Raw genomic sequence first — 72089 nt, 5'->3', positions numbered from 1 at the left:
AAATGAAAGGGGAAAACCCAAAACTACTGAGATGGTCGATCTGCCTGCAAGGGTTCGATTTCACCATTGAGCACAGGTCAGGGTGTCACCACCAAAATGCTGATGGTCTCTCTAGGATGTATATCATCGACTAGAGGTATGAGATTCATCCAGGAGTGGATTAAATCCTCCTGTCCCTTAGTCTGGGGGGGGCGAGTGTTAGGGAGAATTCTCTGTTTAGGCTGAATTTCCTAACCTAGTGAGTCCCCCAGCAGCTTTGCTGGATTTCTGGAGTTTGTTTTTCCATCCTGCCAAGAGTGTGACCCTTTTCCTCTCACTCTTGGACATGTATGTGTGTGATTCCTTTGAATTGTCAATGTGTTCGATGGGCTATGGGGTCTTTTACTCCATAGGGTCTCATAAGTTTTCTATGTGTGTCACTCTGCACCCTACGTGTCGTGACACGGGGGCGCCCTAGCAGGTCCCCCCACCATAGACTCCATACCCGGGGACTGACTACTGTCTCCCCGGGCATGTAAAGTCACCATTGGCTTTACTAGACCTAAATTTGCTAACAGAACTAGTACCAACCATCTTATTGTGGACGTGCTAGTAGGGGTAATACGATTACTCCTGGATCTGTTACTCGAGGGGGCACTGTCCCGTCCCCCCTCGTCGAGTTTTGGCTGGTGGCAGTGGAAACTACTTGTTATGTTCGGCCCCGAGCATAACCCTATGGGATTCGTCCCATTGTTGAAGATTGATACTGTTTTTCGTTAATCTCCAACGTACCACCGATCTACTTATCTTAAATAGGTTTATCGAGTGGTATTTTCTGCCAGAACTCGGGTTGTAAAATGGCGTCTGTGTTTTTCTCTGTGACTCCTAAACCAAAGGTTGAGCCCTTTGTTCCACTTTTGGCGGGCCTCTGGACAGAGACCCTCGAAGGTGGCGCCATTCTGTCTGGGTTACCTCAGGGGTGTGGGAGGGGGTTTAGACACCCTGGACCGAGTTGCCTTGCCAACTCAGGTCGCACTCTGAAGTGATTGGCCCAGGTGGTGAGCCTTCCCGCTCACCACTTAGCATGTGTTGATTGACAAGCTAGGCTGAATGAATGGGGGACGTCTGCATAAAAGCAGGGCTTTGGGACTGGATCTTCAGGAAGTCGCCACTGGACCTAAAGAATCCGACGAGGGTAACGCTGAGTCGACCTGCACGACAACACCTCCGGTGAAGCCCTGCGGAATCGTCTCACAATCTCCCGACGACAGAAGAGATCTCCCTGCCGGAGAGGCTCTTTCCCTGGCTGGTGGGAACAACCAGTCTTCTTCTTCTTTGTGCTTTTTGGTCGCCCAGGACGCAGTGGTCGAATTGCCCGTGCAGAGCACCCGGCAACCGGATAGCCACTACTCTTGCACCGTGATCGAAAGGTGGTGCCTTGTGACGGAGCACTCCGCGGCTGGTTTCTTCCCTGGTGGTGCACCGGACATCTTCTCTTCGACGACGAGAGCATCTCTTCTCTTGGCCAAGACCCGTCGTGCATCCACCACCAGGAACAACTGCCCCCGTCGGAGCTGTCTTCCACAACAAGGTACCGTAACCGCCTGGCTTCCCTTTTCGATCGGTTCGTGTGAGGTATCTGATTCCTCTCCGTTCCGTTGGGTTGCCTCCAAGCTTTATTCACTCTTTGTTCTGAACTGGTTCAACCTGTCGCTAACCAATTTGCTAAACAAGACTTGAGTGCATCTTCCGTAGAGACTTTCCAGGACATCGTGCCTTGCCTCTCACCGAGTGGGCCTGGCCGCCGAACTGTATGATCTAGTGTGATTAATGCCTTCTTGCCTTGCATTTTTACCCGCTTCAGTACGAACCGTGTTGACTTCATTACCTGCCTTTCTCTTCTCTCCCTTCCTCACTAAATATTCGAGTGTCATCTGGGTTGAGGTATACACCTCTGTCTGAAAATAAGTGGTGCCGTAGAACCTAGAGTTGTCGATATTGTGTTTCGGGGGATTGAGCTTTATTCCATTCTGCAGAGTAATTGTATTTTGATTTGTTTGCCGTGATTCGCTTTAGTATTTTTCGTAGACGTTCTGTTATCAATAAATAACTTACTATCTTTATACTAAAGCCTGGTTGCGTGTTTACTCGTTTTGCTGCGAAGAATTACCCTATATTGTATACTCCCTATACTGACCAACTTTTCTTGAGAGAAGTCTGACTGCTCAGCCACAGCTACCAATTGAATCTGTGTGGTACAGACTGCTACCAAGTGGGTTCATCGCAACACCTGTAGTCCTAAATCTTTTGCAGTGGTCCCAGAGGGAACTGCACAGGTTTCCGCCTAACACTGGTGTACAGCGGTGGGATTAGTATCGAGTATACAGTTTAGAGTGTTTTTCGACGCTGTAGGATGACTAACCACAAAACTTTACAAAAGCAACTTTCAAAAAACATGTCTACGATGGAAATTTACAGCCAAGAGTCTTTGTCGGATAAAAATACTGAGAGTCTGCGAGCTCTCTGTAGACAAGAGAATCTTCCTGTAAAAGGCAAGAAGTTAGAACTAATAGAGAGATTGCTGGCGAACCAAAGTCTGGGTACTGGTTCAGAGGAACCAAACTCTCCAGCAACTGTAGATAACAGTAATGGTGTTGATCTGAATCGTAATTCTGATGATAGCGATGAAGAGGCTGACGAGGACGGCGAGGCTAGCGAAACGGTCTCCCCCGTTCCTCTACCTGCCTTACCAACTGTGCCTACGGGGCCCATACCAGGTCCCACAAGTAACCCTGCTTATTTTGAACTTGAAAAAATGAAGCTCAAATTAGAATATAAACGGTTCTTGGCTCAAGCTGAACGAAACCAAGAGCTTGAGTTCAGACGAATGAATGCCCAGGCTGAGCAGAAACAAGCTGAGTTAAGACTCAGGGAAATAGAGCTTAATCATGAGTTACAAATGAAAAAGTTGTCTATGGAAAATGCTTCTCTCTCCTCTGGTTCCTCTAGGAGCTCCAATCCCAAAAGCCCCCGGATGCCGAAGGAATTAGTGGGTATGTACGAACCGAGATTGGATGTGTTGGATTGGTTGAAACTGTTTGAATACAATCATGGGCTCCAGGACATCACCGGGAATGCGTTGCTTCCCTGGTTGTTCTCTAGGCTTCCTCCTGTTGCGACTGATGTGGTAATGGAATTGGGGGAGGTGGATAAGACGGATTACGAAAGTGTGAAACTAGCTTTGATAGCTAGATTCGGGAAGACCCCTTCCCAGTATCTTAAGAGGTTTAGAACCCTCAAAAAGCATGATGGTACCCCTTGGGCTACCTGGGTGAGTGAAGGGTTGAAAAACTTAGAGGGATGGATTAAGGGTTACAAAGTTGACACTTACGAGGGTATGCGAAATCTTTTTATGTTGGAGTCGATTTATGATGCCTGTTCTCCTGAGCTCAGACAGCACTTGGCTGATTCGAAGGAATTAGATTCCAGGGCTCTAGCTAAGGCTGCTGACTTGTGGGTTGCCAACAGGGCTACTCACAAGGATTCTGGGGCAACTCAGAAAAAGGACGAGGGAAAACAGCCTAAAAAAGACTCAAAGGAGAATTCGAATAACTCACATTCCAAAGAGGGCCCCAAACAAAACCAGAAGGGTAAGCCACCGGGAAAACCACAGCAGAATAGTGTGTCTTCTGGTGCCAAACCGGAAGGAGGTCAGAACAAGCCACCATTCCAGAAAGCATTCGGGAAATGCTTTGTTTGTGGCTCGACTGATCACGTGAAAGGAGATCCCAGATGTAAGGGTAAACCTTCAGGGGTCCAGCTTGCCTCCTTAGCCTTCGCTCCAGAGGAGGAAGTCCAAATGGCAAGTGGAAACTTTCTACTGCTAGCTGACGAACCCATTGGAGTCTCAGCCAGCGTTTCTTTAGTATCTCTGGGGTTGTGGGAACAACAGAATTTAGATGTCTATAATTCTATCCCCGATAATACTAAAGAGTATTATAAGGACAGTGTCCAGGTGAATGGTCAGGAGACGCCTGCCATTAGGGACACTGGGGCCAGCATAACTGTGGTGGATAAATCGTTTTTTCAGGCTGAGGATGTTGCTAAGGCACCCAAACGCCTCACCAAGTTAGCTGGAGGGCCTGTGCAGATGCTTCCCCAATTACCAGTTCTCATCCAGTGTAACGACATGACTGTAAAGATACCTGTCAGCATACAGAGTGAGGTACCAGGACGCGTACTGTTGGGTAACGATTTGAAAACTCTCGGAGTTGTATCGCATACTCCCAGACCTCCTAGTAAACGGTTACAGGAGCTAACCAGACCTGCAAGAGAGAGGACCCTGCGCGGTACTCTCGGGGAGATGATGAAGAAAGAAATCACTCCTGCTCCATTGGAAATGGCGGCCGCTGTCTCTAGGAACACAGAAGTCAAAGGGAAACCTAAAACTTCTAAACCGAAACCAACAGCCCACATTCCGATGCAGCCGACACGGACTTCCCCGCGGTTGTCCAACGTCACACCCGTAACTCCACCTCCAGCTGAGGCTGAGGGGGAAGTACAACCCTGTATGGTAGAATTAGACTCTGAAGAAGAGCTAATGGAAGGCCAGGAACTCATTGGAGATCTGGATCCTGTTGACCATCCTGAGCTGCAGTCGTTACTGGCAGAAGGTGGACCCAGCAGGGCAGACTTCAGTAAGGGACAGAGAGAATGTCCAACTCTGGAAGGTCTTCGCCGTCAGGCAGAAACTCAGGCTGAAGGGCAAGAGCCTGGGAAACATAGGTTGCACTGGGAAGATGGCCTCTTCTATAGTGAACCGACCGAGTCTGCACCTGGAGACTACAAACGCCTTGTAGTACCCCAAGAGAACAGACCACAGTTCTTGCAGTTAGCCCACGAGATTCCTTTGGCTGGTCACTTGAGTTTCAAGAAGACTAAGGAAAGGCTCTCACTCTACTTCTATTGGCCAAAAATGGGGGCCGAAGTAGAAAAACACTGCAGAAGCTGCCATACCTGCCAGATCTCTGGTAAGGTTGGGTCCAAGAATGTGGCACCGTTAGTGCCTCTTCCCGTTGTGGGAGTCCCATTTGAGAGAGTAGGGATTGATATCGTTGGTCCCCTTGATCCTCCAACCTCCTCAGGCAACAGGTTTATACTTGTTGTAGTAGACCATGCTACTAGGTATCCTGAGGCAATTCCTATGAGGACTGTTACAGCTCCGGCTGTGGCTAAGGCCCTCCTTGGTATTTTTACTAGGGTCGGATTTCCTAAGGAAGTTATCTCTGACAGGGGGTCAAATTTTATGTCCCACTACATGAAAGCCATGTGGAAACCTGCGGGGTAACTTACAAGTTCTCAACGGCTTACCACCCACAAACCAATGGGTTGGTAGAATGGTTCAACCGAACCATGAAGAGCATGATAGGTGCTCTAGAAGAACCCCTTAAACGTAAGTGGGACCTTCTATTGCCATGCCTTCTTTTTGCTTATAGAGAAGTCCCTCAGGAGGGAGTAGGCTACTCTCCCTTCGAACTGCTCTATGGTCATCCCGTCAGAGGTCCATTGGCCCTGATTAAGGAGGGGTTGGAGAGTGCTCCTTCCCCCAAGCCAGTCAGAGTGACTGACTACGTGATAGGTCTCCGGAGGAGAATGTCGCTCCTGATGACAGAAGCAAGCGATAACTTGAAAGCTGGACAAGCATTGGTCAAGCACTGGCACGATCAAAAGGCTAACATGGTTGAGTTCGCTCAAAACCAGCTTGTTCTTGTTATGATCCCCACAAGGCAGAGGGCCTTGCAAGATAAATGGATGGGACCCTACCGAGTAGTGGGTAAGCTCGGTGAGGTTAACTATCTGGTGGACTTGGGCAACCCCAAGGAGGCTCCGACAGTCTTTCACACCAACCGACTTAAAGCGTATGTCTCACGACCTGACGTAGGAGCGTTGCTTCTAGCATCGGCCGAGGAAGAAGAAGAGAGTGAAGCTCTTCCGGATCTCCTCAGAGGCTTACCTTTAGATGAAAAAATTGAAGGAGTAAATCTCTCCTCCAATCTGACACCCGAGCAACAAGAAGAGTGCAAGTCTATGTTGAATCAGTTTGCCTCTCTGTTCTCGCTCTCACCAGGCTTGACCCCTTGGGGCCAGCACGAGATACTCACTGGTGACTGTCTGCCTGTCAAAAGCAGAGGATATCGCATGTCAGAAAACGTAAGAACCCACATCAAAGGTGAGGTCAGCAAGATGCTTGATCTCGGGGTAATAGAGCCCTCTACTAGTCCATGGTCTAGCCCAGTTGTGTTAGTACCAACGGCCGGATCTAAAGAACTTAGATTCTGCGTGGATTATAGAGCTCTTAACGCAGTCACCACGACTGATGCCCACCCTTTGCCAAGAACAGATGAGTTGGTGGATAAACTTGGCGCCGCCAAGTTCCTCAGCACATTTGACTTGACGTCAGGCTATTGGCAAATAGCCCTGACCAACCATGCCAAGGAGAAAACTGCATTTTCTACCCCCGTTGGTTTATACCAGTTTACGGTAATGCCTTTCGGACTAAAAAATGCACCTGCTACGTTTCAACGGATGGTAAACCAGGTTCTAACCGGGATGGAGGACTTCTGCATGGCATACTTGGATGACATAGCAGTGTTCAGCAATTCCTGGGACGAACATGTAACCCACCTGAGAGATGTTTTGCAGGCTCTTGGACGAGCCAATCTGACCATAAAGGCGAGTAAATGCCAAATTGGACAGAGTAAGGTAGTCTACCTTGGGCATGAGGTAGGCGGTGGAGAAATAAGGCCTTTGCTCAGTAAGATTGAAGCTGTGCAAAATTGGACAACACCGACTACTCAGACTCAGGTGAGAGCCTTCCTAGGCCTCACCGGGTATTACAGGAATTTCATAGAGAACTATGGGACCATAGCTTCTCCACTGAATGTCATCTCCTCGCCCAAATTCCCTAAAAAGGTTAAATGGAACGAGGAGTGCAATCAGGCTTTTGAAAACCTGAAAAAGGCTCTTTACCAAGCCCCAGTACTCAGAGCTCCTGATTACCGCCAACACTTCATTGTGCAGACAGACGCTTCCAATGTAGGGATAGGTGCCGTACTCAGTCAACTGGATGGGAAAGGTAGGGAGCACCCCATTTGCTACATCAGCCGCAAGCTGAAGGATCCTGAAACAAGGTGGGCAACAATCAAAAGAGAATGCTTTGCTATCGTGTGGGCTCTGAAGAAGTTTAGGCCGTACTTGTATGGTTCTACTTTTGTTATTCAGACTGACCACCAACCCTTGAGATGGTTAATGCAAATGAAAGGGGAAAACCCAAAACTACTGAGATGGTCGATCTGCCTGCAAGGGTTCGATTTCACCATTGAGCACAGGTCAGGGTGTCACCACCAAAATGCTGATGGTCTCTCTAGGATGTATATCATCGACTAGAGGTATGAGATTCATCCAGGAGTGGATTAAATCCTCCTGTCCCTTAGTCTGGGGGGGGCGAGTGTTAGGGAGAATTCTCTGTTTAGGCTGAATTTCCTAACCTAGTGAGTCCCCCAGCAGCTTTGCTGGATTTCTGGAGTTTGTTTTTCCATCCTGCCAAGAGTGTGACCCTTTTCCTCTCACTCTTGGACATGTATGTGTGTGATTCCTTTGAATTGTCAATGTGTTCGATGGGCTATGGGGTCTTTTACTCCATAGGGTCTCATAAGTTTTCTATGTGTGTCACTCTGCACCCTACGTGTCGTGACACGGGGGCGCCCTAGCAGAACCCCCCACCATAGACTCCATACCCAGGGACTGACTACTGTCTCCCCGGGCATGTAAAGTCACCATTGGCTTTACTAGACCTAAATTTGCTAACAGAAGTAGTACCAACCATCTTATTGTGGACGTGCTAGTAGGGGTAATACGATTACTCCTGGATCTGTTACTCGAGGGGGCACTGTCCCGTCCCCCCTCGTCGAGTTTTGGCTGGTGGCAGTGGAAACTACTTGTTATGTTCGGCCCCGAGCATAACCCTATGGGATTCGTCCCATTGTTGAAAATTGATACTGTTTTTCGTTAATCTCCAACGTACCACCGATCTACTTATCTTAAATAGGTTTATCGAGTGGTATTTTCTGCCAGAACTCGGGTTGTAAAAGGGCGTCTGTGTTTTTCTCTGTGACTCCTAAACCAAAGGTTGAGCCCTTTGTTCCACTTTTGGCGGGCCTCTGGACAGAGACCCTCGAAGGTGGCGCCATTCTGTCTGGGTTACCTCAGGGGTGTGGGAGGGGGTTTAGACACCCTGGACCGAGTTGCCTTGCCAACTCAGGTCGCACTCTGAAGTGATTGGCCCAGGTGGTGAGCCTTCCCGCTCACCACTTAGCATGTGTTGATTGACAAGCTAGGCTGAATGAATGGGGGACGTCTGCATAAAAGCAGGGCTTTGGGACTGGATCTTCAGGAAGTCGCCACTGGACCTAAAGAATCCGACGAGGGTAACGCTGAGTCGACCTGCACGACAACACCTCCGGTGAAGCCCTGCGGAATCGTCTCACAATCTCCCGACGACAGAAGAGATCTCCCTGCCGGAGAGGCTCTTTCCCTGGCTGGTGGGAACAACCAGTCTTCTTCTTCTTTGTGCTTTTTGGTCGCCCAGGACGCAGTGGTCGAATTGCCCGTGCAGAGCACCCGGCAACCGGATAGCCACTACTCCTGCACCGTGATCGAAAGGTGGTGCCTTGTGACGGAGCACTCCGCGGCTGGTTTCTTCCCTGGTGGTGCACCGGACATCTTCTCTTCGACGACGAGAGCATCTCTTCTCTTGGCCAAGACCCGTCGTGCATCCACCACCAGGAACAACTGCCCCCGTCGGAGCTGTCTTCCACAACAAGGTACCGTAACCGCCTGGCTTCCCTTTTCGATCGGTTCGTGTGAGGTATCTGATTCCTCTCCGTTCCGTTGGGTTGCCTCCAAGCTTTATTCACTCTTTGTTCTGAACTGGTTCAACCTGTCGCTAACCAATTTGCTAAACAAGACTTGAGTGCATCTTCCGTAGAGACTTTCCAGGACATCGTGCCTTGCCTCTCACCGAGTGGGCCTGGCCGCCGAACTGTATGATCTAGTGTGATTAATGCCTTCTTGCCTTGCATTTTTACCCGCTTCAGAACGAACCGTGTTGACTTCATTACCTGCCTTTCTCTTCTCTCCCTTCCTCACTAAATATTCGAGTGTCATCTGGGTTGAGGTATACACCTCTGTCTGAAAATAAGTGGTGCCGTAGAACCTAGAGTTGTCGATATTGTGTTTCGGGGATTGAGCTTTATTCCATTCTGCAGAGTAATTGTATTTTGATTTGTTTGCCGTGATTCGCTTTAGTATTTTTCGTAGACGTTCTGTTATCAATAAATAACTTACTATCTTTATACTAAAGCCTGGTTGCGTGTTTACTCGTTTTGCTGCGAAGAATTACCCTATATTGTATACTCCCTATACTGACCAACTTTTCTTGAGAGAAGTCTGACTGCTCAGCCACAGCTACCAATTGAATCTGTGTGGTACAGACTGCTACCAAGTGGGTTCATCGCAACACCTGTAGTCCTAAATCTTTTGCAGTGGTCCCAGAGGGAACTGCACAGGTTTCCGCCTAACACTGGTGTACAGCGGTGGGATTAGTATCGAGTATACAGTTTAGAGTGTTTTTCGACGCTGTAGGACGACTAACCACAAAACTTTACAAAAGCAACTTTCAAAAAATATGTCTATGATGGGAATTTACAGCCAAGAGTCTTTGTCGGATAAAAATACTGAGAGTCTGCGAGCTCTCTGTAGACAAGAGAATCTTCCTGTAAAAGGCAAGAAGTTAGAACTAATAGAGAGATTGCTGGCGAACCAAAGTCTGGGTACTGGTTCAGAGGAACCAAACTCTCCAGCAACTGTAGATAACAGTAATGGTGTTGATCTGAATCATAATTCTGATGATAGCGATGAAGAGGCTGACGAGGACGGCGAGGCTAGCGAAACGGTCTCCCCCGTTCCTCTACCTGCCTTACCAACTGTGCCTACGGGGCCCATACCAGGTCCCACAAGTAACCCTGCTTATTTTGAACTTGAAAAAATGAAGCTCGAATTAGAATATAAACGGTTCTTGGCTCAAGCTGAACGAAACCAAGAGCTCGAGTTCAGACGAATGAATGCCCAGGCTGAGCAGAAACAAGCTGAGTTAAGACTCAGGGAAATAGAGCTTAATCATGAGTTACAAATGAAAAAGTTGTCTATGGAAAATGCTTCTCTCTCCTCTGGTTCCTCTAGGAGCTCCAGTCCCAAAAGACCCCGGATGCCAAAGGAATTAGTGGGTATGTACGAACCGAGATTGGATGTGTTGGATTGGTTGAAACTGTTTGAATACAATCATGGGCTCCAGGACATCACCGGGAATGCGTTGCTTCCCTGGTTGTTCTCTAGGCTTCCTCCTGTTGCGACTGATGTGGTAATGGAATTGGGGGAGGTGGATAAGACGGATTACGAAAGTGTGAAACTAGCTTTGATAGCTAGATTCGGGAAGACCCCTTCCCAGTATCTTAAGAGGTTTAGAACCCTCAAAAAGCATGATGGTACCCCTTGGGCTACCTGGGTGAGTGAAGGGTTGAAAAACTTAGAGGGATGGATTAAGGGTTACAAAGTTGACACTTACGAGGGTATGCAAAATCTTTTTATGTTGGAGTCGATTTATGATGCCTGTTCTCCTGAGCTCAGACAGCACTTGGCTGATTCGAAGGAATTAGATTCCAGGGCCCTAGCTAAGGCTGCTGACTTGTGGGTTGCCAACAGGGCTACTCACAAGGATTCTGGGGCAACTCAGAAAAAGGACGAGGGAAAACAGCCTAAAAAAGACTCAAAGGAGAATTCGAATAACTCACATTCCAAAGAGGGCCCCAAACAAAACCAGAAGGGTAAGCCACCGGGAAAACCACAGCAGAATAGTGTGTCTTCTGGTGCCAAACCGGAAGGAGGTCAGAACAAGCCACCATTCCAGAAAGCATTCGGGAAATGCTTTGTTTGTGGCTCGACTGATCACGTGAAAGGAGATCCCAGATGTAAGGGTAAACCTTCAGGGGTCCAGCTTGCCTCCTTAGCCTTCGCTCCAGAGGAGGAAGTCCAAATGGCAAGTGGAAACTTTCTACTGCTAGCTGACGAACCCATGGGAGTCTCAGCCAGCGTTTCTTTAGTATCTCTGGGGTTGTGGGAACAACAGAATTTAGATGTCTATAATTCTATCCCCGATAATACTAAAGAGTATTATAAGGACAGTGTCCAGGTGAATGGTCAGGAGACGCCTGCCATTAGGGAAACTGGGGCCAGCATAACTGTGGTGGATAAATCGTTTTTTCAGGCTGAGGATGTTGCTAAGGCACCCAAACGCCTCACCAAGTTAGCTGGAGGGCCTGTGCAGATGCTTCCCCAATTACCAGTTCTCATCCAGTGTAACGACATGACTGTAAAGATACCTGTCAGCATACAGAGTGAGGTACCAGGACGCGTACTGTTGGGTAACGATTTGAAAACTCTCGGAGTTGTATCGCATACTCCCAGACCTCCTAGTAAACGGTTACAGGAGCTAACCAGACCTGCAAGAGAGAGGACCCTGCGCGGTACTCTCGGGGAGATGATGAAGAAAGAAATCACTCCTGCTCCATTGGAAATGGCGGCCGCTGTCTCTAGGAACACAGAAGTCAAAGGGAAACCTAAAACTTCTAAACCGAAACCAACAGCCCACATTCCGATGCAGCCGACACGGACTTCCCCGCGGTTGTCCAACGTCACACCCGTAACTCCACCTCCAGCTGAGGCTGAGGGGGAAGTACAACCCTGTATGGTAGAATTAGACTCTGAAGAAGAGCTAATGGAAGGCCAGGAACTCATTGGAGATCTGGATCCTGTTGACCATCCTGAGCTGCAGTCGTTACTGGCAGAAGGTGGACCCAGCAGGGCAGACTTCAGTAAGGGACAGAGAGAATGGCCAACTCTGGAAGGTCTTCGCCGTCAGGCAGAAACTCAGGCTGAAGGGCAAGAGCCTGGGAAACATAGGTTGCACTGGGAAGATGGCCTCTTCTATAGTGAACCGACCGAGTCTGCACCTGGAGACTACAAACGCCTTGTAGTACCCCAAGAGAACAGACCACAGTTCTTGCAGTTAGCCCACGAGATTCCTTTGGCTGGTCACTTGAGTTTCAAGAAGACTAAGGAAAGGCTCTCACTCTACTTCTATTGGCCAAAAATGGGGGCCGAAGTAGAAAAACACTGCAGAAGCTGCCATACCTGCCAGATCTCTGGTAAGGTTGGGTCCAAGAATGTGGCACCGTTAGTGCCTCTTCCCGTTGTGGGAGTCCCAATTGAGAGAGTAGGGATTGATATCGTTGGTCCCCTTGATCCTCCAACCTCCTCAGGCAACAGGTTTATACTTGTTGTAGTAGACCATGCTACTAGGTATCCTGAGGCAATTCCTATGAGGACTGTTACAGCTCCGGCTGTGGCTAAGGCCCTCCTTGGTATTTTTACTAGGGTCGGATTTCCTAAGGAAGTTATCTCTGACAGGGGGTCAAATTTTATGTCCCACTACATGAAAGCCATGTGGAAAACCTGCGGGGTAACTTACAAGTTCTCAACGGCTTACCACCCACAAACCAATGGGTTGGTAGAACGGTTCAACCGAACCATGAAGAGCATGATAGGTGCTCTAGAAGAACCCCTTAAACGTAAGTGGGACCTTCTATTGCCATGCCTTCTTTTTGCTTATAGAGAAGTCCCTCAGGAGGGAGTAGGCTACTCTCCCTTCGAACTGCTCTATGGTCATCCCGTCAGAGGTTCATTGGCCCTGATTAAGGAGGGGTTGGAGAGTGCTCCTTCCCCCAAGCCAGTCAGAGTGACTGACTACGTGATAGGTCTCCGGAGGAGAATGTCGCACCTGATGACAGAAGCAAGCGATAACTTGAAAGCTGGACAAGCATTGGTCAAGCACTGGCACGATCAAAAGGCTACCATGGTTGAGTTCGCTCAAAACCAGCTTGTTCTTGTTATGATCCCCACAAGGCAGAGGGCCTTGCAAGATAAATGGATGGGACCCTACCGAGTAGTGGGTAAGCTCGGTGAGGTTAACTATCTGGTGGACTTGGGCAACCCCAAGGAGGCTCCGACAGTCTTTCACACCAACCGACTTAAAGCGTATGTCTCACGACCTGACGTAGGAGCGTTGCTTCTAGCATCGGCCGAGGAAGAAGAAGAGAGTGAAGCTCTTCCGGATCTCCTCAGAGGCTTACCTTTAGATGAAAAAATTGAAGGAGTAAATCTCTCCTCCAATCTGACACCCGAGCAACAAGAAGAGTGCAAGTCTATGTTGAATCAGTTTGCCTCTCTGTTCTCGCTCTCACTAGGCTTGACCCCTTGGGGCCAGCACGAGATACTCACTGGTGACTGTCTGCCTGTCAAAAGCAGAGGATATCGCATGTCAGAAAACGTAAGAACCCACATCAAAGGTGAGGTCAGCAAGATGCTTGATCTCGGGGTAATTGAGCCCTCTACTAGTCCATGGTCTAGCCCAGTTGTGTTAGTACCAAAGGCCGGATCTAAAGAACTTAGATTCTGCGTGGATTATAGAGCTCTTAACGCAGTCACCACGACTGATGCCCACCCTTTGCCAAGAACAGATGAGTTGGTGGATAAACTTGGCGCCGCCAAGTTCCTAAGCACATTTGACTTGACGTCAGGCTATTGGCAAATAGCCCTGACCAACCATGCCAAGGAGAAAACTGCATTTTCTACCCCCGTTGGTTTATACCAGTTTACGGTAATGCCTTTCGGACTAAAAAATGCACCTGCTACGTTTCAACGGATGGTAAACCAGGTTCTAACCGGGATGGAGGACTTCTGCATGGCATACTTGGATGACATAGCAGTGTTCAGCAATTCCTGGGACGAACATGTAACCCACCTGAGAGATGTTTTGCAGGCTCTTGGACGAGCCAATCTGACCATAAAGGCGAGTAAATGCCAAATTGGACAGAGTAAGGTAGTCTACCTTGGGCATGAGGTAGGCGGTGGAGAAATAAGGCCTTTGCTCAGTAAGATTGAAGCTGTGCAAAATTGGACAACACCGACTACTCAGACTCAGGTGAGAGCCTTCCTAGGCCTCACCGGGTATTACAGGAATTTCATAGAGAACTATGGGACCATAGCTTCTCCACTGAATGTCATCTCCTCGCCCAAATTCCCTAAAAAGGTTAAATGGAACGAGGAGTGCAATCAGGCTTTTGAAAACCTGAAAAAGGCTCTTTGCCAAGCCCCAGTACTCAGAGCTCCTGATTACCGCCAACACTTCATTGTGCAGACAGACGCTTCCAATGTAGGGATAGGTGCCGTACTCAGTCAACTGGATGGGAAAGGTAGGGAGCACCCCGTTTGCTACATCAGCCGCAAGCTGAAGGATCCTGAAACAAGGTGGGCAACAATCAAAAGAGAATGCTTTGCTATCGTGTGGGCTCTGAAGAAGTTTAGGCCGTACTTGTATGGTTCTACTTTTGTTATTCAGACTGACCACCAACCCTTGAGATGGTTAATGCAAATGAAAGGGGAAAACCCAAAACTACTGAGATGGTCGATCTGCCTGCAAGGGTTCGATTTCACCATTGAGCACAGGTCAGGGTGTCACCACCAAAATGCTGATGGTCTCTCTAGGATGTATATCATCGACTAGAGGTATGAGATTCATCCAGGAGTGGATTAAATCCTCCTGTCCCTTAGTCTGGGGGGGGCGAGTGTTAGGGAGAATTCTCTGTTTAGGCTGAATTTCCTAACCTAGTGAGTCCCCCAGCAGCTTTGCTGGATTTCTGGAGTTTGTTTTTCCATCCTGCCAAGAGTGTGACCCTTTTCCTCTCACTCTTGGACATGTATGTGTGTGATTCCTTTGAATTGTCAATGTGTTCGATGGGCTATGGGGTCTTTTACTCCATAGGGTCTCATAAGTTTTCTATGTGTGTCACTCTGCACCCTACGTGTCGTGACACGGGGGTGCCCTAGCAGGTCCCCCCACCATAGACTCCATACCCGGGGACTGACTACTGTCTCCCCGGGCATGTAAAGTCACCATTGGCTTTACTAGACCTAAATTTGCTAACAGAACTAGTACCAACCATCTTATTGTGGACGTGCTAGTAGGGGTAATACGATTACTCCTGGATCTGTTACTCGAGGGGGCACTGTCCCGTCCCCCCTCGTCGAGTTTTGGCTGGTGGCAGTGGAAACTACTTGTTATGTTCGGCCCCGAGCATAACCCTATGGGATTCGTCCCATTGTTGAAGATTGATACTGTTTTTCGTTAATCTCCAACGTACCACCGATCTACTTATCTTAAATAGGTTTATCGAGTGGTATTTTCTGCCAGAACTCGGGTTGTAAAATGGCGTCTGTGTTTTTCTCTGTGACTCCTAAACCAAAGGTTGAGCCCTTTGTTCCACTTTTGGCGGGCCTCTGGACAGAGACCCTCGAAGGTGGCGCCATTCTGTCTGGGTTACCTCAGGGGTGTGGGAGGGGGTTTAGACACCCTGGACCGAGTTGCCTTGCCAACTCAGGTCGCACTCTGAAGTGATTGGCCCAGGTGGTGAGCCTTCCCGCTCACCACTTAGCATGTGTTGATTGACAAGCTAGGCTGAATGAATGGGGGACGTCTGCATAAAAGCAGGGCTTTGGGACTGGATCTTCAGGAAGTCGCCACTGGACCTAAAGAATCCGACGAGGGTAACGCTGAGTCGACCTGCACGACAACACCTCCGGTGAAGCCCTGCGGAATCGTCTCACAATCTCCCGACGACAGAAGAGATCTCCCTGCCGGAGAGGCTCTTTCCCTGGCTGGTGGGAACAACCAGTCTTCTTCTTCTTTGTGCTTTTTGGTCGCCCAGGACGCAGTGGTCGAATTGCCCGTGCAGAGCACCCGGCAACCGGATAGCCACTACTCCTGCACCGTGATCGAAAGGTGGTGCCTTGTGACGGAGCACTCCGCGGCTGGTTTCTTCCCTGGTGGTGCACCGGACATCTTCTCTTCGACGACGAGAGCATCTCTTCTCTTGGCCAAGACCCGTCGTGCATCCACCACCAGGAACAACTGCCCCCGTCGGAGCTGTCTTCCACAACAAGGTACCGTAACCGCCTGGCTTCCCTTTTCGATCGGTTCGTGTGAGGTATCTGATTCCTCTCCGTTCCGTTGGGTTGCCTCCAAGCTTTATTCACTCTTTGTTCTGAACTGGTTCAACCTGTCGCTAACCAATTTGCTAAACAAGACTTGAGTGCATCTTCCGTAGGGACTTTCCAGGACATCGTGCCTTGCCTCTCACCGAGTGGGCCTGGCCGCCGAACTGTATGATCTAGTGTGATTAATGCCTTCTTGCCTTGCATTTTTACCCGCTTCAGTACGAACCGTGTTGACTTCATTACCTGCCTTTCTCTTCTCTCCCTTCCTCACTAAATATTCGAGTGTCATCTGGGTTGAGGTATACACCTCTGTCTGAAAATAAGTGGTGCCGTAGAACCTAGAGTTGTCGACATTGTGTTTCGGGGGATTGAGCTTTATTCCATTCTGCAGAGTAATTGTATTTTGATTTGTTTGCCGTGATTCGCTTTAGTATTTTTCGTAGACGTTCTGTTATCAATAAATAACTTACTATCTTTATACTAAAGCCTGGTTGCGTGTTTACTCGTTTTGCTGCGAAGAATTACCCTATATTGTATACTCCCTATACTGACCAACTTTTCTTGAGAGAAGTCTGACTGCTCAGCCACAGCTACCAATTGAATCTGTGTGGTACAGACTGCTACCAAGTGGGTTCATCGCAACACCTGTAGTCCTAAATCTTTTGCAGTGGTCCCAGAGGGAACTGCACAGGTTTCCGCCTAACACTGGTGTACAGCGGTGGGATTAGTATCGAGTATACAGTTTAGAGTGTTTTTCGACGCTGTAGGATGACTAACCACAAAACTTTACAAAAGCAACTTTCAAAAAACATGTCTACGATGGAAATTTACAGCCAAGAGTCTTTGTCGGATAAAAATACTGAGAGTCTGCGAGCTCTCTGTAGACAAGAGAATCTTCCTGTAAAAGGCAAGAAGTTAGAACTAATAGAGAGATTGCTGGCGAACCAAAGTCTGGGTACTGGTTCAGAGGAACCAAACTCTCCAGCAACTGTAGATAACAGTAATGGTGTTGATCTGAATCGTAATTCTGATGATAGCGATGAAGAGGCTGACGAGGACGGCGAGGCTAGCGAAACGGTCTCCCCCGTTCCTCTACCTGCCTTACCAACTGTGCCTACGGGGCCCATACCAGGTCCCACAAGTAACCCTGCTTATTTTGAACTTGAAAAAATGAAGCTCGAATTAGAATATAAACGGTTCTTGGCTCAAGCTGAACGAAACCAAGAGCTTGAGTTCAGACGAATGAATGCCCAGGCTGAGCAGAAACAAGCTGAGTTAAGACTCAGGGAAATAGAGCTTAATCATGAGTTACAAATGAAAAAGTTGTCTATGGAAAATGCTTCTCTCTCCTCTGGTTCCTCTAGGAGCTCCAGTCCCAAAAGACCCCGGATGCCGAAGGAATTAGTGGGTATGTACGAACCGAGATTGGATGTGTTGGATTGGTTGAAACTGTTTGAATACAATCATGGGCTCCAGGACATCACCGGGAATGCGTTGCTTCCCTGGTTGTTCTCTAGGCTTCCTCCTGTTGCGACTGATGTGGTAATGGAATTGGGGGAGGTGGATAAGACGGATTACGAAAGTGTGAAACTAGCTTTGATAGCTAGATTCGGGAAGACCCCTTCCCAGTATCTTAAGAGGTTTAGAACCCTCAAAAAGCATGATGGTATCCCTTGGGCTACCTGGGTGAGTGAAGGGTTGAAAAACTTAGAGGGATGGATTAAGGGTTACAAAGTTGACACTTACGAGGGTATGCGAAATCTTTTTATGTTGGAGTCGATTTATGATGCCTGTTCTCCTGAGCTCAGACAGCACTTGGCTGATTCGAAGGAATTAGATTCCAGGGCTCTAGCTAAGGCTGCTGACTTGTGGGTTGCCAACAGGGCTACTCACAAGGATTCTGGGGCAACTCAGAAAAAGGACGAGGGAAAACAGCCTAAAAAAGACTCAAAGGAGAATTCGAATAACTCACATTCCAAAGAGGGCCCCAAACAAAACCAGAAGGGTAAGCCACCGGGAAAACCACAGCAGAATAGTGTGTCTTCTGGTGCCAAACCGGAAGGAGGTCAGAACAAGCCACCATTCCAGAAAGCATTCGGGAAATGCTTTGTTTGTGGCTCGACTGATCACGTGAAAGGAGATCCCAGATGTAAGGGTAAACCTTCAGGGGTCCAGCTTGCCTCCTTAGCCTTCGCTCCAGAGGAGGAAGTCCAAATGGCAAGTGGAAACTTTCTACTGCTAGCTGACGAACCCATTGGAGTCTCAGCCAGCGTTTCTTTAGTATCTCTGGGGTTGTGGGAACAACAGAATTTAGATGTCTATAATTCTATCCCCGATAATACTAAAGAGTATTATAAGGACAGTGTCCAGGTGAATGGTCAGGAGACGCCTGCCATTAGGGACACTGGGGCCAGCATAACTGTGGTGGATAAATCGTTTTTTCAGGCTGAGGATGTTGCTAAGGCACCCAAACGCCTCACCAAGTTAGCTGGAGGGCCTGTGCAGATGCTTCCCCAATTACCAGTTCTCATCCAGTGTAACGACATGACTGTAAAGATACCTGTCAGCATACAGAGTGAGGTACCAGGACGCGTACTGTTGGGTAACGATTTGAAAACTCTCGGAGTTGTATCGCATACTCCCAGACCTCCTAGTAAACGGTTACAGGAGCTAACCAGACCTGCAAGAGAGAGGACCCTGCGCGGTACTCTCGGGGAGATGATGAAGAAAGAAATCACTCCTGCTCCATTGGAAATGGCGGCCGCTGTCTCTAGGAACACAGAAGTCAAAGGGAAACCTAAAACTTCTAAACCGAAACCAACAGCCCACATTCCGATGCAGCCGACACGGACTTCCCCGCGGTTGTCCAACGTCACACCCGTAACTCCACCTCCAGCTGAGGCTGAGGGGGAAGTACAACCCTGTATGGTAGAATTAGACTCTGAAGAAGAGCTAATGGAAGGCCAGGAACTCATTGGAGATCTGGATCCTGTTGACCATCCTGAGCTGCAGTCGTTACTGGCAGAAGGTGGACCCAGCAGGGCAGACTTCAGTAAGGGACAGAGAGAATGTCCAACTCTGGAAGGTCTTCGCCGTCAGGCAGAAACTCAGGCTGAAGGGCAAGAGCCTGGGAAACATAGGTTGCACTGGGAAGATGGCCTCTTCTATAGTGAACCGACCGAGTCTGCACCTGGAGACTACAAACGCCTTGTAGTACCCCAAGAGAACAGACCACAGTTCTTGCAGTTAGCCCACGAGATTCCTTTGGCTGGTCACTTGAGTTTCAAGAAGACTAAGGAAAGGCTCTCACTCTACTTCTATTGGCCAAAAATGGGGGCCGAAGTAGAAAAACACTGCAGAAGCTGCCATACCTGCCAGATCTCTGGTAAGGTTGGGTCCAAGAATGTGGCACCGTTAGTGCCTCTTCCCGTTGTGGGAGTCCCATTTGAGAGAGTAGGGATTGATATCGTTGGTCCCCTTGATCCTCCAACCTCCTCAGGCAACAGGTTTATACTTGTTGTAGTAGACCATGCTACTAGGTATCCTGAGGCAATTCCTATGAGGACTGTTACAGCTCCGGCTGTGGCTAAGGCCCTCCTTGGTATTTTTACTAGGGTCGGATTTCCTAAGGAAGTTATCTCTGACAGGGGGTCAAATTTTATGTCCCACTACATGAAAGCCATGTGGAAACCTGCGGGGTAACTTACAAGTTCTCAACGGCTTACCACCCACAAACCAATGGGTTGGTAGAACGGTTCAACCGAACCATGAAGAGCATGATAGGTGCTCTAGAAGAACCCCTTAAACGTAAGTGGGACCTTCTATTGCCATGCCTTCTTTTTGCTTATAGAGAAGTCCCTCAGGAGGGAGTAGGCTACTCTCCCTTCGAACTGCTCTATGGTCATCCCGTCAGAGGTCCATTGGCCCTGATTAAGGAGGGGTTGGAGAGTGCTCCTTCCCCCAAGCCAGTCAGAGTGACTGACTACGTGATAGGTCTCCGGAGGAGAATGTCGCACCTGATGACAGAAGCAAGCGATAACTTGAAAGCTGGACAAGCATTGGTCAAGCACTGGCACGATCAAAAGGCTAACATGGTTGAGTTCGCTCAAAACCAGCTTGTTCTTGTTATGATCCCCACAAGGCAGAGGGCCTTGCAAGATAAATGGATGGGACCCTACCGAGTAGTGGGTAAGCTCGGTGAGGTTAACTATCTGGTGGACTTGGGCAACCCCAAGGAGGCTCCGACAGTCTTTCACACCAACCGACTTAAAGCGTATGTCTCACGACCTGACGTAGGAGCGTTGCTTCTAGCATCGGCCGAGGAAGAAGAAGACAGTGAAGCTCTTCCGGATCTCCTCAGAGGCTTACCTTTAGATGAAAAAATTGAAGGAGTAAATCTCTCCTCCAATCTGACACCCGAGCAACAAGAAGAGTGCAAGTCTATGTTGAATCAGTTTGCCTCTCTGTTCTCGCTCTCACCAGGCTTGACCCCTTGGGGCCAGCACGAGATACTCACTGGTGACTGTCTGCCTGTCAAAAGCAGAGGATATCGCATGTCAGAAAACGTAAGAACCCACATCAAAGGTGAGGTCAGCAAGATGCTTGATCTCGGGGTAATAGAGCCCTCTACTAGTCCATGGTCTAGCCCAGTTGTGTTAGTACCAAAGGCCGGATCTAAAGAACTTAGATTCTGCGTGGATTATAGAGCTCTTAACGCAGTCACCACGACTGATGCCCACCCTTTGCCAAGAACAGATGAGTTGGTGGATAAACTTGGCGCCGCCAAGTTCCTCAGCACATTTGACTTGACGTCAGGCTATTGGCAAATAGCCCTGACCAACCATGCCAAGGAGAAAACTGCATTTTCTACCCCCGTTGGTTTATACCAGTTTACGGTAATGCCTTTCGGACTAAAAAATGCACCTGCTACGTTTCAACGGATGGTAAACCAGGTTCTAACCGGGATGGAGGACTTCTGCATGGCATACTTGGATGACATAGCAGTGTTCAGCAATTCCTGGGACGAACATGTAACCCACCTGAGAGATGTTTTGCAGGCTCTTGGACGAGCCAATCTGACCATAAAGGCGAGTAAATGCCAAATTGGACAGAGTAAGGTAGTCTACCTTGGGCATGAGGTAGGCGGTGGAGAAATAAGGCCTTTGCTCAGTAAGATTGAAGCTGTGCAAAATTGGACAACACCGACTACTCAGACTCAGGTGAGAGCCTTCCTAGGCCTCACCGGGTATTACAGGAATTTCATAGAGAACTATGGGACCATAGCTTCTCCACTGAATGTCATCTCCTCGCCCAAATTCCCTAAAAAGGTTAAATGGAACGAGGGGTGCAATCAGGCTTTTGAAAACCTGAAAAAGGCTCTTTGCCAAGCCCCAGTACTCAGAGCTCCTGATTACCGCCAACACTTCATTGTGCAGACAGACGCTTCCAATGTAGGGATAGGTGCCGTACTCAGTCAACTGGATGGGAAAGGTAGGGAGCACCCCATTTGCTACATCAGCCGCAAGCTGAAGGATCCTGAAACAAGGTGGGCAACAATCAAAAGAGAATGCTTTGCTATCGTGTGGGCTCTGAAGAAGTTTAGGCCGTACTTGTATGGTTCTACTTTTGTTATTCAGACTGACCACCAACCCTTGAGATGGTTAATGCAAATGAAAGGGGAAAACCCAAAACTACTGAGATGGTCGATCTGCCTGCAAGGGTTCGATTTCACCATTGAGCACAGGTCAGGGTGTCACCACCAAAATGCTGATGGTCTCTCTAGGATGTATATCATCGACTAGAGGTATGAGATTCATCCAGGAGTGGATTAAATCCTCCTGTCCCTTAGTCTGGGGGGGGCGAGTGTTAGGGAGAATTCTCTGTTTAGGCTGAATTTCCTAACCTAGTGAGTCCCCCAGCAGCTTTGCTGGATTTCTGGAGTTTGTTTTTCCATCCTGCCAAGAGTGTGACCCTTTTCCTCTCACTCTTGGACATGTATGTGTGTGATTCCTTTGAATTGTCAATGTGTTCGATGGGCTATGGGGTCTTTTACTCCATAGGGTCTCATAAGTTTTCTATGTGTGTCACTCTGCACCCTACGTGTCGTGACACGGGGGCGCCCTAGCAGGTCCCCCCACCATAGACTCCATACCCGGGGACTGACTACTGTCTCCCCGGGCATGTAAAGTCACCATTGGCTTTACTAGACCTAAATTTGCTAACAGAACTAGTACCAACCATCTTATTGTGGACGTGCTAGTAGGGGTAATACGATTACTCCTGGATCTGTTACTCGAGGGGGCACTGTCCCGTCCCCCCTCGTCGAGTTTTGGCTGGTGGCAGTGGAAACTACTTGTTATGTTCGGCCCCGAGCATAACCCTATGGGATTTGTCCCATTGTTGAAGATTGATACTGTTTTTCGTTAATCTCCAACGTACCACCGATCTACTTATCTTAAATAGGTTTATCGAGTGGTATTTTCTGCCAGAACTCGGGTTGTAAAATGGCGTCTGTGTTTTTCTCTGTGACTCCTAAACCAAAGGTTGAGCCCTTTGTTCCACTTTTGGCGGGCCTCTGGACAGAGACCCTCGAAGGTGGCGCCATTCTGTCTGGGTTACCTCAGGGGTGTGGGAGGGGGTTTAGACACCCTGGACCGAGTTGCCTTGCCAACTCAGGTCGCACTCTGAAGTGATTGGCCCAGGTGGTGAGCCTTCCCGCTCACCACTTAGCATGTGTTGATTGACAAGCTAGGCTGAATGAATGGGGGACGTCTGCATAAAAGCAGGGCTTTGGGACTGGATCTTCAGGAAGTCGCCACTGGACCTAAAGAATCCGACGAGGGTAACGCTGAGTCGACCTGCACGACAACACCTCCGGTGAAGCCCTGCGGAATCGTCTCACAATCTCCCGACGACAGAAGAGATCTCCCTGCCGGAGAGGCTCTTTCCCTGGCTGGTGGGAACAACCAGTCTTCTTCTTCTTTGTGCTTTTTGGTCGCCCAGGACGCAGTGGTCGAATTGCCCGTGCAGAGCACCCGGCAACCGGATAGCCACTACTCCTGCACCGTGATCGAAAGGTGGTGCCTTGTGACGGAGCACTCCGCGGCTGGTTTCTTCCCTGGTGGTGCACCGGACATCTTCTCTTCGACGACGAGAGCATCTCTTCTCTTGGCCAAGACCCGTCGTGCATCCACCACCAGGAACAACTGCCCCCGTCGGAGCTGTCTTCCACAACAAGGTACCGTAACCGCCTGGCTTCCCTTTTCGATCGGTTCGTGTGAGGTATCTGATTCCTCTCCGTTCCGTTGGGTTGCCTCCAAGCTTTATTCACTCTTTGTTCTGAACTGGTTCAACCTGTCGCTAACCAATTTGCTAAACAAGACTTGAGTGCATCTTCCGTAGAGACTTTCCAGGACATCGTGCCTTGCCTCTCACCGAGTGGGCCTGGCCGCCGAACTGTATGATCTAGTGTGATTAATGCCTTCTTGCCTTGCATTTTTACCCGCTTCAGTACGAACCGTGTTGACTTCATTACCTGCCTTTCTCTTCTCTCCCTTCCTCACTAAATATTCGAGTGTCATCTGGGTTGAGGTATACACCTCTGTCTGAAAATAAGTGGTGCCGTAGAACCTAGAGTTGTCGATATTGTGTTTCGGGGGATTGAGCTTCATTCCATTCTGCAGAGTAATTGTATTTTGATTTGTTTGCCGTGATTCGCTTTAGTATTTTTCGTAGACGTTCTGTTATCAATAAATAACTTACTATCTTTATACTAAAGCCTGGTTGCGTGTTTACTCGTTTTGCTGCGAAGAATTACCCTATATTGTATACTCCCTATACTGACCAACTTTTCTTGAGAGAAGTCTGACTGCTCAGCCACAGCTACCAATTGAATCTGTGTGGTACAGACTGCTACCAAGTGGGTTCATCGCAACACCTGTAGTCCTAAATCTTTTGCAGTGGTCCCAGAGGGAACTGCACAGGTTTCCGCCTAACACCCGCTCATGCCCCTTGTTGTGCTCGTGTCCCCTCCAACACCCGTTCATGCCCCGTGTTGTGCCCGTGTCCTCCCCCACCCCCTGTTCTTGCCCCTTGTTGTGCTCGTATCCCCCAACCTCCTGCTCATGCCCCTTGTTGTGTCTGTGTCCTCCCCCACCCCTGCTCATGCCCCGTGTTGTGCTTGTGTCCCACCCACCCCCCACTCATGCCCTGTGTTGTGCTTGTGCCTTCCCCACCCCCCGCTCATGCCCCATGTTCTGCTCGTGTCCCCCTAACCCCGCTGCTCTTGCCCTGTGTTGTGCTCGTGTCCTCCCCCACCCCCCGCTCATGCCCTGTGTTGTGCCTGTGTCCTCCCCCACACCCTGCTCTTGCCTCGTGTTGTGCTCATGTCCTCCCCACCCCCCGCTCATGCCCCTTGTTGTGCCTGTGTCCTCTCCACCCCCCGCTCATGCCCCTTGTTGTGCTCGTGTACCCCCCACCCCCTGCTCATGGCCCTTGTTGTGTCCGTGTCCTCCCCCACCCCCGCTCATGCCCCGTGTTGTGCCCATGTCGTCCCCCACCCCCCGCTCATGCTCCTTGTTGTGCTCGTGTCCCCCTCACCCCCTGCTCATGCCACTTGTGTCCGTGTCCTCCCCCACCCCGCTCATGCCCCGTGTTGTGCCCATGTCCTCCCCCACCCACTGCTCATGTCCCTTGTTGTGCTCATGTCCTCCCCCACCCCCCGCTCATTCCCAGTGTTCTGCTCGTGTCCCCCTAACCCCTCTGCTCCTGCCCCATGTTGTGCTCGTGTCCTCCCCCACCCCCCGCTCATGCCCCATGTTGTCCCTGTGTCCCCCCACTCCCCGCTCATGCCCCGTTTTGTGCTCTTGTCTTCCCACCCCCCGCTCATGCCCCTTGTTGTGCCTGTGTCCTCCCCCACCCCTCGCTCATGCCCTGTCGTGTGTCCGTGTCCCCCCCACCCCCGCTCATGCCCCGTGTTGTGCCCGTGTCCCCCCAACCCCCGCTCATGCCCTGTTTTATGCTTGTGTCCTTCCCACCCCCCGCTCATGCCCCGTGTTGTGCCCGTGTCCCCCCACCCCCCACTCATGCCCCGTTTTATGCTCGTGTCCCCCCAACCCCCGCTCATGCCCGTGTTGCGCCCGTGTCCTCCCCCACCCCCTGCTCATGCCCCGTGATGTGCCTGTGCCCTTCCCCAACCCCCGCTCATGCCCCGTGTTGTGCCCGTGTCCCCCCACCCCCCACTCATGCCCCGTTTTATGCTCGTGTCCCTCCCACCCCCCGCTCATTCCCCGTGTTGTGCCCGTGTCCCCCCACTCCCCGCTCATGCCCCGTTTTGTGCTCTTGTCTTCCCACCCCCCGCTCATGCCTCTTGTTGTGCCTGTGTCCTCCCCCACCCCTCGCTCACGCCCTGTCTTGTGTCCGTGTCCCCCCCACCCCCGCTCATGCCCCGTGTTGTGCCCGTGTCCCCCCTGCCCCCGCTCATGCCCCATTTTATGCTCTTGTTCTCCCCACCCCCCGCTCATGTCCCGTGTTGTGCCCGTGTCCCCCCCACCCCCCACTCATGCCCCGTTTTATGCTTGTGTCCCCCCAACCCCCGCTCATGCCCCGTGTTGTGCCCTTGTCTTCCCCCACCCCCTGCTCATGCCCCGTGATGTGCCTGTGCCCTCCCCCACCCCCCGCTCATGCCCCGTGTTGTGCCCGTGTCCCCCCCACCCCCCGCTCATGCCCCATTTTATGCTCGTGTCCCCCCCATCCCCCGCTCATTCCCCGTGTTGTGCTTGCGTCCTCCGCCACCCCCCGCTCATGCCCCGTTTGTGCTCATGTCCCCCCCGCGCATGACCCTTGCTGTGCTCGTGTCCTCCCACCCCCCTGCTCATGCCCCGTGCTGTGCTCGTGCCCTCCCCCACCCCCCGCTCATGCCCAGTTTTATGCTCATGTCCCCCCCACCACCCGCTCATGCCCCGTCTTGTGCTCGTGTCCCCTCCACCCCCCGCTCATGCCCCTTGTTGTGCTTGTGTCCCTCCATCCCCCGCTCATGCCCTGTGTTGTGCTTGTGTCCCCCTCATCCCCGCTCATGCCCCTTGTTGTGCCCGTGTCCTCCCACCCCCTGCTCATGACCCTTGTTGTGTCCGTGTCCCTCCCCCACCCCTGCTCATGCCCCTTGTTGTGCTCGTGACCTCCCCCCACCCCCCGCTCATGCCCCGTGTTGTGCTGTGTCCTCCCCACCCCCTGCGCATGCCCCGTGTTGTGCCCGTGTCCCTCCCACCCCCCGCTCATGCCCCGTGTTCTGCTCATGTCCCCCCGACCCCCCTCATGCCCTGTGTTGTGCTCATGTCCCCCTCACCCCCCGCTCATGCCCCTTGTTGTGCCCGTGTCCCCCCTGCTCATGCCCCTTGTTGTGTCCGTGTCCCCCCCACCCCCCGCTCATGCCCCTTGTTGTGCTCGTACCCTCCCCCAACTCCCCGCTCATGCCCCTTGTTGTGCTCATGTCCCCTCCAATCCCCGCTCATGCCCCGTGTTGTGCCCGTGTCTTCCCCCACCCCTTGCTCTTGCCCCTTGTTGTGCTTGTGTCCCCCCACCCCCTGCTCATGCCCATTGTTGTGTCCGTGTCCTCTCCCACCCCCGCTCATGCCCCGTGTTGTGCTCGTGTTCCCCCCACCCCCCACTCATGCTCCGTGTTGTGCTTGTGTCCTCCCCTACCCCCCGCTCGTGCCCCGTGTTCTGCTCGTGTCCCCCTAAGCCCCCTGATCTTGCCCCGTGTTGTGCTCATATCCTCCTCTACCCCCCGCTCATGCCCCGTGTTGTGCCCATGTCGTCCCCCACCCCCCGCTCCTGCCCCTTGTTGTGCTCGTGTCCCCCCACCCCCTGCTCATGCCCCTTGTTGTGTCCGTGTCCTCGCCCACCCCGCTCATGCCCTGTGTTGTGCCCATGTCCTCCCCCACCCCCCGTTCATGCCCCTTGTTGTGCTCGTGTCCTCCCCCACCTCCCGCTCATGCCCCGTGTTCTGCTCGTGTCCCCCTAACCCCCCTGCTCTTGCCCCGTGTTGTGCCTCTGTCCTTCCCCACCACCACTCATGCTCCGTGTTGTGCCCGTGTCCTCCCCCATCCCCTGCTCATGCCCCTTATTGTGCTTGTGTCCCCCCACCCCCTGCTCATGCCCCTTGTTGTGTCTGTGTCCTCCCCCACCCCCGCTCATACCCTGTGTTGCGCCCGTGTCCTCCCCCACCCCCCGCTTATGCCCTGTGTTGTGCCCGCCGTGTCCTCCCCCACCCCCCACTCATGCCCCGTTTTATGCTCGTGTCCTCCCCCACCCCACGCTCATGTCCCGTGTTGTGCTTGTGTCCTCCCCCACCCCCCGCTCATGCCCCGTTTGTGCTCGAGTCCCCACCACCCCCCGCTCATGCCCCGTGTTGTGATCGTGTCCTCCCCCAATGCCCGCTCCTGCCCCTTGTGCCCGTGTCCTCCCCCAACCCCCACTCATGCCCCGTTTGTGCTCGTGTCCCGCCCACCCCCCGCTCATGCCCCTTGTTGTGCTCGTGCCCCCCCAGCCCCCGCTCATGCCCCGTGTTGTGCTCGTGTCCTCCCCCAGCCCCCCCTCATGCCCAGTGTTGTGCCTGTGTCACTCCCACCCCCTGCTCATGCCCCGTGTTCTGCTCGTGTCCCCCCACTCCCCGCTCATGCCCCTTGTTGTGCTTGTGTCCCCCCAACCCCAGCGCATGCCCCGTGTTGTGCCCGTGTCCTCCCCCACCCCCTGCTCTTGTCCCATGTTGTGCTTGTGTCCCCCCACCCCCGCTCATGAACCTTCTTGTGTCTGTGTCCCCCCACCCCCCGCTCATGCCCCGTGTTGTGCTCGTGTCCCCCACCCCCTGCTCTTGCCCCGTGTTGTGATCGTGTCCTCCCTCAATGCCCGCTCCTGCCCCTTGTTGTGCCCGTGTCCTCCCCCAACCCCCACTCATGCCCCGTTTGTGCTCATGTCCCGCCCACCCCCGCTCATGCCCCTTGTTGTGCTCGTGACCCCCCACCCCCTGCTCAAGCCCCGTGTTGTGCTCGTGTCCTCCCCCGGCCCCCGCTCATGCCCAGTGTTGTGCCCGTGTCACTCCCACCCCCTGCTCGTGCCCCGTGTTCTGTTCGTGTCCCCCCCACTCCCTGCTCATGCCCCGTGTTGTGCTTGTGTCCCCCCCGCTCATGCCCCGTGTTGTGCTTGTGTCCCCCCACCCCCGCTCATGCCTCTTCTTGTGCCTGTGTCCCCCCACCCCCCGCTCATGCCCCGTGTTGTGCTTGTGTCCCCCACCCCCTGCTCATGCCCCTTGTTGTGCTCATGTCCTCCCCCACCCCCCGCTCATGCCCCGTGTTGTGCCAGTGTCCTCCCCACCCCCCTCTCATGCCCCGTGTTGTGCATGTGTCCCCCCATCCCCCGCTCATGCCCTGTGTTGTGCTCGTGTCCCCCCAGCCCCCCTCATGCCCCGTGTTGTGCTCGTGTCTCCCCCATGCCTGCTCATGCCCTGTGTCTTCCTGCCTTTCTCCCCCACCCCCCGCTCATGCCCCGTGTCTCCCTCCTGTCCCTCCCACCCCCGCTCATGCCCTGTGCCTCCCTCCTGTCCCTCCCACCCCCCGCTCATGCCCCATGTCTTTCTCCTGTCCCCCCAACCCCCGCTCATGTCCTGTGTCCACCTCTTGTTCCCCCCATCCCCCGCTCATGCCCCGTGTCTCCCTCCTGTACCCCCCCACTCACCCCCGTGTCTCCCTCCTGTCCCCCCACCCCCTGCTCATGCCCCATGTCTCCCTCATGCCCCGGGTCTCCCTCCTGTCTCCCCACCCCCCCGCTCATGCCCCGTGTCTCCCTCCTGTCCCTCCCAACCCCCCCTCATGCCCCGTGTCTCCCCTGATCTCCCCCAACCCCCGCTCATGCCCCGTGTCTACCTCTTGACACCCCCTTCCCCCGTTCATGCCCGTGTCTCCCTCCTGTACCCCCCACCCCCTCCTCATGCCCCGTGTCTTCCTCCCATTCCCCCCGCTCATGCCCTGTGTCTTTCTCCCGTCCCCCCACCCCCTGCTCATGCCCTGTGTCTTCCTCCCATTCCCCCCACCCCCTGCTCATGCCCCGTGTCTTTCTCCTGTCCCTCCCACCCCCCGCTCATGCCCTGTGTCTTCCTCCCGTTCCCCCCAACCCCCGCTCATGCCCCGTGTCTCCCTCCTTTTGCCCCCCACCGCCCGCTCATGCCCCGTGTCTCTCTCCTGTTGCCCCCCACCCCTGCTCATGCCCCGTGTTTCTCTCCTGTTCTCCCTACCCCCGCTCATGCCCCATGTATATATCCAGGCCAGTAACAGTCAGGAACTAAAAATTCTAAAAGGTACTACATTTGTAGACTTAGACTTCAAATATGTAATTACCCAGTCTGATAGCCAGGATTTGAGTCTCTACGATATCATATGTTTTCAAGAAACGTGGTTATGTGAAAAACCGGCCCTTGACGGTTATTGCGTAGAAATATCTCCAGCTTTTAAAGGACCATTGGGTCGTCCTTCGTCGGGTCTTCGTCGGGTCTATTAACAGCAACCCGCATTGGATCCGGTATAACCATCTCAAAAGTCATCACCCGTTGCTACGAAATCCTGGCTATTCTGACCACATGGAACACTGAAACTCCATTACATAAGCCCTTAACACAGGACTCGGTAGCAATTATCAACGTCTACTGGAATCCCCAAAAGACCTCTACTGTGAACATGTGTGAGAAAGTGTCTAGCATAATTGACGAAATCACCATCAAATATAAATCCTCTAATATTGTGATTTGCGGTGACCTAAACGCGAACTGCCCCACAGTTAATGCTCCAGAAAGACAAGTTCTCTGTAATGGCTCAGCTTTGGACAGGGGTTTCGCATGGAGTGCTGCTATGAAATCCCGAAATCTCCTCAACTCAGCAACTATAACAGATCCTGAAACCTTGTTACCAACTTGGGAACGTGGCCCGTCATCAGCTACCCTGGATTATATCTTTGTCTCTGGTCCTGTGTATTTGAACCTAGTCTCATTTAACGTCATTAAAACAAAATACAGTGATCATAATTTATTGAACCTGATCTGCAGAAATAAAGAGACCACGTTGCAAATTTACGAACCTCAAATCGAGACAAATTCGCAACAAACTCGTCTTCGACTGATCGCTCCAGATATTCGTAAGCTAACAGATCAATTTGTCAGTTTGACTTCAGATCCCGCATTACAAAACGGAGTGGCCAGATCGAGCTATATTCCCCTTCTGCTGGCCTTCAAAAAACCCAGGAAGACCTCCAACATCCGAAGTACTCAATTCACCCATAAGTACAATGCGACTCTGGTTGCTAAAAGGAAACTCCTCAGAAAATTGAAAAGAGTGGCAGTATCTTTGAACCTACCAATACACTGCGAAGCCCTCAAAGTAGAAACACGAAACTTCAAGCAATGGCTGAGAAACGAAAGAAGTGCGTTATACCAACTGGACGCCGAAGAGATGCTGAAGGCCCTCTCAAACAAAAAATCGCGCGACTTCTGGTCACTTATCAATAAATCTAATAAGTTCTCAAATTCGCACATGATAAATCCTGTACCGGAAGAAAAAGGGGCCACCCATTTCTTGAACTTATTTCACTCACCAGAAGGCAACGACGAAGAAACAAAGCGTACAGAGGTCTCTACCTGGGTGGACCAGACTGATATTAGCGACATCAAGTCCATAATCCTGAAATTGAAGTCATCAAGAGCGCCTGGGCCCGACGGCCTAGAGAACTGTGACCTAAAACAACATCCGGACGAATGGTCGATTCTTATCAGCTCAATTTTCAAAGTCTGCCAGGATAGAAGAACGATTCCGGACTCATGGACCAACGCTGTGATCGTCCCGATCTTTAAGAAAGGTACAAGAGAGGACCCCCTGAACTATCGGCCAATAGCCCTTCTCGACGTTATCGGGAAGGTGTTCGCCTCACTCCTTCTGCTACATTTCCAGAAATGGACTTCTGCCTCTATGTGCTTTGATACCCTGCAAACAGGATTTCAAAAAAATGCGAGCACCAGTGTCAACATAATGTGTTTGAACATACTGAAGGAAAGAGTATTGACAGGTGCTCCTCGGATTTTTCTAGCATTCGTCGACCTGTCCCAAGCTTTTGATAGAGTGGACAGGTCAAAACTGTGGTCGAAACTGAGGACATGGCATTGCCCGGAAAGCATTTTGGAACCTATAATCAGTCTCCACACGAACACCAGCATAAAGGTTCGGCTAAACAATCAAGGTCTCATCTCGAAGTCCATACAGACCTCTCGTGGAGTGAAGCAAGGTTGCCCCTTGGCCCCCGCCCTGTTTATATCCTTCCTCGGAGACTTCAAAGATACCCAGGAACAAATAAGGTCTTTTCCTCCAAAAATAGGCTCTATAAGAGTTCCCAGACTTCTGTACGCGGACGACCTGATCCTACTTGATCAAACTCAGGTCGGTCTGCAACGTCAACTAAATAACCTTTCAACTTACATCACTGACAATAACCTGGAGATCAACAAATCGAAAACAAAAATAATGATCTTGCAAAAACCAGGGAGCAAAAAGAAAGATCTTTTTCGATGGCACCTAAGCGAAACAAAAATCGAAGTGGTCGACTCATTTAAATACCTAGGAGTCCAACTCGATACCACAAAGAATTCCCGGAACATGCAAGCTACCCTTTGGGCCAAGGCAAAAAACCTAGCCGCCCAATTAAGAGCTGTTGATCGAAAATATGGTAAATTTTCACTTCAGCCAGCAATCAGTTTCTATAAGTCAAAAATCATCCCTTCTTTGACGTACTGCATGGACGCCACACCCTCAATTCCCTTACATCTCTGGCCAAGACTTGAAGGGTTAATCTGGAGAGCAGTTCTAGGACTTCCTAATTCTACATCGGTAGCCCCGATCAGACGAGAACTCGGCCTCATATCCCTGAAAGCAGTGGTGGACCACAGTACTCTACAGCTATACAGGAAAGTCATCCATCCAGATAGCCTGAAAATTTACCACATGTTAGCTGAAGAAATTGGAAAAGGCAAAAACCACTTTATGAATAAGTGGGCCATGGAACAAAAACAAAAACTCCACCTAATTGCCTGTACGGAAGAGGAACTGAAGAACAACCCAACCAGGATCAAAACCAAACTGGATTGCTGGGACTGGATCACAACCATTGATAAAGTAACTTCTAATAAACTTCTGGTCCACCTGCCAATGAATACGAATAAGCTAAAAGAACCAATGGCCTACTGTAAAAGATACCCCAGTAAATCTCTTATGAGAATCTTTTTGAAAACCCGTTTGAATGTGCTACCGACACAAGAAATTCTAGCTATCAGAACGAGATCAAAAGAAAGAACCTGCAGACTTTGCCAAAACTCTGAACAGACCGAATCGATAAGACATCTATTGATGTGCTGCCCTGCCTTGCACCAACCCAGAATCGCCTACTTCAGTTCTCTGACAGCCACCTCCTTTGCGGGCAATGAAGACATCTGGTGGAACCTCATTATCAACGGCGAAAAGACCCGATGGCACACGGCAGCCGCCAAACTTTTGGAATTTGCAATTGAAAAGATAAAAATCAGCACGGCCGTTGATTCCTCACCCACAGAAACTTGAGACCGTGGTTCACTCTACTGTCAAATCGTCCGCAACGCAAGGCGGATTCGCTCTGAATGGAACCAGTTCTTGTAAAAATCTGTTTTTTGATTATATACAAGTAATAATAAAAAAAGAAAAATATGTAATTACAGTAATTCACTTAGTGTCCACTCACAGCATATGAAACATACACAAAGGGGAAAACACAGACTTGGAAAAAGCAATGCTTTCTATGTATAAAGATGATTAGTAAGGTTATCAACACTGCCTTATAGTTCTGTTGTTTTTTTATTACTTTACGTTCCCTGGATATGGTCATATTTGTACACATTGCACTTACACTACTTTCCTTAGGGCCTAGTCACAATATGTGATAGTTATACATAGGGAAGTAGTAGCTTTGAAGCACAGCAATCAATTCTGCGCATGAAGATAATCAGTTAGGTTTCTTCACTTTCCCTGTATATGCTCATATTTTTATGTGTAGTTTTCTGTTTGTGTTTTGTGTGCAGTAATGCAATAATGTAGTAAGTGGGTTTTATTAGGTACTTATTAAATGTTTCACAGTATGCAAAACTCTAATAAGAAAGCATTTATAATTTTAGTATTTAACATGGCAAGATTTTTAATATTGCATCTCCATCATGTCTCCTGCAAACTATGCCTTTGTTACTACATGTGTACCTTAGTATATTGGAAAAAACTTCATAATACAATGCTATTTGGATTAATTCATTGCTTAATGCACTATGTATCTCATAATATTGATTCCAATGATCCTTGACACTACTTTTATTAATATTACAATAAGAATCCATGTACAGACTTTTCATGAAAGGTAAATGCACATGTGATGTCGTCAGTGATGTCATCAATGACATTTGTGATGTCATCTTTGATGTCCTGGGTGTAAGTCTTAGCAGTGCACCATGTTGGTGCGAGTTATGGTTGCTTAGCTTACCATAACTGGCGAATTTAAAGGGTTTTTTCAGTTTTACTTGGAACCATAACGTGAACAACGTTTTTTCACTGAATTTCATAGGTATTTAGTAGCACAACTTAACCATAACGTCCCTTTAACAAAGTTTTTTAATTGAATATATATATGTAGAAATACATTATACCATTATTGTCCAGTGAAATAGTGCCACACCAAACGCAGAGTCCAGGAACCAAGGGTCTCCAAGCATCCAAAATATACTTTAATTCATTAAATGCCATGGACCGGTGAGAAAGTAACACACAAAACAACGTGTTTCGCGGCAAACTGGCTGCTTGTTCACGTTTTCGGGTGCAAACACAAAGGAAGGACATATAAACCAGCATACTCTCTATGATCCCAGTGCATAGAGCTACGTGCACTGACATTAAAACTCGTTTAACAACTCGTTTTACAAAGTCGGCCATATTTGAACATATTACAAAACTCAGTAAGTCGTATTAGTTACACTGAAATGTGTGCAAACAAGCATCAAATGAACTGTCCGTTTTGTTTTTTCCCAACATATAATACAACTCACGCAAAAGTTAGTTTATATTCACAGATTGCATAGTGTGCAGTGAAGTTATTGGCATATGAAAAATACTGAATTGGGCAAAATGATGCTGTATGCATACAGATCTGCCTAGTGCGTGATCCTAATGGCACTATTATATTGCCCTGCATGCCCAATACATGTCCGATATCATGTCAGAATTAATATCCATTTTTGCATTCATCATAGATAAGGCTGCATTTGTGTACATGTGAATAAGTGGTTATATTGATAAATGGCCGGTAAAACCCTGTAAAGGGAAACTGTGTCTATTGAGCAAACAATTTATCGCATAATACGATCTTATATGGTTGGAGTACATAGTGTTGATGGCAATGGCATGTCAAGGTTTATAGAATGCGATGGGGTTATTTATGTAATGTGTTGTTACATAACAAGTTATTGCTCATTTAAAGTGTAATTGCAAGTGCAATTGCCTTAAATATGCAATAGCCACTCTATTAATAATAAAGTGCAATGTGCATCAGTAGCAGCAAATTCAATAGCAGCAAATTCAATTTATATATATGCTTTTTAAATCATTTAACTACTTTTAAAATCTATGCAACAATGTTCTTTTTGTTCCTCATTTACACTTTCTAACAACTTTTAGTGTTTCATTATTTTATCAGTGCTTTTTTAAGAGTCTCTTCTCTATTTATATGTTAGTTTCCTTTGATTTGTATCCTTTTGATTGCCGTCAATCCCTTGATTTAGAAAATCTAATAATCACTTTAATTTTTCACTATCGTTTTATATCTATTAATTTAAAGACAACAACAGATTTACACTGATATATTTATAACCCCACATGTGCACTTTTTAAATTTGTCTGCGTACACCTTCCTTTACTATCTTTAGTAATAATGTATCTCTTCTCATGTTTACTACATCTCGGACCTTGATACACACTCTTCTTTTTGGCCTTGCCTCAGGAAACCTTAACACTCCTGTTTGGAGTCTTTTTAGTGTGTACCATTCTGTCCCCTCAGAACCAGGAATCGCAGTATCTACTTCTCTTCTTTATAGTCCCCAAAAAACATGTTACATTTAAATACATGTTATTAACAACACAGTCCCTCCACCTATTTTTGCCACTCTCAATGTTCTACTTACATCTGTGGCTCATCTCGAGTCCCTCGGCATCGACTCTCCCTCAACCGACCAGTTTGCCTTCCATCCTTGGGGCACCTGCGGAGACCAGACAGTAATTTCATCAAAGAGGGACCTGCCAAACATATCTTCTTACACATGTTTGTGTGCACCGGTCTCCCCAGGAAGCTCACGGTCTTCTGACTAATGGTGGGAGCGGTCGATCGTCCAGAGGTCTGGATCTGGGTCTAGGTCGATAAGACCTGAACCATCTGCACCATTACCAAAAAGTGCTCTAGCACCTTGAACCATCTCTTGTGCTAAATGGGATCACCAATAAAGATATTAGAGCAAATAACCAGACAGACTCAAAGAATATGGCAAAGTACTACTTTATTCTCAATTTAATAAAGCAGGGCAAAACTGGCAGACATCAGACTGATGTTTGCACGCTCACACACAAGCTTGATTACACAGAGGTCTTATACCCCAATATGCATTATCTATGACATAATCCTACATGGCAAACTGTAAAACCTATTGACGGGAGGGATTGGTTAGGGGAACATATTTACTTATAGAATACAAATGTGTTAGTACACCATTGACTGTCTCTTACCTGTAAGACATGCCTTGAACAACCTCTAAATATGTATAATACTGATTATAGAGGACAAAATGGCAGCAGATTTTTCTATGCAACATTGTATAGCAGGTTTCCCCATAGACCCACCAATTGGTTGGCAACCCCACCCAACCTTGGACTATCAGCTCAGCTAACAAAATGTAAGCAGAAAGAAACCCAGGTGCTTGAGTCACGTCAGATTACTCCCGAATTCCCAATTAGTCTATCATCTCTCATCAGTCTGGCCATGAGCCAAAGAGTCTGGTCTGTAGTTGACTTTGTAGCCAGCTCTCTGTTTTAGGACATTCAAGGGAGTGTGAACACATGACTATCTTCATCCAAAGTTTATAAATAGCCCTTGTTTTTGCCTTCTAGATCATGTGTGAAGACACCACAAATTTGTCCATTTTGACCTCTTATTTTCTGCTATTTAATTAAATTATGCTGGGTGTCATTGCTCCTCTTGGCCTCTAGATACTTGCTCACTACATCTTGTCTAGACATTATACAGATTTTACTGTCCAATACCAGGCTCTTGTGAATGTTATCTTCTTCTTTAATATCAGAGAGAGAAATATGTCTCATGTCCATGACTTATCTGTCTGCATCCCTGTGCGCTTTACAGCTATTCCTTAAAAATAGCATCATTGATCCCAGGCCAACATATATGTCTCTTCGTTTTTCACACAAAGTTGTTTTCCCGCTTCTCCGGGCTCTGCTCCTCTGGCTGTCTCTGAGGTAGCTCAATTGAATCTTTACACAAGACGACAACCATTTTCCTATTATTACCATCCTTGCCACATTATATTTTCCTCTATAGCAAGCTTCTATATGTCTAATTTACCTTGCGTTGCTGCGTATTTATACTTATTGATCAAGTTACTTTGTCTTATTTCTATAAGATCACTTTATAATTTCATACATGTTTCTCTTGTCGCTTCAGTTGCATCCTCACTCTTAAGTATTTTCATATGGTTTCAGTATGTCTTTATACATTTTCTTGATGACATCACTCTTTCCTCATCAGATTTCACTCAGCATTACTTGATGTCCAATGGTGTATGCTGACATCCTTCCATACAATATCCTTCCACTCTCTCAGTGCGAGGGTACATTCAATACTGTTTTCTGAGTGCATATTGGGCCTCATTATGAGGTTGTCGGTCTGGAATCAACGGTGCTGGTAAACTTGCCAGTACCGTTGACTCCAGACTGGCAAACAACGAGTTCTGTTGCCGTGTGGTGTTACATCCGCCACATCAGACCTGGTGGGTGTAATGCCACACGGCCACAGACAGATGCAGAAACACTGACACCATTACAACATGGTGCCAGTGTTTCCGCGGTCCCCATTCCTGCTGAGTCCTATGGGACTCCGCAGGAATGGGGAGTAACGGAATGCCGGCTGTGGATTTACCAGACCGCCAGGGCTGTAATACCCCGGTGATTCCAGCAAGTCCAGAGCCGGTAAGTACCCACGGGTCCGGCGGCAGCCTGCCGGTTTTACCAGCACGGCTATCACCGGGCTCATAATGAGGACCATTGTCTTTTGTACACTCAATGAGGTATTGGCAAAACATATGGAGTCCCATATCGCTCTTCCCCTACGGTTCCAGTATGACAGTGATGAGGGGGTGGGCGTTAGGAAAAGTGTGTCCAACAGCTACTCTACAATTAGGACAAAAAAAGAAAGAGAGAGAGGCTCAATAAATAAAGTGAAGAACAGACGCAAGGGAAGCCTAGAGGCAACAAACACTTGAAACTATTGGGGAAAGAACAACACAAGTGGGGTAGAGTGATAAGGGGGATTGGGAAGAATCCCCCATTTAAAGGGCTTTAGACATTTTGTTTTGTTGTTGAACTTCAGAAACTTGAGGAACCTCGATAAACTGCCAGGTACCGTGAAATAAGGAAATCTGTTAAATTGAAGAATCCCTAAACCAGGAGAGATTCCTAGAACCTCAGGGAAAGAATCTAGTATCCACCACTGAGTGTGGGCATGCAACCTAGATTTCTTTTATTATTGTCTGAGTGGTATGGCCAGTTTAATGGATAGGTTAGGGCGGGGACTCTGTTTCTTTTGACTATTGATGAGCACCATAGTTTAGTTTGTATAGCCATGGATCTCCCATATAGAAATATGGTTAGTGAAGCATTTTTCTTTTAAATTAAATAAAGATACTTCAAAAGTTTGTCCTCTGGTCTGAGTCGTTCTTCAGGCTTGCCACAAAGACAATTCCTCTGTGGAAGGAGCGTTTTTTTCCTGCAACATGTTATTTAACACACTAAATAAAAAGAAAAAAAACTTTGGAAATACTTTCACTTTCTTATAGAGAAACAGTTTACTTTTACACAACACCTAATGCATGCTCATGTTAAATTTGCTCCACTTCAACCAATTGGCAATTAATATGCTTAATTCATGAGGACATGTTATTTAAATACTACAAAATAAAACCACATTAAATGTATTAACTCAGTTTGTCTATTTACTTGATTTGCTCTTAAAGCACAATTTTTAACTTATTGACACAAACTAGAAAACATGCATTGCTACTTTCAGCATGTGCCAATAGCCTTATTGAACTTGGGATTATAACCCTTCCCCAAAGTGTAGCCTCGGCCCATAATTTGGTGGCAGGTCATTATACCGCGATAATAACCACTCCCTCATTCTAGAAGGCTATATTGAATGTTTAACCTTTTAATACAGTAAAAACTGATAAATTAAAAAAATACCTATCATCATTGTATTTTTATTAATTAAGCATGAACTGCACAAACTTTCCAATACCTGCAAATACCAATTGTATTATACTATTTGTTTTAATAAAACAAGCAATGCATCAATTTCGGCATATTCCAATCTGCAGTGAGAGTTCGTCGCAGCACAAACATAAAGATTGATCGTTCTCACTTCTCAATTTTAATATCCAACTGCACGTCACGCTTATTTTGAATGCTGATTACCCATCCAGCCTTGTCTATCAAAAGACGGCTTGCATCAATTCCAAGACTAAATTTCTGGATCCCTATTAATATCTCTTGGCTCTACCTTCATAGCCGGTCTTCTCATCCTTGTCCCCCATGGGCATTCTGTTGCCTGACGAGCTTCCAACTTCGGAATCTCATTCCAGGTGTCCGCTTTGTTGTGATCTCTGATCTCAGTAATGTTTCTCAAGCCTTTGGGCATTATTTCATCATCGTTCTTTCAGCTCCACCCTTTGCCGAGCATTGAATTCCAGGCCACCTACCGGGCCAAGCATACCAACTGCATTTCAGACCAATAATATTGTCAATAGCACTTCATTTCAGATTCTTAGCGCTTCTGTCACGCAACAGGTTTCACTATTATCCAACTCAGCTCCATGCCATTTACTGCAAACCGACCAAGGGTGGGATGAATTGGCCTTTCTCGGGGGTAGCCAACCTGTCACCCTCCAAATGTTTTGGTAGCCTACTTCCGGCAGCCCAAGCCAGCATAGTCAGTGGTAAGGGATGAAGATGATTGTATCTACAGCAACAGACTGGTTGGGTACTCTTGGCCTATACGTCATAGCTGGAGAAATTTAGATCGAGTTCTGTCCTGTCTAATATGGATTTGGTAGTGTGTAATTGACATGTTTACAATAAATACGGCTGTTAAGTCTCATCAAATTTTGCATGTGAGCCTTAGCAACTGATCCTTTCTTCAGACGTGCCTATGGCAGGTTGGACAAGAGAATGGAGGTTTTCCAATTAGCTGCCCAGTTTTGGTGCAGGTGTTGTGGGCCAAAAGGTTCTATAGCACTGCACCAGTAAGGGGCATATGCCTGGGCAGTGTGCCTCACTACTACGTCTGTCAAGAACAATTACATTGTCAATAATAATATGTGCGTTTGTTTACATAGGCTTGCAGCGTTTTTGATTTCCTTAAATAATTTAATGGTGGGACACCAATGACAGTGGACAATGGCGGATCAAGTGTTTCAGGATATTGGCCACTGCTTGATGTGCGCTGTAGAATTCTCAGTTTGGCTCCCCATTCAACATAACTTTGGATTTCTTTAAGTCTAAGAATTGAAGGTTTATCTAGGTGTTTGTCTGACTATGAACTTCCGACTGGGGCATCAAGTCGTCGAACATCCTGCATTTCATTAGATGGACAGATCAATAGTTAAAAGCATGGCTTAACAATGGGGGTCATTACAAGTTTGCCGGTCTAGGAACTACGGTACCGGTAAGCTTGCCGGTTCTGTAGTTCCCGGACCGGCAAACTACGAGTTCTGCTCGCGGGGTGCCATTACGGCCACCAGGTCTTACCTGGGGGCCGTACCGGTACCTGCAAACAGAGCATGTCGGATGCACCGGCACCATTCTGAATGGTGCCGGTGCATCCAACCTCCCCATTTCTATTGAGCCCTATGGGGCTCAAATGGGAATGAGGAGCATTCCATTCTTGCGCCCGCGAATGGTCAATTATCGGGAACGGCAGGGCCGTAATGACCCGGTAATTGCCCATTTGCGGGAACCGGAAAAAAATACAAGTTTGGCGACAGCGTGCCAAACTTGTAATTAGGCCCAATGAGGCCAGACTGCTATTAGCAAGTTCAAATCGCAGAAAGTGAGAGGAATCTGTTGTGTAGTGCTCTAGAAGAACATAAATAATTATTATTTTGTGAGGCGTTCTACTGCATCTTTTAGGGGTGGACACATTTACTGCAGGTGGAGCGAAATTCGCCATATTTTTGTTTCATCACTTTTGAAGAATTCTTTTCTTGGATGATTCTGCTTTGAGTGTTGAGTGTTGGCCAATCACAGCGTCAAAAGGTTGGTTGGCCCACCTAACTGGCCCAAATTTCCGTGGCTTGAAATACGACTGCCCCAACAATCTAATTGCAAGAGGGAAAAGACCTTAAATGCACCATTTTGCTCCCCTGGAGGAATTCCATAATTTCTCAGCTGATCGCAATGCCCAGATAGATCCATGTGTGCCTTCAGAATATCTTTGCAGAAAAAGCCCTGATCTTTTTTTCTCTTCAAATAAATCCCTTTTACCATTTACAATGTACTAGCTGTACCCAGAGGGTCGTTTCCTGGTTCACTGGGTCTCTGACCCTTCTCTTTTTCTGCCACTCTCTCTTTGCTCTCTTTCACCCCTGTCTTTCTGTCTTTCTCCCTCTTTCTGTCAATTTGTCTCAATCTATTTCTAATGATGACGTCCAGTATTTATTATTGTCATAATAACAATGTTACGCCTGTCTTAATACCCAAAGCTCATAACCGAAACATAGAACAACCATACACAATTATTTTCTGTTATGTTATGTTATCACTTGTTATATAGCGCACGGTTGCCCGAAGGCATCATGGAGCTTAAGGAGAGAGAGAGAGCAAGCACCTAGGAGAGTTAGAAAAAGTGGGTTTTGATCCTCTTTCTGAACTGAAGCTAGAGGTTTGTTTGATGGCCAGTGGACGTTTATTCCACAGGGATGCTGCGGCACTCGAGAAAGCTCGACCGCCTACACGTTCACGATGGTATCTATTTTCTGTGAGTCTTGCAGTCAGAAAACCCCCAAACAAATGTGAAAATCAAAGTTTTCAGAATCCATTCTGATGACTTTCCATACTGATACAAACATGTAGAGTTGATAGGAAAATGGAAGCAAAAGAGGAGAAGAGACAAACGTCAGAAAAAGGGTTTAAAAAAGGGAGAAGGTAAAAGGGGACTTATATGGGAACAGTGAGGCGGGGCATGAAGGAGGAACCCCAGTAAGAAAAAAAAAAGTTATAATTTAAGTAAAGTTGAGTATTTTTCTCTTGGTTGAGGAAGTCACAAAGGTGGCAATTCGCACATCTCGCATACAACCAGATTACCAATCAAAGATGCACTAGTACTCGTGTAATGCAATATTTAGCACTAACTCTGAAAGCTATAGAACGGACAAATAGCACAAGTGAGGGTTCCATCTGCTTTGCATAACATCAAAGAACATTTGAGGACATAAGAAAGACCACAGATGCTCGTATTTGATACATATGCCTAAAATAAAAGGGATGGATACTTGAATCATGAAGTACCCATGGCACACTGTGCTTGGTGCTCGTGCACATTTTCACAATGCTGATCATAACAGTAACATTTTTATTGCATTGAGGTATACATAATCATTCTCAAAAGCCCAAGATTTGGATGTGGGGTAAAATTCCTGCGACAGCAACCCCCTCCATGTGCGTTGTGATGTAGCGGGGTCTCAGGGAAAGGATGACTGTACACATGCTCTGCTCGCAAGTCACAAACATCCTTAGAGAACCATACGTCTACACAGGATTTATTTAGTATTTGTGGATTCGATCTCATTAGCATTACATATACAATGTGTGTTTTTCATAGAATTTGGGTGGTGTCACCAAGCTTCACACGGTTATTTCTACCCCTTTATTTCAAATGTATACAGAAATACAAATTGACGGGGACAACAAAAAAATGCCAGGACCAGCAGAACATGATTTTAGAACTTTATTTCTGTATAATGTTAAGAAATAAAGCAGATGGATTGTTTGCATTACTAATTTAAAAATGTGTATACTTAGTAGGAACATCACATGCAGCTTAATGATGAGTGAATCTGTTTATCCTGGGGAGACAGGTGTGGCTGCACATATGTAGTTCTCCTTAGCTGGTGTGATAGCCGTGCAGCGTCTGCAGACGCAGGTTCGAATCCCGGCAAGGCCGATAAATGAGCACCACACACCATGGGTAATAATAAGCAGTGCTCAGATGCCTGAGGGTTCGTAGTGCTATATAAATGCTAAATTGTTATTAGAGCTTTCTGTAACCTATACACTTATGTTCGATTTCTGCCACATAGTATTTTAAATGAGAATTTATCTTTTTGAATACTGAATTCTCCTACTGTGACATCATAGCAGAGAATTATGAAACTATCCATCAACTGCTTCCCCATCACAGGAGGGGGGGGGCGTCATCTCCTCTACCAGGTATATACTCATTGCTGTGGGGTGAGAGGAGAGGCAACTTGGCATTTTATGCTATAATTCCCTTATGCTATACACCCCCTGAAAAATTGGTTCTTGTGATAGTTATCAAGCAAAAGACAAAGGTGATTGTTACAGCCAACCATAGTTATGTGAAAACGTTAAACTAGGGAACCATGTTAGCTACTTGCCTTGACATGTAACAAGCACATTTTGTAAATTCTACTGTACTATACTATGTAACCTTGTAAGCTTAAAATATCCTTTGTCTCCGTGCCCTGATACCTCCGGATCTAGGCGTGCGCTACAATTAAACAAACAAACACTTGGAAATCCTGTTCCACTTTGCTCACTCAATGTAATTGTATTGCCATGAAGACAAGCTTTAAGGGCCCGATTCATGGAATATACAGCACAGTAAATCAGGACATTGTGCGCCAAATCACATGCCAAACCCCATTTGTAAATTCATGGAATCGACTGCATGGGAATTTTTTGTACTTTACAGGGACTTTGCGTAGGCTCGGCACGTCTCTGTGAGGGGCCTAGTGCCTTGTGCGAGACACCTTGCAGAGCGTGGGAGTGGCCAGCGCATAGACTGGAGTAGGGAGCAGAACTCGCAAAATGGGGAAGAATAAAGGGACATTTGGGCGTTTTTCGAGGGACGGCCCACTGGCAGTCCATTGCACGCCTACAAATGCGGATAACCAACCTTATTCATGGATCTGTCCGCGCAACCTCTCATCAAGGAAATGGCCACGCAAAGCACTCGATCTATCCGCCACCCAAAGGCAGGCGTACAGACAAATGCACATAGGAATCGCCACACAGAGGCACAATTGCATGTTGGATTTAGGGATGTGTGCATGCAGCCTGGGTTCCGATCGTACTTAGGGGTGCGCGTAAGCAGTGCAGCACGGTGCACGCACGGTTTACGGGGGTTTGCATGCATATTTACAGGGAAATGACAACTTTTATGATACATGGTACGCATGTTGCATGGGTGCTGTGTGCAGTTACGGGGAACCCTACCCAGTGTCACCGGGGTGTTGGCTTGGTAGACGGGAACCCAAAGCATGATTACCAGTGTGCATGAGTTTGCACGTGAGGACCGTGCATAGGTAGGTATTAGTGGCTACATTTGCTTTGTGGGGGCGTGCCAGGGGCGTTCCGGCTGCAACTTGCACATAGGGTTACTTTGCGGGGATGAATGCATGAATACGTGGATAGCACACAGGTGCCCCATGCGCGAGGGGGCACTCAAAGTCCTTCTTGCTGCATGAACTTTGCACGTACTATGCACACTTTTCTATAAATCGGGTCCTAAGTCCATCAAGAAGCAAACGACTATGTGGAGGGAAACACGTGTCAGTCTAATGGCTTTATCTTAATTACATACAGCACCATTGATTAAAATTAGACGTTTTTCTGTGTTAATTATCCAGTCTATTTTCAATATATTAATATATTATGCACCTTATAACTGAACCTACCGCTCAACGTCATGCGCGCATTCCATTAGCTGGATTTTTCTTTTATTGACTTAGGTAAATTGTTCTACATACTGTTTTTGTTGGTTTGTCTCATGTTTTGTAATTTGATGCTTCTATGTTATTCTAATGTATTATTTCTGTTGTCATGTGAAGTGCTTTGGCATAAAGCGCTATATAAACTTAATAAATACAAATACAATACAAATACATAAGCAGTTCATCATGTGTTTTCTAAGTGGCCTTAAATTGAGATGACTAGTGAAGTGTCTACAAAGAGAGTTCTGGAATTGTTTGAGCAAGTGCTCAGGAGAGAGGGGGTTTCCTTCCATTCTCATTATGATAATAGAGTGCAAATGACTCCACATGAAATTAACATATTAGATACATGTCATGCTCCGTGTGCAATCCTGAATTCCATGATACCATTCCATGTGCCAATCGCATGCCCATGGAACGGCTCAGAATGTCTGTGAATGGTGGATGTGTCCCGTGAGAGTGGTTCAGCAAGAGGCAGTTGCTTTTAGGTTAGCTCCTCATCAGTGATGGGCAATGCTGCATGGGCATCCTACAAGCGAGGCAGGGTAACTGCTGTTACCATCGGCAGCTGGGAGAGGGGCAGCCCCAACCTTCTCTATGCCTGCTCCTCTCCTCCCCCCAGCTACGGAGAAACGCAGTCTCGGCAGCACAAAGCCACGGAAGGGTAAGGTGCGAACAGTCATCTCACTCTTCCTCCAAACAGCTAGATGCTAAGCACCATAAGGAAAACAACCATCAGGCAGGGCCCAGGTTCAAAAGATCTTCCCCCACCAGGGGGCCAGACAGTCGGCTATCCGGCCGGGGGCTGTGACAACAGCAGCCCCCATCACATACACAACAAAGACCCAGGGCCTCCCTGGGTCCTATAAATATGAGCAGCGTGCTCAGAGTAAACACAATCTGTTTGTGGACCCTGAACGGGGACCCAAGCAAACAGGAGGTTCACTGTTTACTCAGTGTCTTCCAAATCTTCTTGCTTCTTTAGAAAATCTTGAGGTTTGCTGTACATCGCAGCGTCTTTTTTTTCCTTCCTGAACATTGTACTGTTCAAAGCAATTGCATTGCAGCTTTAACGAAGGAAGAAGAGGCAAACGAACAGCCAGCGCGGACGGCGGCAATTTCAACATCTCGGCATAAAGGACATGCGAGCGGCAAGCGTGTCCAAAACAAAACAAAGACGCGTGCTGCGGAATCATCCTAAACCAGTGCGAACAAAGGAGAGAGAGGCATCCGAGCAGCCCAGCGCGGACGGCGTCCCATTCAACAACTTACAGGCATAAAAGATCAGTGGGCCCAAACGGAAAGCACGGGCACCCTCAACACCGGTGCAAAAGCCCAAATCACCACAGTTGTTAGGAGCCATTGAAGCGGCAGAGCACTACGGATGAGCATGGGTTAGAGAAAACATGTACGGCGTACCCAGGGAAGGAATTACCAGCCCACCCAGCCAAGATGAGGTTTCTGCACCATCAAAAAGGAGAAAAGTATCTGAGTGTGCCAAAAAGGTAACAAAAAATTATCAAAACTATGCGAGAATGTAGCGGAATTACAGCAACTAATGGTAGAAGGGGGAAACAGACACCACCCACAAGGGAACCCGGGGCCTCAAACCCTACCATCGCAGTAGAACCTACAATAACGGTTGTCAACCCACCCGTAACACTACCTACAGCAATCCCGCCACAACAAGTACAGCAGTTGCCAGTAACACCCACAGCTATAAATACAACAGCCTCCACAACTCCAGCAACAGACTCAGCAGGTGCTCTAAAAGCATGGGAAACCCCCAGCGCAGACAACACGGGCGTGACAGGGACACCCGGCAGCAAAACAACTGACATTGTAACAATCTGAAATGCACAGTTAGACCAAAAAATGAAATCTTTCCAAACAGAGATATTAAATAGATACAAAAGATGCCTGGCATGGAACATTGATACCACAATCAAAGAAGCCATATGGGCCAAGGAATTTATAGAAATCTTTTCCTTAATAGAAGCCCAACGCAAAGGGAAAGACGCTTTCAGAGACCCCAAAAAGATAGAAGAAAAAGCTATTTCCAGAAACGCCAAGTTCGAACAAAACTGGGACAACTGGTTACAAGCCTTTGCCATTTTAGCAACAATATATGAAGAAAAATTCCCCATGGATGGTAGGAAGATCTGGGCATACTTTGATAAAATAAGGGAAGTAAAAGTAACCCAGCAGGGAAGACATAGCTAGCATATGACATCAGATTTAATAGGAGCATGTCAGAAAGGCCGGCCATTGAGTGGTATGAAGTACAGAACGATTTATACACCGTCAACGCCGAACCTCCCCAGGAAGAAGATACCATGCATTCTTCTTCCAAAAATATCAAAAATTCGCAAGGAAACAAATCCAATAACAATGATAAATCCAAAAAAGGGGAGCAGCCCTTTCGGAAGAACCAGTCTTGGGCGGCTAAACATAATGCCCACAGAGAGAACAAACAGCAGGCTGCCAAATCCAACATCCCATGCAGAAATTTTGGGAAAAACCAGTGTACATGGGGCAAAGAATGTTGGTACAAACACGCCTGCACAAACTGCAACGGCGACCATGCAGCAAGCAACTGCACCAGACTACCAGCCAAGAAAGAATGATACCCCAATTTCAAAACCAGGACGAACACCCATCAACCCGGGCAACTTTAGGGATGCCCTAAACAACTACCCAGACAAGGAAACCAGCAGGATACTATGGCAGGGTTTCACCAAAGGTTTTTCCATCCCATTTAAGGGCTCTGGGTCACACACCATCCCGATGAACCTGAAGTCAGCTAGGGATAACCCCCAGATAGTAGAAACCAAAATCAAGAAAGAACTGCAACTAGGCAGGATAGCAGGCCCCTGGGACGACATGCCTTTAAAGAACTATTTAATATCTCCACTAGGCCTGGTCCCCAAAAACGAACCTGGGAAAATGAGGCTAATCCATCATCTCTCCTACCCCAAAGGCCAGTCTTTAAACAACGGCATCCCACACACAGAATCCGCCGTATTTTACACACATTTCTAAGAGGCGGTAAGGCTCATACAAGAGTGCGGCAGAAACGCCTCGATGGCCAAGCTGGACATCGAATCTGCTTTCAGACTTTTGCCAGTCCGCCCAGATTCAGAGCAGTGGCTAGGTTTCACTTTTAACAACAAATTCTATGTAGATAGATGCCTCCCCATGGGGTGCGCCGTATCATGTGCACTATTTCAGCAATTCAGTAACTTTTTACAATGGGCTTTCCTAAAGCAGAGCCCAGGGACAAAAATAGTGCATTACCTAGACGATTTCATGGTCATGGGGCCACCAAACTCCGGGGAATGCGGCAGGGCTTTAGCAAAACTTGAGCACATGGCCGCACAGTGGGGAATTCCCCTAGCGAAGGAAAAAACCACCAAACCAGACACAAACATAATTTTCTTGGGCATCGAAATAGACACAGCAAAGGGGCTCTGCAGAATCCCCAAAATAAAAATAGCTGAACTCCTGTTTAAAATACAAAACCTGATAACGAAAGAAAAGGGGACAGTAAAGGAAATACAATCCTTAGCAGGCAGCTTCAATTTCGCATCCAGAATAATACCTCAAGGGAGGATATTTTCCAGAAGCCTAGAGTTCAAAATCAAACCACTCACCAAACCACACTTGGTGAAACAAGACCTGGAAACATGGGGAAAATTCCTCAGAGATTTCAACGGGTCTTTACTTTGGCAAACGCCTTTAAATACCTGGTCAAACAGGGTCCTATACACCGATGCAGCCGGGAGCAAGGGGTTTGGAGCCATACTAGACTCCGAATGGGTGGCAGGACACTGGCCCAATTCATGGCAAGCAGAAGGGTGGACAAAAAACATCACCCTACTAGAAATATTTCCCATCTGGCTAACATTACACATCTGGGGCAGGCGACTAGCGAATACGTCACTTTTGATCTGGTGTGATAACATGGCTGTAGTGGGCTCCATAAACAGAAGGTCTACGAAATGCCCTTTAGTACTGAAAGTATTACGAGCCATTACAACAGTCACACTACAAGAAAACGTTGTTGTCAAAGCAAAGCACATTTCAGGGGCAGATAATAACATTGCTGATGCCTTATCTCGCTTTCAGTGGACATGATTCTGAGATCTAGCGCCGCACGCCCAAGAACAGATGACGCCAATACCAGCAGAATGCTGGGCAATAATGGGAAGACAAGAATAACGGCATCAACGCCAGCGCCAGAGAGCACAGTCCGGGATGCCCAACGAAAACCAGGCACCTCTAAAACGGGTACCAACAACACATTGGCATCAACGCCAGCACCAGAGAGTGCAGGCCGGGATTACCAATACAAAACAGGCACCTCTAAAACGGGTGCCAACAACACATTGGCATCAACGCCAGCGCCTGAGAGCCCAGGCCGGGATGCCCAACAAGAATCAGGCACATCACCAACGGGTGCCAACAACCTCACAGGCTTCCTAACGGAGATGGCAGAGAGGGCAGTGGCAAGCACTACTGCAACATAGTACAGTAAGTGTTTGCAAACAGTATTTAAGGCCGCAGGTGTAAACCACGTAGAATTAATAACGATTAAAGATCTAGAAGTATTTTTAAAATGGACTCGGGAACAAGGTTTCAAAAGGGATTGGGCTAAAAGACACCTGGTGGCAATTTCATATTTTACAAAAATACAGGGCGATTCAGACCCCACCCAGAACGCCCTCATCTCTTATGCAATGAAGGGATGGGGCAGAATAGAGGGTGCCCAAGTGGACACCCGCCGACCCCTTGATTTCAGCAAACTGGTGCAGATAGCAAGCCATTTGGAAGCCATATGTCGGCACCCATACGAGATAATGTTATTTAAAACAGCCTTTTTCCTAGCCTACTTTGGGGCTTTCCGGGTAGGAGAACTCATCGCTTCCAGCACCAAGGCCACAAACGGCCTGGGTGTCATGGAAGTCAGGGTGAGACAGGAGAGTGTTAACATAGAAATGCAACAGTCGAAAATGGGTGCAAAAAGAACCATCAACATTTGTTGCATTGATGAAGCAACAAACTGTCCGGTTTGCATCACCAACCTCTATTACGCACAACAACCCAAAGTGGGGGGGGGGGGGTTTAATCCACAAGGATGGATCGGCTCTAAGCCGCTACCAATTTAAAGGAGTGCTGATAAAAGCAATCAGCAAAGCAGGGTGGGATCCCAAACAGTTTGGCACCCATTCCTTCAGGATAGGTGCCGCCACTGCAGCATGGCAGGGAGGCCTAGCACCGCAACAACTAAAAAACATAGGGGGGTGTAAGTCAGACTGTTATAAAAGATATATCAGACCACAACTGATATAGCCTTCCTCCCTCAAATATTCTTTTCTTTTCCCTCCCTCCCACCACCACAGAAACAACAGGCGAATCGAGGACCACACTCAGATCAGCATGGATAGTTGGCCACTCATTCGTTTTCAGGACAGGCAGATGGGCAGAAGAGACTAAAGAAGGGACACCTTTCAGAAACACCATTACTTCATGGTGGGGATACAGAGGCCTACGGTGGGCCGATGTCCACGAAACACTAGTAGAATTGGTGGCATACAGGGACCCCCCAGAATTCCTGATCATTCATCTAGGGGGCAATGACCTAGTCAACACGGCTAGACGCATCCTATGCGAAGAAATCTGCTCCTCCCTAGCAGGCATTTCGCACAACTGGAGGGGTACTGAAATATACTTCTCAGCCATTTTACCAAGAAAGAAATGGCTAGGGGCCAACTGCTACAAATCTATAGACATATCCAGAAGAAAACTGAACAGGACAATAGAGAGATTCTGTATGACAAGAGGACTGGGTTTCATAAAACACCCACCCATTACTCTAGGCAACCCAGACCTCTTTCTCCACGACGGCACCCATTTGTCTAACCAGGGCATGGAGCATTTCTTTCGGGAAATCAATGCAACACTTGCTCACAGGGGCTGTCTCTAGGGCATACGCTTAGGGGAACACGGTCAGCCGCACAACCTGCCCGTGTGTGGCGGCACGGGTCAGAGGGGGTAACCTCAGGACCTGGTGCCCAAAAGTATGATACCATCATGATATGTGATATTGTGTATTTGCCATAACTCATATCTGTACAATAAAATCCTACGGCCTTTTATTGCCAACACTTGAACACTTGACACAAGTTGTGAGGCTATCACTACGGGAGAGGTTTTGGGGTTCGGCCAATACTAATGCATGCATATGGGTTCAGCAGTTATGAGTTTTTGCGAAGGAGGAACCCTAATACTAGGATGTGCCCGCTTTGGAGGGCCGCTGCAAGCCCGCGAGAGCGGACGCCGATGTCTTGAGGGAGAGAATGGGAAGAGAAATGGATCTTGTCAAGAGATATCTTGATCGCAAGTGTAGAAGGAAAGAAATTAGGTACGGTTGCAGATCTTGTGACACTCTAATTACCTAGACTTGTGCACAAGTCGTGTCCACATTCTTAAGCTTGTTCAAGTTGTAGGGAATTCGGCACACGTCACATACCATTGGAGTGCATGTATTTGTATATTTCTGTAACATTACAGCTAGCTGTCTTTTTTTCTGAGGGTGGGTCTTTTGATTGTCATGCTGTGCTGTAACAGGAGAGCTGCGTGCTGTAGCTTGGGCGTGCTTCACCCGCCTGTTTGGAATGGTGCTTTGTGCACTGTCTCTGAGGACCTGCAATGTGCACTGTGGGATGTCTGGGTGGGAACCGTGGGTTTGAAAAGTAGGGTGGCAGTTGGTAAGGGACCGACATGAAGCTGAACGTGGCACTGTTGTCTGTTATCACATGGACCAACACGTTCCTCGTTTTACTCCGTTTCTATGTTCTCAATGCTTGCCTGTCTGCCTGTCTGCTTGCTTTCATGCGATTTAAGAACTACGAAAAAAGACAGTGATATGGTTCGAAAGAAGTGTGAATGCCTGTTGGAAGATAGAGAGGCACGTAGGTAGGGTTGGGTCCTCATTTAGTGCCTGACCTGCCTGTGCTCTGACTGAACTGGAACATGTTTGCTTCAGTCACAACGATTCTCCTTGAATAACGAACGTTGTGGTGTCACCATGTGGCAGCCATTTTAAAGTGCACAGAATCTCTGGTAGTAATCGTTCACGACACAGACACACATGCAAACAAACACACACACAAACCAAAACACACACATACACCCCAAAACACACACAACAAAAAACACCCACACACCAAAACACACACGCATATCAAAACACACAGACATAGCAAAACACGCACACACACAAAACACACACACGAAAGCCCACACACATACTAAAACACACACACACCACAAAACACACATACCAAAACACACACGCACCAAACCACACACACACTAAAACACACACACACACACCAAAACACACACACACACACTTGCACATATTGGTTCTTCAATGGTGCCTTGCCCAAGCATTGAGGCTTCTACTCTTCCATCACCTTGTGTCCCCCTCTCAAATCCTCCAAAATGCTCCTCTTCTTTGCATTTGCAATATAGTTTTAGAGTTACTGACAAATAATGCATAAGGAACTCGAAAAGTGGGCTTGCTGGTGTAGTGATATTGTCGTCTCCCTTAAGCACAACCTCCAAACATTTTCACTCTGCATCACCTGGAGATGGGGATGTCTACTCTGTGCCTTCCCTCATCTCCACGCACCTGTGAGTATATGATTCAACAAGTCTGTTTACAGCAAACACATAGATTTTATGAGAGGTGAGAGTGAAAGTGACTACATTGAACTAAACATCCACTTTCACTTCTTCTCCACACACTATCAACCTCATTCCATGTTTGAATGGAATCCCCGGGAATAGCTCAACAGCTCAATTGCCCATAAGCCCAGCGAGTTCCTATTGATTTTCGATGTGTCCTGCACTGAGTGGACACGCGACAGGGTTTCACAGCAGGCCTCCAGTGATCTTCAGGAAGGAACCCTGGAATGTTCTCCTTCCTTAATATTGTGGCAAGAGAGAAGCACATCCCCATAATTTCCCAGCCATGTTGGAAGCCTAGAGTGATTGTCTGCAACTGCAGCTTGCCAGATGTTTTGAACTACAACCCCCATGTTCCCTCACCATTGACTATGCTGGCTAGGACTGATGGGAATTAATGTCCAAGATATCTAGAGAGCCAATGTTTGCAGACCCCTTGGCCCAGAGCCTCTGCACCTAAGAGGAAACATTATTAATAACCCATTATTGAAACACTTGTGTATAAGCGCTCTATAAATAAAATATCATATCATTACCTCCATGGTGAAACCATTCCCCGCACTATGGGCACCACCCCACTTTCAACCCCTGAAAATGACCATTCTTGAGACTTAGTAGGTCACCATAAATACTTGTTATAGGGAAGAGCTCCATACACACACGCATTCTAACCCTTCTGACAATGTTCCCATAACTTGGACTTTGGTCCCCTGTGGGAGGTCCCCCACAAGTGCATTGAGGCCGGTATGAAGACGCTGTATAAATGTCAAACCACTACTACTACTGCTATAGGGTGACCCGTAGTATTTGTGAATAACCGGTGGTAATTTTCACACTAGAATCAACACCAGAGTCTATGCACATGCACAGAAAGAAACTGTAAAGACTTGTTTCGAATGATCAGCCACAGAGTGGTTGGTGTTTTTGGATATGTGACTGTCTGCCTTGGGCAGCTCGCTGTTGTTCATATTTCTGGGGCTCAGAGGATTCAGTGCAGGTGTATCAATGCAGGTCAATCAAAACTCAAGTTCTGAGTCACTGCTTTTGGATACGTCCTTTACAAACACTCAGTGGAAGGAGAGATTATTACATCCGTGAACCCCATTCCAAATCTGATTAGGGTCGTGAAAAACCCTGACACGAACATAAACTGGGGCTTTAGAGGTGACCACGGAATTGGAGTGTCAGCAGGCGAATGCCATGAAGCTAGCACATTTTAGAACTATGATAGCACAACTATTTTAATATGTGATTATTCTGCTTCTTAACACTGGCTAGGCAATATCCCTCTGCAGGTCAATGCACCCGCTGCCAAGAACTGCTGAAATGGAAAGGTCAGTTCTGAGCAGGCCGACCTGATAAAATGAATACCACTAGCAGTGAAAGCAAATCCAAGCTGCTATGTTTTTGTATAGTCTTCAATGGTTCTTTCTTTAATCTGAAGGCAACTGTGACAATTGGATTAGAGTGTTGGAGGGTGAGGAAAATGGCAAGTAAGGATGTACATGAGACCTCATGGTATGAAAGTTTGCCGACAGAATTCAAAGAAATTCCATAGCAGCATTAGATGTGATCAAGGACACCACCCTCACTAGCTGGACAAACGTGTTAGTATGATAGCAAGATACAGCTGGGGGCAAGTGGTGTCAGGAAAGATGAACATTGTGCAACCGAAAAATGAGCTAATATACAATGTGGCAGTCAACAGCAGAAAACAAAGGCACACGTGAATGGAATAAGACATCATATATCAATAATGACCTTTTGTTTGTGTGATATAGTATGACTGACTCCCATAGAGTCACTCTAGCAAGTGTATGGTGGCAAGATGCGAAGACCTCTTGCATCTGCACTCACTTTGCCTGCCTGATTTATAGGCGGAATCTCCCCCAGAGTCTGGATCCACCTCACCCCCACCCCCTCCTGCCATGCCCAAATATAGAGTTCAAAGGAATCCGCGTCTCAATTAAGAGCTGATCAGACGCAGGTGTCAGTTTCCTGTATAATGGCTACCACCGTTAGTTTGGGGCTAGCAGTATTCCATCTTCAAGACCTGTGGAACCCGCCGGCTTCTGGACAGGGAGTCCTGGGCTGTCAAACGGGGGACCACATTAGCCCCCCTATCATGCCAGCTCGGAGAGCCTTTCAATGGTTCCCCCAGAGCTGGTGTGGTGGGTGAAGGCGCCCTATTAAAAGGAAATGCGCCCGCTCACGCCAGTGCTAGCACAAAGGAGGGCGCTGTTTTCTTCTCAGTAGGGCGCTGATGTTAAACCAGCATGGGGCAGCCTTTGAAAGGTTTCCCCATGCTGGTTTAGCATGGGCGCCCCATTGAAGTGATTAACACCCTTCTCCAGAATGAGAGGGTGGATTTAATCACTTAAATAGAGCGCCACTGCTCAAAGCCACACCCCCGGACCGGGGGTGGGGCAGGGGGAGTTAGAGGCACAATTGTTTTTCTCACCTCGGGCGCTGCCAGAGCTAAAGCCGGCCCTGCCTCTGGGAGTTTTCCCGCTGGGGACACGTGTAGGGAGACATTTGTGCACCTAGTCCACCTTCACACACATGACTCTGGGTAAGGGGTGTGATGCACTGGTGTATGTGTCTAACAAGGCTAAGGCGTACTATGGGCGCTGTTTTGAAGTCGCTGGACAAATAGAGTTGATGGGAAAGTTCAAGGCTTCTGCCCACTAAACCCGAACTTTCACACCTAAACTCGGCTGCCAAAATGCCCTCTAAAGTACCACATCTCTATTTCTGAGATTATGCCAGATTTGAGTCATTGGACATAAGGAAAGGAATAATTTATGTATTTAGTTATTGTTTGTATGGCGCCATATAACAGGCCCAGAGGAAACAGGGCGCTAACAAACAAAAAGGACACACAACATAGAACATAGGGACAGACACCAACCTATTCATAAAGAGCGGCGCGCGCAGAAGACATTACTAGCTTAAAGGAGCAATCATGCGAAGAGTTGAGTTTTCAAGGCATTTTTGAACGCTGCCAGAGAACCACAACTAGACAACAATCATCATACAAAGAATACAAAACAAATCACCTAAGAATGTACTATCTGGTAACAACTAAAAAACTAATGGACGAAAAACAAATACAAATATCTCTCCAGTCAATTGTCAGAGCCTTTACATATACTTAGGGCCTCATTACACGGAAGGCGGTAAACCACCGCCGGTACCATACCGGTACCACCATGGAGAAAAGGGGAATTACCACCCCATTCCAAGGTTGGCGGGGCGGTAATTCCCCCTTTCTCCATGGCCCTTCCCCATTCCCATTGTTGCCCCATAGGGCATAATGGGAATGGGGAAGGAGCTAATTACTGTTGCGGTGCCCTAATTAGCACCAAGATCCCTTTGCGGGATCCAACTTTAACGGCTGGTCTACACCAGGCGTTAAGGACGGATCCCGCAAAGGGACCTCGTAGTAAGGCGGTGAGGGTTAACGTTCACCGGTACCCTTACCGGTGACCGTTAACCCTTACCGCATTCCCTGTAGTGAGGCCCACAGTCTTTAAACTTGTCAGAAAAGAGTCCAGATAGTAAATGGTTAATTGTATCTTTATGGAACTTGCTAGAACAGATCGGCAGTGACGTGATGCTCACATCAAGAGCCCCGTCAGATGGCGAGAGTGGGTGGAGATGCTCAGCACCACAGAAAGGTGCTTTGTGAAGTGGATACAATGTGGCTAAGGCAGAGAGGGGGGGGGGGATGGAAGAGCAACTCCCCACCTGTGTGTTTCTGATCCAGAAGATGAGGGTGATCACTGTGACCACACAATTGCGACAGCCGATATTTAAACAAATTAAATCCCCTTTACACCATATAGATAGACCCCCTGCAGACCCTACCCCATATTACTATAATATCCCATACCGCCCCACATATATGTGGTGTAAAGGAGGGGTTTAAAAAAAAAGTCTGGCATTCCAGCCGTTACAATTGTGAGGGCGACATTTTGGGCCATTTCTATTCAAACTCTATGAAAGGGCTCCCTCGCCATTATGGAGTTTCCAAGCCCCCCTTTGCCGATGCAGGGAGGGTCTCCCAATTCATGCTCCTAGCAACCTGTAGCACAAAATGGAAAATACTGGAGAGACTACCAGAGGTTCGGGAAGGGGTTTGCCCTGTCTGAGCCCTTGGAAGGATGTTGGCGCTCACTAGGGACAGAACAGATGACAGTGTGGTGAATACAATGAGAATCCGCTGGTGTGAGTGCCCTAGGCCAGTCCACTGCGGCACTTCCCCAGAGGATCAAATGTATCTGGGTCCATGACTTTCCTCTAAAGCCTCTCTGCTTTAGCTACCTCTCAGAGAACCAACTCTCAGAGATCCAGCCCATCCAGGGAGTAGGTGGATTTGCACGCGTCTGTAACAGCCCCAAATATAATCAGTTAGGGCGATCTTCCCATGGTACGTAAACACAAAGGAGTTCTGTCCAGGCGGATAAGGCCTATCTCAGCCTGAAATAGGAAGCAGCTACATCCTAGAAGGATTGTAATTAATTAATTAATTAGACGTTTGTATGGCACCTATACACAAATGTTTCCAGGCACCACAAGACACATTTGGGGGAGGGGAACATAGGAAGAATAACAACATACAGTTATATTGGCCTTGTGGCAATCCGACCATGCAAGTGCAAGAAATGTGAATAGCACAGGGGCAACGTGCTGGTTTTGGAAGCAAGATCATGCAGAACAACAGAGGTTTGATCCCAGATACACGCTTAGAAACCGAACTCAGGTATTAAACCGAACTCAGGTATTAGAAAATTATGGCAAGTGGGGGGGGGGGTTGTTAGAGGGAGAGTGAGGTGCCCGGGGGAAGGGCGGCAAGTGCTGGGGGTCAGAAGGCAAGTGCTGGGGAGCCAAGAAGGCAAGTGCTAGGGGAAAGGGAGGGGGAAAGAAGGGTAAGTGCGGAGGACAGGGTAGACTAGGGCTGTCCATTTGCAAATGAAAATGAATTCCACACAAATCTAAATGTTCCTCAATGTTCACTTTGCAAATTTGATGACAGAAAGTTTTGCTGGAAAATACGAGCATAGGAGGATTCTGGCTGTGTATGACCAGTAAGTTATTTTGCATATCACATAATGGTCCAAGTCATGATCAAAAGAGAGGTGGTGTAAACCCAGGTAGACCTAGAGGTGCCCCAGCCAAGCTATCCTGAGGACCCATCTTGATCAGCGTCAGGTAGAAGGATAACAGCAGAAAGATTTTAATGGAATTCTAACAGAAGAGGAGAAATAACGTGCTACAAAGGATCAGGTTTAAGACTCGGACACAGTGGCATTTTTGGTATTGATCAATGACTATTATCAAAACAAAAAGAGGGGTTAGGGAAATCCTACCTATCCCTAAATCTAAGATGAGTTTCCCTGCCTCAACCTGCCTCAACCAAACTAAGGAACGTCTGTGTCAGGATGCCTAAATCAAAAGAGTTCTCCATCCAGTGTCCAAAATCCTAAGCTGACCCTCACACACTAAACTCAATATAAAGTTAAATGAGGATGTCATTTAGCTGAACATCTGCAGCTTCGTTCCAAAGTTCCAAAACACAAAGTTCTAAAGTGAAGACAAGAAAAAGCAACAAAAGGTCCACCAGATGAGAGGTCTTGCCTTCCCCTAGAGTTCTCCAAATGTCATTTTTTCATGTTCCAAAATCCCAAGCAGGGATGGCTCTCCCCTTGCTTCTTCTCTGTTTACAAACCACTTTAAAATATACAGTCCTTTTTCAAAAAAGTATACAGTTCTTCTCTTACAGTCCACAATTCAGGGGGTGAGGGGTCTCTTCCCATGAGCCTTCTCAGCTTTTCCCAATTCATTTGACAATTCACATTTGGGGGTCTCTGCCTCTTTTCTCCAATACCCAGTTTACTCTCCTGCCAGGGTTTCTATGATCTAGCTACTTGGGTGTGGGTCCCAGACTCACTCTGTGCCTGGTTTACTCTCCTGCCATGGCTTGTTAGCTCATCACTTGGGTGCAAGTCCCAGATTCACTAAGTGGCTGGTTTACTCTTTTTCCAGGGCTTTTTAAGTTTGTTTGCTATTTGAGTGCAAATCCCAAGTTTTTCACTCTCTGTCAGTGTTCACTCTCTTCTGTATCCAGGTAATTATATGTTTCACATATCGGATCACCACCCTTTTCCAACTGTGTTAAATGTCCCAGCTCACTTATTTGGGATTATACTCTTTACTAACGATACATGGCATCCGCCCTGAAGCGCCCCAGTATCAAAATCGCTTTCTATGGGTTTACCAGTATTCTTTGCCAGCTTTGCTGTCCCTCACGTCTCACTGTTTCCCCCACTGCCCATTTGCTGAATGCGAACATGTCGCGCCTGCTTCTTAGCTCCTGCCTTTCCTTCATCTTCGCTCGGCAGCTCCTGCTGTTCGTGGTGACAGTGCAGCAAAAACTCTTCTGCCCTACTTCCATTTACATCGCTTTTTCCAGTTTCCTCACTCCGGTCTGCAGCCTGCTCTTCTCCCATATCCCAACCAGCATTGAAAGGACTGAGTTTCTCATTCTTTTCAGCTGTCCATATCTGAATGTACTGACACTTGTTAACACTCTCCAATGAGTAGAATGTGACATTGGCTTGCCACTTCGAGTGATCTTCACTCCATCTCTCTTCCTCGTCTCAGTGTTATGAAAGGGTGGGGGTTCTACATAGGGTTGTTGATCAGTAAACAGTGGAGATTCTTAATCCACACTACAACATGCCATACAAGAATGGGGAGAAAGTAAGTGGGTGTTATCAAGGAAAACAGGTAAAGGTCTGTTCTGATCCAATGGATTCACTTCGCCTCCTCCGAGGGTTGTCCTCCCCCACATGGTCTCTCCCACATATAGCCACTCCCAGGGATGTAATTTGGGGTTTGCCACAGGTAGCAGCTGCTACCCCGGCTCCCCCTCTGCGACCCCTAGACCTGTCCTCACTACCCCCATGCCACTGGACAAAGAAGCATAGCCAAGAGCAGATATCTGTGTTGCACCTGAAAACGGCATTTGTAAATGTAAAACAGTTTTTTCACCTGGAATCTAGATCTCGTTAGCTGGAGAACTAACAGGGATGCAGGAAAAACCATGAAGCCGCCATCACTAATAGGTTGGCAGTCCATTAGTAAAGAAAGACTGAATGGTTGGGTTCAGAGGCAGGGCTGTCTGTGCTAGGTCTAGCAAGCTGGGAATGGGTAAGAGCACCATGCAGTACTCTGTCAGCCTCATTATGACCCTGGCGCTCCCCTAATGAATGGGGCTAATACGGGACCGGCCCCCTTCATTACGGGAGCACCGATTACAAGCTTCCCATCGTGGGACCCGGATCGGACGCCTGGTAAAACCAGGCATGCTTTCCGGGTCGCGCGATGGGAAGAAGGAGGTAACAACGGGCCAGTTGAAATCTGCCCGTTGTTACCTCCATCCCCATTCCCATTCCCATTGAGCCCTATTAGGGCTCAATGGGAATGGGGAATGGTTCCTGCAAGGAGGAATTACGGGGTCCTCCAATGTTGGAATTACCCGGTTATTCCTCATTGCAGGAACCCGGTAAATGAGCCCAGTTTGGTGGCAGCCATGGAGCTAACAGCTCCATGGCTACCGCCAAACTCGTAATGAGATCCAGTGACAGCACAGCATGAATGAAAATCTCATCAGTGTTTCTTGTTGTCCGCTTTGCACATCCAGTGAGCCACTGGGCCTGTGATGAGAGGGGTGTGCCCCAGTGGCTTCTGCCATCATTCCTGCCTGGGCACTGTGTGTCCTGACCCACATCTCCCAGACCTGCATCACAGGCAGATTGTAGATAGACTCAAGGATAGATAATTAATTGACACAAAGTTGCCCTCCACCTTTGAAATAAACAACCTGTTGTTCCTAAAGCAAACATTTTTATATTTGGAAGGATTACACAGGGGCAACACACTTGCTTCGCGAACAAGAGGATTCAGTGGAGCATGGGTTCAGTTCCTTTTACAGTGCTTAGAAGCTGGAGGAGACTGGCATTAAGCAAGATGTAAAGGACCAAAGCAAATAATAAAATGGGCCTTTTCTAGCAGTGGTGCCATTGAGCTACTGCTGTTTACATATTGAAATTAAAAAGAAAACTGCAATTACTGTGACCTGCAACACATCCTTCCCCTCTATCTCCCATCTAACAAAAAAACTGTGGGTTACTTTGCAAATAAGCAAAACAGAAAGGTGATGGCTGGAAGGTTTCAAATCATTCATAAACTGGCACAGTTCTGGGCAACCTTCCAGACCATCGTTCTTTTGCTGATAAGCTACTACAGAAGGGGAAAGATGATATGCAAAGAATGCTTGGTCCCACCCCAAAGGGGGCAGTGCAGCCGAACTGCTAGGCCACATCCCTGCTGCATGAGACCACAAGCATACCCAGACATGTTTCAGTCTGATTGGGCGTCATCAGTGAGGAGTAGCCTACGTCTCTAGGCCGAGCAGGCTTTCCTATGGGCAATGTCATGGAACTGCTGCTTATATTTTAAAATAAACACATCCTTTAACACATCCCCTCTGTCTCCCATCTAACAAAAACAAATGCAGATTGCTTACAAAATAAGCAAGATATAAAGGTGATAGCTGGAAGGTTTCAAATCATTCATAACAGCTATGGGCAACCTTCCAGACCAACATTGTTCAGCCTGCCAAGCCACTACAGGAGGGTAAAGACCATATGCAAATCAGGTTTGGTCCCACCACAAAAGGGGCAGCCCAGCCAGAACTACTAGGTCACATCCCTTTTGCACTAAAGCACAAACATCCCCTGACATGTTTCAGCCTCATTGGGCGTCATCAGTGAGGATTAGCCTAGGTCTGTAGGCCCAGCAGGCTTTTCTGGGGGTGATGCTGCGGAGCTGCTGCTGCTGCTGTTTACATTTTAACATTTTTTTTTAAAAAAAAACTGCAATTACTGTGACCTGAAACACATCCTTCATCTGTAACTCCCATCTAACAAAAATAGCTGTAGGTTTCTTACCAAATAAGCAAAACTGAAAGGTGATGGCTGGAAGGTTTCAAATCACTTATCACCACTGGCACAGCTCTGGGCAACCCTTCAGACCATTGTTTTTCTGGTTGGATTTGTGTTGGTCAGTTGCTTTTTCCAGTCTGTGGCCAGACACATTGCAGGCACTGGATGTCTGTGCTTTGGGGTTTAGCCTCTTCGGGAAGCTCTGTCTGTTTACAGTTTAGCCTGAGTGATGTACAATAGTACAGGTTGTTTTGGTGGACGTCTGTTTACATTCAGTGTAATTTGGTAATATGGGCCTATACACACTGATATTAAAGCTACATATGGTGATCCATTCTTGTATGAAATGTATATCATATTACAGTGATATCGTAACCATAGTTTCCTTAGCGTACTGAGGAACAATGCTATGTGATGCCACTTCCTCTTTTGTCGAGGGGTATGCCACTTCCTCTTTTGTCAAGGGGTGAATGGTTGTGTGGCATCACTTCCTGTGATGTCACATGGAGCAGGGTCAGAGGTCAACGGTCTTGTGATGTCAATTCTGCTACCCCATGCATTTTGGTAAAATGACGTCCCTGGCCACCCCCAGGGTCAGAGTCAAGTAGCTTATAACAGTCCCCAGCCACATGAGGGGATATTTCCCCCGGAGAAGTAGTGACAAACTTGCTAGATTCATCACATACCCTCCCCTTAAAATGCTGATCTCTTTGTCCTTCAAGGGAAAATAATGAAAGAGGTTCATTCTTCCCGGCTCTTTCCTTTCATTGTGCTCTTGAAGGTCAAGAGACCAGTGCCTTATCTTGCTGTTTTCTTTGAGTGTTCTCTTAAACAGGGAGGTCCACCACTTTTGGTACTTATTTTTCTTTGTGCCGCTGCTTGTGAAATCCACCAGTCGAACTGGGGTATGTGGCAGTATATAAATATTTGGACTGGTAAGTTGGAAATTACTTCACTGCCAGATGTAATTCCTTTCCCAAGATGGTTATGTGTCTGTGGGTGGTTTTCAACATGGCCATGAGCACAACTTACTCTTTCTTCTTCTAACTTCTTCCACCCTTGCGGAAGTAATTCCAATTTTATGGACCCGTTCCTCCCATTGTGAAGTTGGACCCATACCTTCCTTCCATTAAAGGTGGCAGGGATTCTATATGTAGTCTTATTCCCTGTATACAGGAAAGTGTTGGATTTTTTCCCGCTCTTATTTTTCTTCCCTTTAGATTGAGCGTAGAGGCCCGCAGGTTCAATTCCTGCTTCCTTACTCTGCCCATCCTGGATGGCTTCTTTTAACAATGATACGGTGGGGAGATCAACCCTATTCGAAGGGCAATGCCCTGCCAGATGACCATACTCTCTGCAAGAGAAACATAACCTCTCATGTAAGGTAGGAGATAGGGGTGTAACATAGCATTAAGAACCAATCCGGCAGGCTGGATCTGGTCTTCTCAGCCCAGGCTCGATTTAACTGAGTGAAGCGAGAAACCAGGGGTGTTAAATTCAACGAACGGGATGCGCACAGCATCCTGTTCATTGAATTAAAATTATAATACTCTAGCAAGATGGCCACCATGGATGTGGAAGGAGCCCCTCTTCCATTTCCATAGCAGCCACATAGTGGTAGCAGCAGTGCGTTGGCGGTGGGGCCGCCGCTCCCAGAGAAGAAAATGGGTTAGGGGGAGCGAAAAATAAAGGAGAGGGGAGGGTAGGGGGAAGATGGCACTGCAGGGCGGGGGAAGCAGCCTCCAACTTCCATGGATCGGGGCTTAGATCAGCAGTTACGGCATGCGATCCATGAAACCTGATTGGATGCTATCCCGCCCTGAGTGCTAATAGATGATATGTCTCCCTTTTCCCTCTCTACTACCATAGCGTTCAAACCTGGTTCTCTACCTTTAGGTCTATCAGGTTGTTCCAGTTTCTGTGAGTTACTGAAGAGAATCCTGTCTTGAAACGGATCTCCTTAAATTCTGAAAACTCCTCAAGACTTTGCCTCTTCCTTCTCTCCATCCCTCTACCCTGCTAACCTAGTTCTCTATTTTTCCACTCTCCCCCTCCTCTTTCTTACAGCACGCTGACTGGCCATCGGGTTTACCTCAGAGTCTCACTGGTCCCTGGCAACCCTGCCAGTCCTCTTTCGCACTTGCCACTTGGCCCTCCACCCCACCCACACTCAGTGCACTTGTGAAATTAACCCTAGAGAGTGACTCTCTCTGCACTTACCCTGTTCCAACCGTCCAGGAGCACTTGAACCCCCCTTGACCCTCTGTGCACTTGCTCGATCGTTATGCACCACGCCTGAAGATTGTATGTCTGTTCTCCATTGTCTTCACCTCTTAATTGCACTGTTAAAATTGCAGAATTGCCGCCAGGCCTATGTGCTGTCTCCCAAACTGTTAAACGTATTTTTTACTCACTTACTCTGCGAGTACAGAATATTATCATCTCAGAATTTCAAGTGTTCTCAGCGACTGTCCATTTTCTGCCCATGTTCCATCCCTCCTTGAGCGGTTTGAAACACTTGCCTGTGTAAAGGCGCTATATAAATAAACAGTACCATACCAATTCCTGGGGTATATGATTCTTGCTCCTCCTGGTCTAAAGGACAATACCCTTGAGGCAATCCAAATTCTTCCCATGAGGGATCTGGTTCATCTCTTTGTAGGAGATGTGGGTCCAGAGGATGGTATCTCTTTATCTTCACCTCCTACTATATGAATGTTCACACCTTGGTCTCTGTTGCTGGGTTCTTTGAGGTTATCCAGTTTTTGGGTTTTATAAGGGGGGGTCTAATAGGACAGGTAGTTCTAACTTCTTCTCCTCTCTCACCAGGAAGTTATATTGATGCAAAGTCCCAGCAGAAGGGACTTCAAGAGAGTTCTGTTCATTAGTGGAAAGGGACAGGTCAGGATCCTTTCCCTGCAATACAGATACTGCTATTTGTGCATATGTGGCGGTCAAAGTGCATGGCTTATTTTACTGTCCTAATTCATGCCCAGGATCGTATATGGTCCTCAATGGAAGATAATGATGATAGTAAGGGGATAGAGTGTCTAAGACCTTCCCTGGTAAGTATCACCAACAGGGCCTGGTGACTGGGCTTGGCTTTCTCTTTTGATTCAGAGATTTTAACTTCCTCTGGGTATAGAGTGGTATTTTTATCTTTTGCAAACCCCATATAGATGTCACCATTCTAGAAGGATGTTAAGGCTCCTAACTCATGACATTCTATTCTGAGGGGAACAGAATGTTTCCAAGAAGATAGTGAGCTGGGTAGGTTGTTAAGTTTCCTCGAGGACTCAACCTCAGCCTGATCATGATCCAAATTAATGTGGGTCTCAGCTTCTTCCTCTGAATGAATTGGGAATGTTCTGGTTCCTACTCTCGCTAGATTGATTCCCAAGATGATTCCCTTCTCTTGCACTCTATGGGTCTCATCGGAGGGACGTTCCCCCACGGTTTCATATACAAAGCTTTCTATCAACTCGCCCCTTCTAATCTTGACTAGAGTTGAAGAAATATTCAAACGGGTGAATGTTAGTTCATCTCCACAGGAGAGGAGGAGGAGCAGGATCCTTTACCTTCCCTTACTGTGGGACATAATAAAGATATCAAAGTCAATGGAGCACATTATCTGTGAGCCTAAAGAGACTAATACCTTGTCTCTCACCTGCACCAGATAATCTTGCGGACAAAAAAGGTGGTAACTTTTCATCCTCAATGGGGAGAATAGCCTGTGAGGTTAACAGATAAAAGGTAACCCCTATCCCATAGCTTAGGTTCATGTGAAGTCCATGATCTCTCAGCCGACTTTGACCTTGTGGTCTTGACCCATTGAAGTGGGGTTGTTCACCTCTGTTTCTCATAGAAATGACACATCCGTGGAAAAGATGATGGTATGCCGATCTTTTCCAGATGTAACAATTGTGGGGGTAGAGCTTACACTATCTAGCTTACTATTCATGCAGGATCCCCAGTTTGTGTCAGCTGAGCTGGATCCCAGTTCGGACACCATATGTAAGGGATAAAGAATAAGACTCTGATAAAGTGGCATTTTTAGTAGTGATCTAATACTTTTATTATAAAAAAAAGAGGGTTGGGAAAATCCTACAAATCCCTAACTAAAAAAGGAATTGCCCAGCCTCAACAAACCTACGGAACAACTGTGTCAGGATGTCTAAAATGAAAAGTGTTCTCCGTCCTGTGTCCAAAATCGAAAGCTGACCCTCACACACTAAACTCAATATAATGTGAAATGGGGATGTCATTTAGCTGACCACTTGCAACTTCCTAAAGTGAACACAAGAAAAATCAATAAGATTTCACCAGATAATGGGCCTTTCCTTCCCCTAGAGTTCTTGAAATGTCAGTCTTGCATGTTCCACAATCTCAAGAGGGATGGCTCTTCCCTTGATCTTTCTCCGTTTACACAACACTTTCACATATACAGTCTTTTTGAAAAAAAGGGATATGGTTCTTACCTTTCAGTCCACATTTGTAGGAGGGGGCATCTCTTCGCCTGAGTCTTCTCAGCCTTTCCACAATTTATTCCACAATTCACATTTCGAGGCCTCTACCCTTTCTCTCTAATTCTTGGTTTACTCTCCTGCCAGGCTTTTATGACCTGGCAACTTGGGTGGAGGTCATAGACTCGCTGTGTGCTGGTTTGCTCTCCTGCCAGGCTTTCTATGACCTAGCAACTTGGGTGCAGGTCATAGACTCGCTGTGTGCTGGTTTGCGCTCCTGCCAGGCTTTCTATGACCTGGCAACTTGGGTGCAGGTCATAGACTCGCTGTGTGCTGGTTTACTCTCCTGCCAGGCTTTCTATGACCTGGCAACTTGGGTGCAGGTCATAGACTCGCTGTGTGCTGGTTTACTCTCCTGCCAGGCTTTCTATGACCTAGCAACTTGGGTGCAGGTCATAGACTCGCTGTGTGCTGGTTTGCGCTCCTGCCAGGCTTTCTATGACCTAGCAACTTGGGTGCAGGTCATAGACTCGCTGTGTGCTGGTTTACTCTCCTGCCAAGCTTTCTATGGCCTAGCAACTTGGGTGCAGGTCATAGACTCGCTGTGTGCTGGTTTACTCTCCTGCCAGGCTTTCTATGACCTAGCAACTTGGGTGCAGGTCATAGACTCGCTGTGTGCTGGTTTACTCTCCTGCCAGGCTTTCCATGACCTAGCAACTTGGGTGCAGGTCATAGACTCGCTGTGTGCTGGTTTACTCTCCTGCCAGGCTTTCCATGACCTAGCAATTTGGGTGCAGGTCATAGACTCGCTGTGTGCTGGTTTACTCTCCTGCCAGGCTTTCCATGACCTAGCAACTTGGGTGCAGGTCATAGACTCGCTGTGCGCTGGTTTGCGCTCCTGCCAGGGCTTTTTTAGTTTGTTCAGTATTTGAGTGCAAATCCCAGGTTTATGCTCTTTTTCAGCATTCACTCTCTACTGTATCCAGGTAATTATATTCTTTATATATTGGGTCACCAACCATTTTCGAATGGTGTTAAGTTTTTCAGCTCCCTTTTTGGGTTCACAGTCTTTACTAACAGTATGTGGTATCTGCCCTCAAGCACCCTGGAAGCCCAATCGCTTTCTCTGGCCTTACCGGTTTTCTTTGGCAACTTTGGTGTCCCTCACATCTCGCCATTTTCTCTGCTGCTCATTTTCTGACTGAGACTGTGTCTCATTGGATTCTCAGTACCCACTTGCTTTATTATTTGGCAGCTCCTGCTGGCCGTGGTGGTAGCGGGGTGAACACTCTTCTGCCCTCGCTATGGTCTGCAGCCGACTATCCCCCTCTATCCCAACCACCGTCGGGAGGACTGGGTCTGTTGTTCTGTTCAGGTGTGCCATATTTCACTGTCCTGGTGCCTGTCAAAATCCTCTAATGACTAGAGTGTGGTATTGGCTTGCCGCTTCCAGTGATCTTCATCACTTCATCCCTCTTCCTCCTCTCAGTATTTCAGTATTATTAAAACAGTGGGGGTACATAAGGGTGGTGATCAGTAAATCGTGGAGATTCTGTATCCACACTACAATATGTGATACAAGAATGAGGACAGGACAAGTGGTGTAATCAAGGAAAACAAATAACCGTCTTTTCTGATCCTGTGGGTTCACTTCTCCTCCCTGAGGGTTGTCCTCCCCCATGTGGTCCTCCACAGATAGCCACCCCCAGGGTCAAAGTCAGGTAGCACCTGCCTTTCCCTGGCCACATGACGGGAGATTTCCCCCAGAGAAGTAGTGACAACCTCGCTACATTCGTCACAGAGTCTACCTTTAATGAGAGTCTAACATCAGCTCAGTGATCCACAGAGACGATGGTGCTCTTCCTTAAACAGGAAGAGCCACCACTGTGGTCCCTGCCTCTGATGAAATGCCAGATGTGTTGATAAAGTAGATTTGTGAAGAACTCAAAGAGCAGAGGGCCCAAAAACCATTTCCAGATGATGAAATTCCTAATTCCAAAAAAGTTGCTTTCTCACTGATGTGCTCTGAAAAGGAATGAATATGGGCCTATGGGAAGAATAGAATGAACAAGTCCTGTTACCTCCTCGGAGAGTTCTCCCCTCGATCAAAGAGCTTTACATATAGAAGATGGCAATCCCAAGTATGTGCTGTGGACTGGTCCAATTAAAGGGATTGATCCTTAGACATGATATTCTGATATGTATGTTTAAATTGGGATAAAATGTAAGAATTTGTGCTGCGCCTGTTTATTAATTATGAGGTAAGTATAGTATTTTGAGTATTTCGAGTATGTCTATGCTGTGTGTGTTCAAAGAAATGGTGCTTATGCCGCTAATCATCTAACAACCTAGCCAGCGGAACAACCTTGCCGACCATGACAAGGATGCAATGCATCCAGTCATTAGTTAAAGCATTATATATTTGGAATAGGACACTGTAGAATTTGTGGAGAAATTATGAAGACTATTCTTACTTTGAAAAACTTTGAACAAGACGAGGCCAAACAGGTATTTGAGATTGTGAAGGATACTAAGAATCAAACTTACCTACCTTTTTATAGATGAGGGTACAATAGTAAGATGAATCTTTAGGTAGTGATTGCCTAAAACAGAAGAATTTTTTACACTACACACCACTCCTAGAATTCTGAACCGTACATCCTTGACAAAGACCTTCAAGGTCAAAACACGTGTCTGCAATGTTTCCAGAAAATGTTAAGGGTACCAATAGCTACATAACTACAGGCCCCGGAACATTACCTGACTCGGTAATACCCCCGGGGCTCGGGGCTTCTTGCTTAGTTATATTGTATGTACACCTTATAGTTTAAATACAAACAGTTACACATGGGGCAGTAATAGTAAAACCTCTAGAATTTCAGAATACCTCCAGTTTTACCTCTCCACTTCCAAACCCATAGAACTGCTTGCGATTGGTGGCATTACCTCCACTCACAAAGGTGTTAATAGTGCATGCTGTATTACCAAATCAGATTGCCACCACTCACCTATGTGTCCTTCGGGGATTCAAAATTTTGTGTATACAAGTATAGGTTCATTAGAATGATGATGTTTAAAAGTAATTAAACATCTAAATAAATAAAGTTCTTTGTTATGTTTCCGTACTCAGCTGATGCAATTTATCAGTGTTAGGTTGCCCTCTGCTGTTCAAATGGAAAGGTTCACCTTTATGTGCCCTTCAACTTCAACAACAGCTATCATTTACCAAAGAAAATGAGCACGGTTCTATGTGGTCACCTTCACCTTCCACTATCGCAAATATTTGGAATAATTTTAAATTACTTCTTTCCACCCCACTTCTCTTCACACATGGCACGGCGGTTGCAGTGTCAATGAACAGTTAATTACTGGCTCAACTTTTCAGTCTCTAAAGTGCAAAACACTGTAGTACGAAAGCCTCCTCACAAGCTAAAACTGAAAGTAAGTGCTGTAATTATGAGATGTGATAAACCTGAGGGTATTCTCACTCCTAAAACCCCTGGATTCTCTTCTTAGGTGGCCAGGGAAAAAGGCCATCACTGATGGATCCCAACCCAGGGGTTGGAGAAGTGAGGAAGGATCACCTGGGTGGTGGGTCCTCAGAGATTGGGAGTGGGGTACCCACAGGCGAGACATGGTACCCCTCTTTCCTTATTAATGATGAACCTGACCCTCCCTCAACCTTTTTGAGTTATTGCAAGACTTCTCCCCTCATTTACCCACATTTGGCGTTTAAAAGTACAGGGACGAGGAAGGAGAGAGTGAGAGTATTACACACTACACCTTCTTTTTACCACTCTGGTTCTGGCACGAATAAGATGCCTACAGAGAACCCGTGTGTCCCTTTAATTATGGTCAGGCAAACCTAAGTAAGGACACACACCTGCAACCTGTTAACTGGTTGCAAGTGTATAAAATGAGGGTCAGAGAACAAGAGAGGAGAGGAACAGGGAGGCTCTGTGGGAGAAACCAGCAGATGACCCCTTTTCGTGTGGAGGCCACTGTGGTGGGACTTCAGCAGGAGCCAGGTCGCTGGCAGAGACCCCAGGGAACTTGTGGGGCCAAGAGAAGTGGCCCATACCATGGCCACAGGTGTGGGAGCCTCCAACACAGAATGCAAGCAACAGAAGCTACAGGCAAATCCCGGAGAGACGGCATGCAGAGAAGAATGCTAAGCAGGCAAACAGGACTCTCATCAGAGGGCCCGCCGGCCTCGTGAGCAGAGAGGAAGCTGTGGGGACCGTCGAGGAGAGCTGCAATCAGCCAGTGAGTGCCAGGGAGAACACATGGGCACCGGGGCACTCCATATAGTCTGGGAATTAGTAACTGTCTGTGAAAACAAGTTTAATACATGTTTTTTTAATACCAAACTGAGCAGAAACTTGAAACTGCATATAATGAATACATTATAAATACAGAACTGCATGAAAACTTACAGTTAAGCATTATGAATGCATCATAGCTATTGAAGTGAATGGAAACTCAAAATAAAGCCTAATGACTTCATTTTAAACACCAAACTGAACGAAAAGGTGAACATAATGGAATAATATTGAATTCCGAACTGAATGAAGCCTTGAAGTTAAACATATTGAATGCTGGATACACTAAAAACGTTATGGGCAAAGCAAATCTTGAAGGATAATCAAAGTGCCCATGTAAAAATTAACTACAGAAAAAGAGCATAAGTGTGAAAGAGTGCCACAGAAGGTGGCATATCAATATAACCCCACAAAGGTGAACTGTTATGAGTGAACGCAATGCGACAAGGCCACAGACTGCCAAGAGGTGTGTGAAACATGATGGCAGAATCAAGAAGATGAGGAGCAGAAGCCAAACAAGTGTACACTTGCACACAAAGCCAAGAGGCCAACAAAGTGGAATTAAGTGAAAGTGACTTGGTACACAGTGGCAGGAGCTGAGGAACCTGTGTGACATGAGAATCAAGGGATCCTGCTTGCGTGACTTGTGATGGGTGGACCATGTGGACCACTGTACCTAGACCAGTTGTGGAATCAGAAAAATACAATATTAAGGCTGTTACACCAAGCAAAGCAAAATACACTGACACGGGCTTGTAAAGATTGCCAGAATCTTTATTACAAAAACTGAACAGTATTGCACAAAATACACAAATAGCTATTTGGCTGTCAATATATCACAGAGACCACCAGCAGGGTTCAATGTGAGCAGTGAGCAGAATTTACTAGCTGGACATCGGCGTATTTATACAGTTTGTTATAATGATGTCCAGCCTCTTACAAGTTAATAATACATTGGGCTAGGGTCGCGCCAGGTTCACTTTCCTAATTTATATATCTCGTGCATGCGGTTTACTTTTGAATACATTTACTAACACACTCTATTATTCTTTAATTTAACGTTACACTCTTTACGGATCTTTTTAATACAGATCAAACAAATGTTTCGCATATCGTATTTGGATAGAATTACTGTTCTTGTATACTTGTAGTTTAACATTGCTGATTCAAGTAATCCCCTGCTCCCGAGGTCAACAAAGGACAAGGTCTAAATGACCCTAACATGTAGCCTGAAGGCAGGTTGGACATTAACCCTCCTACAGAGGTTGAAGAGGTTAAGGCAAGAACAAGAGCACATGAGACGGCCATTTTAGACTACAGGGTGACTTTGTACAAAAAACTAAAATGGCGGTTCTAACCTAAAATGGAGGCTTGATTAACTTGAGGTCACGACCTTGTAATACGGGTTTCCTCACAAAGCGACTGGGCATAGGCCAACATATACGATGGGGATGAAACAATATTATATCAGTTCTAACAAACCCTCCTTTTGGCCTATGCCAAGCGCTAAACTACCTTCAATCACTTTGCGACTAACTCCACATTTCAATATCTCTACATCCCGAATCATTGTCTGACATATCTATTGCCATTAGATCTGACACCAGAGTTTCTTTCAATACATACTCTTTGGAAACCTTCTCTGGGGCGTATATTTTATGCCCTAATACACTTGTTGCTTGCACGCAACATCCCCCTAATACTGAGCATATACCAGGGAGACACTGTATACAACAGCAAAGAAACAGAAAACTTCCCAAGATAATCAGCAGGGCAGAGAACAACTTCCATCCCCATGACCGTAGGAGGTCCCAAAACCATGCACTAAGTTCCCAGTTCCCCTCGGGAACATGTACTTCTGAACTAAGAACATGTAGATTTTGGATAGCCCTAAAGATCGTCGGAGAGGAATCTGGTGCGTAAACGCAGCAAGCGGACCCCACTACTT

Source organism: Ambystoma mexicanum, chromosome 13, assembly GCF_040938575.1.
Source record: "Ambystoma mexicanum isolate Mex_15411 chromosome 13, UKY_AmexF1_1, whole genome shotgun sequence".
Lineage (NCBI taxonomy): Eukaryota > Metazoa > Chordata > Amphibia > Caudata > Ambystomatidae > Ambystoma > Ambystoma mexicanum.
The sequence above is the reverse complement of the archived record's forward strand: the minus strand, read 5'-3'. Positions refer to the sequence as shown.